At 40.3% G+C, this 72,089-nt stretch overlaps 3 protein-coding genes and 1 long non-coding RNA gene across 18 annotated transcripts in view; 2 read left to right on the forward strand and 2 right to left on the reverse strand.

Annotated features, from left to right (window-relative positions):
- Positions 1-1,186: 1,186 nt before the first annotated feature.
- Positions 1,187-17,765, forward strand: LOC113040356 (uncharacterized). The gene is made up of 2 exons (XR_003275190.1): positions 1,187-1,240; positions 15,710-17,765. It is a non-coding gene; the product is annotated as an uncharacterized LOC113040356 (long non-coding RNA).
- On the reverse strand, positions 17,610-54,367 carry LOC113040332 (NACHT, LRR and PYD domains-containing protein 12-like). Of its 15 annotated transcripts, none has more exons than XM_026198675.1 (12): positions 54,236-54,366; positions 37,224-37,261; positions 36,883-36,981; positions 35,502-35,624; positions 32,688-32,810; positions 25,317-27,164; positions 23,734-23,907; positions 22,290-22,463; positions 21,418-21,591; positions 20,981-21,154; positions 20,038-20,084; positions 17,610-18,836 (listed from the first exon to the last, which is right to left on the reverse strand). In XM_026198675.1, exons 2-12 carry the CDS (start codon positions 37,238-37,240, stop codon positions 18,295-18,297), a joined length of 3,495 nt encoding a protein of 1,164 aa, XP_026054460.1. In that variant the 5' UTR covers positions 37,241-37,261; positions 54,236-54,366; the 3' UTR covers positions 17,610-18,294. The 15 variants fall into 15 exon arrangements, with proteins under 15 accessions (XP_026054460.1, XP_026054459.1, XP_026054458.1 ...); XM_026198674.1 differs by having other exon boundaries at positions 36,883-36,909; positions 37,125-37,261; XM_026198673.1 differs by having other exon boundaries at positions 36,883-37,005; positions 37,125-37,261.
- Positions 54,368-66,619: 12,252 nt separating this feature from the next.
- Positions 66,620-70,159, reverse strand: LOC113040348 (succinate dehydrogenase [ubiquinone] iron-sulfur subunit, mitochondrial). The gene is made up of 8 exons (XM_026198708.1): positions 70,003-70,159; positions 68,528-68,661; positions 68,363-68,448; positions 68,160-68,296; positions 67,385-67,501; positions 67,200-67,301; positions 67,003-67,125; positions 66,620-66,929 (listed from the first exon to the last, which is right to left on the reverse strand). The coding sequence occupies exons 1-8, from the start codon at positions 70,063-70,065 to the stop codon at positions 66,849-66,851; spliced, it is 843 nt and encodes a 280-aa protein (XP_026054493.1). The 5' UTR covers positions 70,066-70,159; the 3' UTR covers positions 66,620-66,848.
- A 674-nt stretch (positions 70,160-70,833) lies between these two features.
- LOC113040336 (ATPase family AAA domain-containing protein 3-like) overlaps positions 70,834-72,089 on the forward strand; it is an 8,786-nt gene continuing 7,530 nt past the window's right edge. Inside the window, exons 1-2 of the mRNA XM_026198691.1 lie at positions 70,834-71,631; positions 71,712-71,788. Of these exons, the coding sequence (XP_026054476.1) occupies positions 71,433-71,631; positions 71,712-71,788 (276 nt within the window). The 5' untranslated portion in view covers positions 70,834-71,432. The remainder of the gene's footprint in view (positions 71,632-71,711; positions 71,789-72,089) is intronic.

Consider the following 72,089-nt stretch of genomic DNA (forward strand, 5'->3'; position numbering starts at 1 on the left):
GGTGCTTTTTGTGCAATTAGCGTTTGACGCGAATTCTGCGTTGTTGGCGGCTGTACTGCGTTTGAGCTCCGTCACTATATTCTTTTTCATTGACTATTTTTAACTTAAAAATCAATTTTATACATCATCGTTTCCGTTTATATAACGTGTGAATATATCCTCTATTGTATTCTACAACAAAAACAATCAGAGCGCCTCGCTATCACTAGTTTTATTTTGATCTCCCGGGTCCGCGATTAGCTTTTAGCCCATTAGCATCAGCAAGCGTGGTTGCTGCTAACTGCGCTTACATTGCTAATACTCTATTCACACACATTACCACTGCTGTACTCACTGTTACTTGCTTTAATGGCGGATGAATGTCTCCACTCTGTGCAGCTCGAGCTCGAGGCCGTGGGGAAGCAGATTCGCGACCTGGAACAGAGGCAGGCCGAGCTGAGAGAGAGGAGAGCCGCACTGCAATCATCCCGGGCTGACGCTCACAAGTCCGGGGTAAGTATACAGCGTACTGTTAACAGTCCCACCACGTCTACTCCGTGTGTTTCTCTGCGCAGGCCCGGTGCACCCAGGACGCGATTTTCCCAGATGTCCTTCACTGCGACGCCGGGACACCACGGACCCTGGGTGCATCCACAGCGGAGGATGCGAGCTGGGTCCCGGGTCCCGGGCGACGCCTTCTCCCCCTCCGAGATCTCCATCCAGAACCGCTTCGCTCCCCTCCGCGAGACAGGACGCGACGCTGTGATCATCGGAGACTCCATCGTCCGACACGTAAGTGCTACGTTAGCCGAAGGTAAAGTGCACACTCATTGTTTGCCTGGTGCTCGTGTTCTCGATGTTTCTGCGCAGATACCCGCGATCCTGAAGGCCGACGAGAGGCCCAGAGCGGTCGTGCTTCACGCCGGGGTTAACGACACCACGCTGCGGCAGACGGAGACGCTGAAGAGGGACTTCAGGAGCCCTGATCGAGACGGTTCGCAGCACGACGCCCGCGGCAACGATCGTTGTGTCAGGACCACTGCCCACGTATCGACGAGGAAACGAAAGGTTCAGTAGACTTTTTGCTTTAAATGAATGGTTGTTGTCATGGTGTAAAGAACGGAAACTGTTATTTGTTAATAACTGGAATCTTTTCTGGGAGCGTCCTAGACTGTTTCGCGCTGATGGATTACACCCCAGCAGATTCGGAGCGGAGCTGCTCTCTGACAACATCTCCAGGACACTTCGCTCCATGTGACTAGTAAGACAATTCTCAAATAACCATTATGATGAGTTTTGTTCCACCCGCTTAAATGATAAAGGTACTTGCGCTGTAAAAACTATTAAGACTGTGTCTGTTCCCCCGTGAGGTCAAAATATAAATATAATGTAGGATCTAGAAAAGATCTTAGCGTAATTAAACCAGAAAAATGTAAAGTAAATGAACAAAAACAATTTTTAAAGTTTGTTTTTGATGATCACACCACATCCGTGCGGCCGAACCAGACGCCCCCCAGGGCGGAGCAGAAGACCACCACATCCCTGTGGCCGAATAAACAGGAGGATAAGTCTGATAGGGCAAGTCTGAAACTAAAAACATGAACAAGTTAAGGGTAGCCTCCGTGGCCACAGCAGGATCAGTCGGGTGCTCAGAGAGTTCAACTGAGATGGCCGTATACAGAATTCCTAAAATAATTTGCAGATTTCCTCTCTCAGACCTTCTAGTTACAGTTGATAAGGCGCTAATCATGGGAGATTTTAATATTCACGTTGATAATGCAGTCGGGCTCACCTCAACGCACAGCTTGGGCTCTGGAACCACACTTCTTGAGAGAGGCTGGACTCTCTACCACTCTGGAGTTGCCCATGGTGAGAGGCGGAGGGCTGGAGTGGGTTTGCTAATAGCCCCCCAGCTCAGCTGCCATGTGTTGGAGTTTACCCCCGGTGAACGAGAGGGCGCTTCCCTGCGCCTTCGAGTCGGGGATAGGTCTCTCACTGTCGTTTGTGCATACGGGCCGAACGGCAGTGCGGACTACCCGGCCTTCTTGGAGTCTCTGGGAGGGGTGCTGGAAAGTGCTCCGACTGGAGACTCCGTCGTTCTACTGGGGGACTTCAACGCTCACGTGGGCAGTGACAGTGACACCTGGAGGGGCGTGATTGGGAGGAACGGCCCCCCTGACCTGAACCCGAGTGGTGTTTCTGTTATTGGATTTCTGTGCTAACCACGGTTTGTCCGTAACAAACACCATGTTCAAGCATAAGGGTGTCCATCAGTGCACGTGGCACCAGGACACCCTAGGCCGGAGGTCGATGATTGACTTTGTGGTCGTGTCATCAGACCTTCGGCCATATGTCTTGGACACTCGGGTGAAGAGAGGGGCGGAGCTGTCAACTGATCACCACCTGTTGGTGAGTTGGATCCGATGGCGGGGGAGGAAGCTGGACAAACTCGGCAGACCCAAACGTACTGTGAGGGTCTGTTGGGAACGTTTGGCCGAGCCCCCTGTCAGAGAGATCTTCAACTCCCACCTCCGGCAGAGCTTCGACCAGATCCCGAGGGAGTTTGGAGATATTGAGTCCGAGTGGACCATGTTCTCCACCTCCATTGTTGCTGCGGCTGCTCGGAGCTGTGGCCGTAAGGTCTCCGGTGCCTGTCGAGGCGGCAATCCCCGAACCCGGTGGTGGACACCGGAAGTAAGGGATGCTGTCAAGCTGAAGAAGGAGTCCTATCGGGCCTGGATGGCTTGTGGGACTCCTGAGGCAGCTGACAGGTACCGGCAGGCCAAGCGGACTGCAGCCCGGGTAGTCGTGGAGGCAAAAACTCGGGCCTGGGAGGAGTTCGGTGAGGCCATGGAGAAAGACTATCGGTTGGCCTCGAAGAGATTCTGGCAAACTGTTCGACGCCTCAGGAGGGGGAAGCAGTGCCCTACCAACACTGTTAACAGTAGAGATGGGCACCTGTTGACCTCAACTGGGGATATCGTCGGGCGGTGGAAGGAATACTTCGAGGATCAATTCAATTGAATGATGGCGCCTGTGTGAAAAAGATGGCGCCTGTGTGTTTGGCATGCCGTCTGCAGCTCTCGTGTTTTCTTCTCTTTCTGTCTGATGTGTCGTTTACCTGTTGTACGCGGCTGGTGTATGCCCGTCAAGCTCTCCTAGACATCCGCACCTCCGTTGGGGATTCATACGCAAACTTTCAACACCGTGGACGTGGAATGCCCACTACACAAACCGTACGAGCCTCCCCAAACTATCTTCCTGCTCGATATCTGCCGGTGGCCGCTAAACTCCGTGCGGAGAAAGCGAAGGAGGAAACGAGGTTGCCGCGGAGGTTACATGACGAAACTAAAAGCTTATTTACTAGCTGACATTTCGTTTGGACGCAGATCTGCAGCATGGCACCCGCGGGACTCGGTTTACCGATGTCTTCGTCCTGTTTTCCCTCTACATCTGAGTCTTGCCACTCAGGTTGATCTCCGCAGTGTTGGCCGACGTGCCCGGCGGAACGGAGTAAATCACGGAAATCTGCGCTCATTGAGAAAAGCGCCGTCATCTCATGTGTCTATTCCTCCACCTAAGTTGGCGCTAATAAACGCCCGCTCCGTGGTGAATAAGACCTTTTTATTAAACGACTTCTACTCATCACACAACTTGGATTTTATGTTCATCACAGAATCATGGATTAAGGCCGGTGATTTAACTCCCTTATCAGAACTGGTTCCAGCAAACTGTACATTTTTTAACTCTCCTCGTCCTAATGGACGCGGGTGTGGGATTTTAACTATTTTAAATAACTCTCTCTCCTCACGCTGCCGGCTGGTCCCTGCAACGGCCTTCCCCAGCTTTGAAACTCAGCTTCTCCACCTAGATTGGAATGGTCCCATCTGTATAGGGGTGATATACCGCCCTCCACTCTTCAATAAGGATTTTATACTCCAATTCACTGAGTTCATTGGCAACATTGCCACAAACTATGATCGCTTCCTTTTGTTGGGTGACTTCAATATTCATATCTGCTGTCATTCAAACTCCCTGTCGCAGGAGTTTCTTGACTTAATAGATTCTTTTAACCTACTGCAGTGGGTCAAAAACTCTACCCACACTCAGGGCCACACACTGGACCTTGTGTTATCTTATGGGATTGATGTCACTGATATTGTTATCTCTGAATTTCCTCTCTCTGATCACAAGCCTATTTTATTGTTCACTGTCTCTTCTGGAGCTTTCTCAACCCACTACTGATCCTGTTATGTCACGGTTCTATTCTCCTCAGTTCAACACAAACTTCGACTTGTGCTTTACTGAGCTATGTTCTCACTGGCACTTGGACCAACCTTTATCTGACCTGGATGCAGATCGGCATCTTAGCCTTTTAAATTCTGCCTGGCTTAAAGTAGCTAACGTGACTGCTCCTCTTAAGCCTCACAAACCCAAACCACCAGATATGTGGCAAAATTCTGACACTCGTCTCCAAACACAAATATGTAGAAAGGCCGAACGCAAATGGAAACGGGACAGGCTAAGTGTCTCCTTCCGCATGTTCAAAGACTCACTTACAGCTTATCAGAACACTACTAAATCAGCTAAAGCTGCATACTTCTCAAACTTAATTAAATCCAATCACTCTAACCCTAAGGTCTTGTTTTCTGTCATTCATTCTGTTTTAAACCCATCTGCTAAATTATCTGTTGCCTCAGATGCTCTATGTGAAGACTTCCAGAGATTTTTTATTAACAAAATCACTACATTAAGGACCAGTATCTGCCCTAAATTAACTCTCCCCCCTATTATGCCGCGTACCTCCTGTGTTTGGGAGGCTTTTGTTCCCATTAACCTCCAGACACTGAAGGATGTGGAGGCTAAGCTCAAACCTTCATTCTGCCCAAATGATATCATTCACCCGAGATTTTTAAAATTAATCACCAACACGGTGGGTTCCAGGTATGGTATCGCTTATTAACAAGTGTCTAAGCACTGGATCTGTTCCGGCCAATCTTAAAGTGGCTACGGTCACTCCTTTGCTCAAGAAGCCTTCACTGGATCCTTCTGTTTTAAAAAATGACCGGCCAATCTCTGTCCTACCTTTCATTTCCAAGCTATTAGAGAAAATCGTGTTGGATCAGTTCCAACACTTTTTGTCAAATAACTGTATATATGAGGTCTTTCAATCTGGGTTTAGGACTTCCCACAGCACTGAGTCCGCTCTCCTGCGAGTGCTAAATGACATTTATCTCTCCACTGACCGTGGAGACACTGTACACTGTGGTTCTAGTTCTCCTAGATCTGTCGGCGGCTTTTGACACCGTTGACCACCCTACCCTGTTAGCTAGACTGGAGACGTGGGTGGGCATAAAAGGCTCTGTCCTGTCATGGTTCCAGTCCTACCTTACTGACAGGAAGTTTTTAGTAAAAATGGGAAACTTTTCCAGCTCCATGGCACCCCTGAGATGTGGTCTTCCACAGGGCTCTATTTTGGCTCCCTCTCTATTTTCTCTTTACATGCTACCGCTGGGCACAATTTTTAGGAAACACTGTGTATCTTTTCACTTTTATGCAGACGACACCCAAATTTACATTCCTATCAAGCGCAATAATCCTGCAGCACTAAACTCTCTTCATCTATGCTTAGAGGAGGTGAAGGCATGGCTAGATCAAAATTTCCTATCCCTTAATGATGATAAGACCGAGGTCATTGTTTTCAGCCCGAGTGAAAGGTCCCAGTGCACATGCCCTGACTTGGGAGGTCTATCTCCCTTTAAATCTACAGAAGTGCGGAACTTAGGTGTTCTTGTTGACCAGTCTTTAAAGTTTGATAAACACATCTCATCTGTAGTCAGTTCTGGTTTCTACCAACTTCGCTTACTATCTAAAATCAAAGGCTTTCTCACTCCAATAACTCTGGAAATGGCGGTTCATGCTTTCATCACGTGTCGACTGGATTATTGCAACTCACTATATTGCGGTATATCAGATTCTCAAATCTCCCGTCTTCAGTTTGTCCAAAATGCGGCGGCCAGACTCATCCATAATTGTCGCAAATATGACCATATCTCTCCCATTCTCAGATCTTTACATTGGTTACCAGTCCGGCAGAGAATAGATTTCAAAATTCTTCTCTTTGTCTTCAAATCTTTACACAACCTAGCACCAGTTTATCTCTCTGAACTTATTCATCCGTACATTCCGTCCAGAAGTCTCAGATCCCACGACCAGGCGTTGCTGGTAGTCCCTCGTGTCAGACTTAAGCGTAGAGGGGAGCGTGCTTTTGCGGTGGCAGGGCCTTGTCTCTGGAACACCATGCCTCTAGAGATCAGAACTGCTCCCAACCTCTCTGTTTTTAAGTCTCTGGTCAAAACTTATCTATTCTCGTTAGCATATTGATTACTTATCTTAGACTGTTCTTATTATTTTACATTTGCTTCTTGATTTTATAATAAATCTTAGCTTAGTTGTTCTCTATGTGCTTAAGTGTGTCTTGCTGCTTTTATTTTTATATGCTTGTTCTGTAAAGCACTTTGGTCTGTCTAGTGTGGCTGTTTAAATGTGCTATATAAATAAATGAACTTGAACTTGAACTATCTCCTCAATCCCACCGACTTGTGTTCCGTTGAGGAAGCAGTGGCTGGAGACTCGGAGGGGCACTCGTCCATCACCCGGGCTGAAGTCATCAAGGTAGTTAAAAACCTCCTTGGTGGCAAGGCACCGGGGGTGGATGAGATCCGCCCCGAGTACCTCAAGTCGCTGGATGTTGTGGGGCTGTCTTGGCTGACACGTCTCTACAACATCGCATAGCGGTTGGGGACAGTACCTCTGGACTGGCAGACCGGGGTGGTGTTCCCTCTTTTCAAGAAGGGGGACCGGAGAGTGTGTTCCAACTATAGGGGGATCACACTTCTCAGCCTCCCTGGGAAAGTCTATGCCAGGGTACTGGAGAGGAGAATTCGGCCGATAGTGGAACCTCGGATTCAGGAGGAACAGTGTGGTTTTTGTCCCAGTCGTGGAACACTGGACCAGCTCTATACCCTTTCCAGGGTGCTGGAGGGTTCATGGGAGTTTGCCCAACCAGTCCACATGTGTTTTTCTGGACTTGGAGAAGGCATTCGACCGTGTTCCTCGCGACATCCTGTGGAGGGTGCTCCGGGAGTATGGGGTCGGCGGCTCCCTACTTAGGGCTGTTCGGTCCCTGTACGACCGGAGCAAGAGCTTGGTTCGCATTGCCGGCAGTAAGTCAGACCTGTTCCCGGTGCATGTTGGATTCCGGCAGGGCTGCCCTTTGTCACCGGTTCTGTTCATAATTTTTATGGACAGAATTTCTAGGCGCAGCCAAGGGCCAGAGAGTGTCAGGATTTGGGGACCATACGATTTCGTCGCTGCTTTTTGCGGATGATGTTGTCGTGTTGGCCTCCTCAGACCAGGACCTTCAGCGTGCACTGGGACGGTTTGCAGCCAAGTGTGAATCGGCTGGGATGAGAATCAGCACCTCCAAGTCCGAGGCCATGGTTCTCAGTCGGAAAAGGGTGGATTGCTCACTTCAGGTTGGTGGAGAGTTCCTGCCTCAAGTGGAGGAGTTCAGGTATCTTGGGGTCTTGTTCACGAGTGAGGGAAGGATGGAGCGGGAGATTGACAGACGGATCGGTGCAGCTTCTGCAGTAATGCGGTCGCTGTACCGGTCTGTCGTGGTGAAGGACAAGATCCCGGATACAGGCGGCCAAAATGAGCTTTCTCCGTCGGGTGGCTGGGCGCTCCCTTAGAGATAGGGTGAGAAGCTCGGTCACTCGGGAGGAGCTCAGAGTAGAGCCGTTGCTCCTCCACATCGAGAGGAGCCAGCTGAGGTGGCTCGGGCATCTATTTCGGATGCCTCCTGGACGCCTTCCCAGGGAGGTGTTCCAGGCACGTCTCACCGGGAGGAGGCCCCGGGGAAGACCTAGGACACGCTGGAGGGACTATGTCTCCCGGCTGGCCTGGGAACGCCTCGGGGTCCTCCCGGAAGAGTTCGAAGAAGTGGCTAGGGAGAGGGAAGTCCGGGTGTCTCTGCTTAGACTGTTGCCCCCGCGACCCGGCCCCGGATAATCGGAAAATGATGGATGGATGGATGGATGGACGTTGATAATGCAAATGATACATTAGGACTTGCGTTTACTGACTCCTTTGGAGTCAAGCAAAATGTCAATGGGCCCACTCATCGTTTTAATCATACACTAGATTTAATTGTATCGCATGGAATCGATCTGACTGCTATAGATATTGTACCTCAAAGTGATGATATTACAGACCATTTCCTTGTATCATGCATGCTGCGTATAACTGATATTAAAGGGTTAGTTCGCCCAAAAATGAAAATTATGTCATTAATAACTCACCCTTATGCTGTTCCTAACATGTAAGACCTCCTTTTATCTTCGGAACACAGTTTAAGATATTTTAGATTTAGTCCAACAGCTCTCAGTCCCTCCATTGAAGCTGTGTGTACGGTACACTGTCCATGTCCAGAAAGGTAAGAAAAACATCATCAAAGTAGTCCATGTGACATCAGAGGGTCCGTTGGAATTTTTTGAAGCATCGAAAATACATTTTGGTCCAAAAATAGCAAAAACGACGACTTTATTCAGAATTGTCTTCTCTTCCGTGTCTGTTGTGAGAGAGAATTCAAATCAAAGCAGGATATCCGGTTCGCAAACGAATCATTCAGTTCACCAAATCGAACTGAATCGTTTTAAACGGTTCACATCTCTAATACGCATTAATCCACAAATGACTTAAGCTGTTCACTTTTTTAATGTGGCTGACACTCCCTCTGAGTTCAAACAAACCAATATCCCGGAGTAATGCATGCACTCAAACAGTACACTGACTGAACTGCTGTGGAGATGAACACCGAGCCGAGCCAGATAACGAACAATAGACTGACTCGTTCACGAGTGAAGAATCGGTTGCATCGGTGTTCGGATCACCAGTAGTTCTTTCGGACAGTTCGATTCAATAAACCGGTTGAAGAAAACGGTTCACCGGTTCTTTTGTGCTCGACATAATGGCGTCAGTTTCACTCGTTCATTCTGGTCAGTGTTTACATCCCTCCGCAAGCGCATGTGAGCTCAGCTTTACAGAAACTCGCTGATCAGATCACAGACACAGAACAACAGCACCGGGACTCTGCTTTAATCATTCTTGGGGACTTTAACAAAGCCAATCTCTCCCGTGAACTGCCAAAATACAGACAGCATGTTACATGTTCCACAAGAGACAGCAATATATTGGATCACTGTTACACCACAATAAAGAATGCATTTCACTCTGTTCCACGAACAGCTTTGGGATGTTCTGATCACTGTCTGGTTCATCTTATACTGTCCTACAGGCAGAAACTAAAATCAGCTAAACCTGTATCAAGGACTGTAAAAAGATGGACTAATGAAGCAGAGCAGGATTTACAATCTTGTTTTGACCTCACTGATTGGAGTGTTTTTGAAGCTGCTGCCACCGATCTGGACGAACTCACAGAGACGGTAACCTCATATATCAGTTTCTGTGAGGATAAGTTCCTACCAAGACTCAACTAATTTACAATAATGACAAACCGTGGTTCACTATCAATCAATCAATCAATCACCTTTATTTATATAGTGCTTTAAACAAAATACATTGCGTCAAAGCACTGAAAAACATTCATTTGGAAAACAGTGTCTCAATAATGCAAAATGATAGTTAAAGGCAGTTCATCATTGAATTCAGCTATGTCATCTCTGTTCAGTTTAAATAGTGTCTGTGCATTTATTTGCAATCAAGTCAACGATATCGCTGTAGATGAAGTGACCCCAACTAAGCAAGCCAGAGGCGACAGCGGCAAGGAACCGAAACTACATCGGTGACAGAATGGAGAAAAAAACCTTGGGAGAAACCAGGCTCAGTTGGGGGGCCAGTTCTCCTCTGACCAGACGAAACCAGTAGTTCAATTCCAGGCTGCAGCAAAGTCAGATTGTGCAGAAGAATCATCTGTTTCCTGTGGTCTTGTCCTGGTGCTCCTCTGAGACAAGGTCTTTACAGGGGATCTGTATCTGGGGCTCTAGTTGTCCTGGTCTCCGCTGTCTTTCAGGGATGTAGAGGTCCTTTCTAGGTGCTGATCCACCATCTGGTCTGGATACGTACTGGATCCGGGTGACTGCAGTGACCCTCTGATCTGGATACGGACTGGATCTGGTGGCTACGGTGACCTCGGAACAAGAGAGAAACAGACTAATATTAGCGTAGATGCCATTCTTCTAATGATGTAGAAAGTACGGTGTTATGTGAAGTGTTTCCAGTTCCAGTTTACCTAATTAATGCAGCCTAAAAATCCTTTAACGGATTTGGATATTAAAAGCATATTAGTATGTTATGTGTATGCCAGGTTAAAGAGATGGGTCTTTAATCTAGATTTAAACTACACTACAAAACTCAGACAGCTCCGTCAGGCCAAAGAAGATGCTTACGTGAAGGGGGACAATGTCTTGTATAAACAGGCTAAATACACATTGGAAAAAGAGATCAAAGTGGCAAAGAGGAATTATTCTGAAAAAATAAGGACTCAGTTCACTTCCAACGACTCCGCATCAGTGTGGAAAAGTCTAAAGAAGATCACCAATTACAAGACACCACCCCCCAGCACTGTAGAGAATCAATGACTGGCAGACGATCTGAACGAGTTTTACTGCAGGTTTGAAAGAACACCCATCACCTGCCCTGAATGCCTCCCCACAAAACCATTCACACCATTCACAACTCCTGCAACCAGCCCCGAATGCCTCTCCAAACTACCGTTCACACCACTAACAGCTCCTGCAACCCACCCTGAACACCTCTCCTATAAAACACTCTCACCATTCTCACCTCCTGCATCCCTCTTCTCCCCCACACCTGCAATTCCTGTGCAAGTCATTTGAAAAACTGGTGCTGGCCCACCTGAAGGACATCACTGGACCCTTGCTGGATCCTCTTCAGTTTGCCTACAGAGCAAACAGGTCTGTGGACGATGCAGTAAACATTGGACTGCATTATGTTCTGCAACACCTAGACAGACCGGGGACTTATGTGAGGATCCTGTTTGTGGACTTCAGCTCGGCCTTTAACACGATCATCCCAAACCTTCTCCTGCCCAAACTAAATCAGCTCTCTGTACCCACCTCCATCTGTCAGTGGATCAACAGCTTCCTGACAGACAGGCAGCAGCTAGTGAGGCTGGGAAAATACACATCCAGCACCCGTACAATCAGCACCGGAGCTCCCCAGGGCTGTGTTCTCTCCCCACTGCTCTTCTCCCTGTACACTAATGATTGCACGTCTAAGGACCCCTCTGTCAAGCTCCTGAAGTTTGCAGACGACACCACACTCATCGGCCTCATTCAGGACGGTGACGAGTCTGCTTACAGACAGGAGGTAAAAGAGCTGGCTGTCTGGTGCACTCTCAACAACCTGGAGCTTAACACGCTCAAAACAGTGGAGATGATCGTGGACTTCAGGAGAAACCCCCCTGCACTCCCCCCACTCACCATCATGAACAGCACTGTGACTGCAGTGGAGTCATTCAGGTTCCTGGGCACCACTATCTCACAGGACCTGAAGTGGGACATTCACATTGACTCCATCATAAAAAAGGCCGAGCAGAGGTTGTACTTCCTTCGCCAGCTGAGGAAGTTTAACCTGCCACAGGAGATGCTGAAACAGTTCTACTCCACCAGCATCGAATCCATCCTCTGCACTTCAGTAACTGTCTGGTTCAGCTCAGCTTCTAAATCTGACCTCAGAAGACTACAGAGGGTAGTCCAGACTGCTGAGCGAATCATCGGTACAACCCTCCCTTCTATTCAAGAACTGTACTTATCCAGAGTGAGAAAAAGGGCTGTCAAAATCACTTTGGACCCCTCATATCCAGCACACTCCCTCTTTGAACTGTTGCCATCTGGTCGACGCTACAGAGCACTGAGCACTAGAACGACCAGACACAGGAACAGTTTCTTCCCTCAGGCAATCCATCTTATGAACAGTTGATAATAACGGCGAACACACTACACTTTATATTTATATACACATACACTTTATTTATCTAACACACATACTTAGTATACACTTAAATTTTGCACATAATTTACATGTACATACATAACTGCATTTTTGTAATATACCTGCCTACAATTGTCATTTGTATATTGTCATTCACTATCTACTTATTTGTATTTTTTCATTCTTTTATTATGTGTTTTATGTTCTGTCTCTGTCATTCTGTTGTACTGCGGAGCTTCTGTCACGAAAACAAATTCCTCGTATGTGTAAACATACCTGGCAATAAAGCTCATTCTGATTCTGATTCTGATTTGCAATGATTGCCCTTGATTCAAGCCTTCGGTTTACCCGCACCCATAACATTAGCACAGAATCAGTTCAGAATCAATCACCAAAAGAATCAGTTCAGTTCAGACTCTCTGTGTGTCGGTCTGCTTCACGCTGAATCACACATGCGCAGTATCATCAGCTCCTCGGTTCATGAATCGGACGCGTCTGACAGAAACGGTTCTTGACTCGTGAACGAGTCAATGTTTTGTTCGTTATCTGGCTCGGCTCGGTGTTCATCTTCAGTTCTCTATTCACAGCAGTTCAGTCAATGTACCGTTTGAGTACATGAATTACTCCGGGATATTGGTTTGTTTGAACTTAGAGGGAGTGTCAGTCACATTAAAAAAGTTAACAGCTTAATTCATTTGTGGATTAATGCGCATTAGAGATGCAAACCGTAACGATTCAGTTCGATTTGGTTGACTAAATGAATCGTTCGCGAACCGGATATCCAGACTGCTTTGATTTGAACTATCTCTCACACAGACACAGAAGAGAAGACAATGCTGAATAAAGTCGTCGTTTTTGCTATTTTTGAACCAAAATGTATTTTCGATGCTTCAAAAAATTCTAACTGACCCTCTAATGTCACATGGACTACTTCGATGATGTTTTTCTTACCTTTCTGGACATGGACAGTATACCGTACACACAGCTTCAATGGAGGGACTGAGAGCTCTCGGACTAAATCTAAAATATCTTAAACTGTGTTCCGAAGATAAAAGGAGGTCTTACATGTTTGGAACAGCATAAGGGTGAGTTATTAATGACATAATTTTCATTTTTGGGTGAACTAACCTTTTAACTATATGTCGCAGCGATACCGTCTGGGCAGAACTATTGTTCCAGCCACCAAAGAAAGATTCGCAAATAACCTGCCTGATCTATCTCAACTGCTATTTGTACCCCAAAATACACATGAACTAGACGAAATTACTGACAACATGGGCACTATTTTCTCTAATACATTAGAAGCTGTTGCCCCGATCAAATTGAAAAAGGTTTGAGAAAAACGTACTGTACCATGGTATAACAGTAATACTCACTCTGTCAAGAAAGAAACTCGTAGTCTTGAACGCAAATGGAGAAAAACTAACTTGGAAGTTTTTAGAATTGCATGGAAAAACAGTATGTCCAGCTATAGACAGGCTCTAAAAACTGCTAGGGCAGAGCATACACACAAACTCATAGAAAATAACCAAAACAATCCAAGGTTTTTATTTAGCACAGTGGCTAAGTTAACAAATTACCAGACGCCACCTGATTCAAATATTCCACCAACGTTAAATAGTAATGACTTTATTAATTTCTTCACTGATAAAATAGATAACATTAGAAATACAATAGTGAATGTAGATTCTACAGTATCTAACACTTCAGTTTCATCCATCGCACCCAAAGATAAACTGCAGTGCTTTACAACCATAGGACAGGAAGAGCTAAATAAACTTATCACTGTATCTAAACCAACAACATGTTTATTAGATCCTGTACCCACTAAATTACTGAAAGAGCTGTTACCTGTAGCCGAAGAACCGCTTCTCAATATCATTAACTCGTCGTTATCTTTAGGTCACGTCCCAAAACCATTCAAGCTGGCGGTTATCAAGCCTCTTATTAAGAAACCAAAACTAGAACTTAGTTTACTGGCAAATTATAGGCCTATTTCAAATCTTCCATTTATGTCTAAAATTTTAGAAAAAGTTGTGTCTGCTCAATTGAGCACCTTCCTGCATAAAAATGATCTGTATGAAGAATTTCAGGTTTCAGGCCCCTCGATAGCACAGAAACTGCACTTGTTAAAATTACAAATGACTTGCTCCTTGCGTCAGATCAAGGCTGCATCTCATTTCTAGTTTTACTTGATCTTAGTGCAGCGTTCGACACCACAGATCATGACATACTCATAGATCGATTACAAAACTATACAGGTATTCAAGGGCAGGCTCTAAGATTGTTTAGATCCTACCTGTCCGATCGCTACCATTTTGTTTACTTAAATGGGGAGTCATCTCATTTATCATCAGTAAAATATGGAGTGCCACAAGGATCCGTCCTAGGTCCCCTTCTATTTTCAATATACATGTTGCCCCTTGGTAATATTATTAGAAAATACGGAATTAGCTTCCACTGTTATGCTGATGATACTCAGCTATATATCTCAACGAGACCAGATGAAACTTCCCAATTATCTAAGCTAACAGAGTGTGTTAAAAATGTAAAAGATTGGATGACAAATAATGTTCTCCAATTAAATTCGGATAAGACAGAGATACTAATTATTGGACCAAAAAACACTACACAGAATCTTGTAGATTACAATCTGCAACTAGACGGATGTACTGTTACTTCCTCTACAGTCAGAAATCTGGGTGTTATATTAGACAGCAATTTGTCTTTTGAAAATCATATTTCCAATGTTACAAAAACTGCATTCTTCCATCTTAGAAACATTGCCAAACTACGAAACATGTTATCTGTTTCTGATGCAGAAAAGCTAGTTCATGCATTCATGACCTCTAGACTGGACTATTGTAATGCACTTCTAGGTGGTTGTCCTGCTTCGTCAATAAACAAGCTACAGGTAGTCCAAAATACAGCAGCTAGAGTCCTTACGAGGTCAAGAAAATATGATCATATTACCCCAATTTTACAGTCTCTGCACTGGCTACCTATTAAGTTCTGTATCAGTTACAAATTATCATTACTAACCTATAAGGCCCTAAATGGTTTAGCTCCTGCATACGTAACTAGCCTTCTACCACGCTACAACCCATCACGCACCCTAAGGTCACAAAACGCTGGACGTTTGGTAGTTCCTAGGATAGCAAAGTCCCCAGAGGACCCCAGATGATGCTAACCCTGAATCAACAAACAGAACTAACAATTATTGCTAAATGTGTGACTGCATCATATAATAACTTAATTAATAATATTGATAGTTCATCGTCTAGCTGACTACGTCTTGTATTATTATTATTATTTTTTTTTTTTTTCAAAAATCCTGTCAAATGTGCACAAACTACTAGCTACTACTAAATATTGTAGAAACATAATTTTCTGTAAAGTTGCTTTGTAACGATTTGTTTTGTAAAAAGCGCTATACAAATAAACTTGAATTGAATTGAATTGAATAGATGTGACGAGGGTCTGGAAGTTCCGCAGAAGGGAGGAGAGACTCTGGTAGTTCAGCAGAAATGTGGGGAGGCTCTGGTAGTTCAGCAGAAATGTGGGGAGGCTCTGGTAGTTCCACAGAGAAATGACGAGACTCTGGTACTCCCATGGTGTTTCCTTGTTCATGAAGATCAATGGTGACTTGCCTTTTTTCATGAAGATCACTAGTGACTTGACTCGGTCCTTGTAGATCACCGGTGACTTGACTCTGTCCTTGGGGCTGGGTCTGCGGCCATTCTGCGCAGCGGCACTGGGTTGGCGGCCATCTTGCGCAGCGGCACTGGACTGGCGGGCATCTTGTGCAGCGGCGCTGGCTCGGCAGACTTGCGCCTCCTTTCCCCTCTCCGTCCACAATGGTGAGACGGCGGCTCCCATCCGTTTCTCACAAACCCAGGGTCGACGGGGGGCCATGGTGGAGAGTGATGCCGGACCTCCTCTCGACCACTCACTCATGAGCTACCTCCCCTGGTCCCACGAAACAAGACAAGGCGAGTACCCACAAAACCATTCCTCTCCCGCTCGGTGACTGGGGAGGAAATATGAACAGACATACCACTGGATCTTTTTGATGGAGTCCTTCTGTGACGATTGTGCACCAGAGAGTCACAGGGAGATAAAAAGATCCAAATGCAGATGTCTTTAATAAGAGATAATCTAAATCGTAGTCAACAAGCCAAGGTCAAAACCAAACAATCAGTCCAAAACAAAACAAACAAAGGAAGGTCAGGAAAAGGGACTCGGAATACGAGCGGACTCGGAGGACGAGCAGACAGAAAGAATCTCGGGGGACAAGAATGCTGGATTCACGAAGGGGAAGGACTCCATACACACAACAGGAAAAGACTGGTATTTATAGGGAGACTAATGACAAATAAATTGACTGCACCTGGTGCAATTAACAGGAGTGCAATTACTGTGATGACAGGACAAGACTAGAGAAATACTAGTGCCTACGGTGAAGTGCCTAAGGGGAAGTGAGCCCACTAGTGGACACCCAGGGAAACAGAGACTAGGCAGCATGACAGTCACCTCTGTATTCACCTATATTCATTAGAGACTATATTCACCAAAATAAGGACCCAGTGACTGACTGAACAATTATTTGAATACTGTGCTTTAATAAACAGGCTGGCTTTGTATTTGGTATAGAGACACTGCAGACAAAAACAATGATTTATGCACCAGTCAATTTTGAGATTTTTGTTTTGTCATTAAGTTTTTAACTTTTTTTTCAGACCAATGGAACGAAAACATCCAAAATACACCTTCAAGTGTTTCTTTCATAGCACTTTATCTATTTCTGTTTTGTACATATCTTTAAAGGCTGCTTTCTCAAAATGATAATCCCAAATTCAATATCTCTGAAAATGTAAATATTGTGAAAAGGTTCAATATTGAAGACACCTGGTGCCAAAAGCAGAATGTAAGAAATGCTCTAAAATAATGGCATTACAGACTCTTGCTCTTCACCAGCAGCATTTGAAGAAAAGGGAATTTATTTATTGTATGAGATGACATCATTCTGACTGCTTTTATTGTTTATTTGACATCATTTATTTTAAGTGGACAGATGTAAAGTGTCCTGTATGCATGAAACTACAGCCTTATATTACATTCATTTCAGTTTGTCAGATTGAGCCATAACAGCTTCTGTGCATCTTTGATTACAAATACATGCAAATATCAGCTCGACTTCGGCCTGATGATTACTGTTAGATATTTGAGTGACAGCTGTGTGGCTCCTGTCATATAAAGCTGTTGTGCTCGTGGAGAAATAACAAAGCAGAAAAGAGCATCATTTCAGAAGAAGAGATGCTGATGAAGATGTTCTAGTGATCAAGCAGCAGATTGAAGCTCTGAAGCTCCTGAAAGACTGAATTAGAGCCAGATCAACTGTGTTCAGCAGTGATACTGTGAGTGTTTGGACACAATTCATTTAGTGAATCGAGTGTTAAATCAGCGCAGACAGAAAAATAAAGCAGACGATCAGGAGACGGATTCATTCGGAGTCAATTCAGCCTCTGATCTCAATCACATTCATGATTATTCATACTGTCATCAGTTCACATCAGGATTCAGAAACCAGTTCAGGATCAAATGAGTCACTCATGGACTTTTATTACATTTGATGAGCAGTTTACAATAGAAATATTAAAGCACACATATTACTCTGTTTATTAAAGATTCAGAACAGTATGAGAGTCTGATCTAGATTCATAACTTCTGTATGACGATGAAAAACTAATAAAAAAGGAATAGAAATGTAATGATGTGAGATTTGATGAGCAGTTTACAATAGAAATATTAAAGCATACATATTACTCTGTTTATTAAAGATTCAGAACAGTATGAGAGTCTGATCTAGATTTATAACTAATGTAAGACAATAAAACACAAATTAAAATGAATAAAAATGCAATTATGTGAGATTTGATGAGCAGTTTACAATAGAAATATTAAAACACACATAATACTGTTTATTAAAGATTCAGAACAGTATGAGAGTCTGATCTAGATTCATAACTTCTGTATGACGATGAAAAATGAATAAAAAAGGAATAGAAATGTAATGTGAGATTTGATGAGCAGTTTACAATAGAAATATTAAAGCACACATATTACTCTGTTTATTAAAGATTCAGAACAGTATGAGAGTCTGATCTAGATTCATAACTTCTGTATGACGATGAAAAACGAATAAAAAAGGAATAGAAATGTAATGATGTGAGATTTGATGAGTGTGTGTGTGTGTGAACATCGGAAAGAGTCTCTCTATCATTTAATATCACACAGAGACACTGAGGAATCAGGATAATAAAGTCTAAATCCAGCATAGAGGGGTTCAGTGAATGTGGTGTTGAGTGTGTGTAAGTGTGTGAGTGTGTGTGTGTCAGAGACGCTGTAGAAGGACAGAACACCAGCAGACACATCCACATACACTCCTGCTCTCTTACAGGATGAAGGGTCAGCAGATAGAACAGGTATGATCTCATCGTGACGGACAGAGAAACTGTTATCAGAGCAGAACAGACTCCAGGATTTATCATTCAATCCAAACATACAATCTCTCCTTCCTCCTTTCCTGTTGATTCCTTTATAGGACACTGATATAGCAGCTCGTCTGCTCCATTCAGTCTCCCAGTAACAGCGTCCAGTCAGACTCTCAACACACAGAACCTGAGGATGAACACGATCAAATCTCTCTGGATGATCAGGATACAGCTGATGATCTTTCACTAATGTGATCTTCTTGTTCTCATCAGACAGAACGAGTCGAGTGTGTGCTGTGTTTGGATCCAGTGTGAGTTCACAGGCATCTGAACACAAGAACAGAGAGACATCAAGAACAACACAACACTGAAGATGTCTGTGACTAGAGCTGTCTGAAACCGCTCCCTATACACTATATAGTGCACTAGATGTTCTGTAGGCAGAATAGGGATTAGTGAAGGAGTGATTAATTTGAACATGACAACATAATATCGTGCTCTACAATATTTCTCTGAATAAATCTCTGACAGACTATCAGCCAATAACTGTGTGCATAGTTAATGAGCATGCTGACATCATCCCTAGCCCCGCCCCCTTCCTCTGAGCTCAAGACTTCTCTCTGTTCCTCAGTAAAAGTTTGTCTTAGCTGCTATTTAGGAGAACTCTTAGTGCTAAGATCAAATGTTTTGTGAATACGGGCCCTGCTCAAAGATTTATAATATCTGAAACAAGTCTCTTCTGCTCAACAAGTAACAGTAATATTGAGAAATATTATTCTGATTTAATAAATTGTTTTCTGTGTGAATCTGTGTTAAAGTGTAATGTATTTCTGTGATGCTCCGCTGTATTTTCAGCATCATTCCTCCAGTCTTCAGTGTCACATGATCTTCAGAAATCAGAATAATATGATGATTTACTGCTCTGTTATGATTTTTGAAGCTCAATCATTAATGTTGGTTTTTATCAATATTGAACTTTTTTTCTGCTTCATATTTTTGTGGAAATGATGTATTTTATTTTCCAGGATTCTTTGTTGAACAGAAACTTCATAAGAATAGCATTTATTTTAGATTAAATCTTCTGTAACATTATAAATGTTTTTTACGGTCACTTTTGGTTTTGGTGAATAAAAGTATTATTATTATTAATGTTATGAACAACATTCACACTGATTCAGTGTGTGTGTGTGTGTGTGTGTGTGTGTGTGTGTATGTGGGCATGTTTTTGTATCATATCAGGACACAACTCTGTATAATGACATGGGTATGACACAGGTATTACAAGGAGAGGGTGACTTATGAGGACATAACCCATGTCACCATTTTTCAAAACAATTATAAATCATACAGAATGAGTTTTTTTGAGAAAGTAAAAATGCAGAAAGTTTCCTGTGAGGGTTAGGGTTAGGTGTAGGGTTGGTGAAGGGACATAGAATATACAGTTTCTACATTATAAAAACCATTACACCTATGGGATGAACACACTTTTCACAAAAACAAATGTGTGTGAGTGTGTGTGTAGACCTACACTTTCGTAGTCCCGTTCTCATCCTGATCTCTCCTCCATGATCCACACTATAAACACACAAACACAGGTTCATAAGTTCACACTCATATAATCAGTATTAATTTGTGTGTGTGTGTGTGTGTGTGTGTGTGTCTGTGAGTGTGTGTATTTGTGTGTAGACCTATCAAAATCAGTAAAAAAAAAAATCTAACTCTTCGCTTCTGAGTTTCTAACAAAGGGAATGGAGGAGGAGCACAGGCTTGAGCCGCTGGTGGAGGCAGCCTCACGCCAGCATCTGTTACAGGAGCTGCAGGACACAGAAAGATGTAGAGAGAGATGGAGGAAAAGACTGAACAGAGGAGGGAGGAGAAAGAGGTTTTGCAGTGGAGGAATCTGGAGCACGGCTCTGGCTCCCTGATGGCTCTAATGACTGTTTTGGAAGGTTAGCTGGCTTTAAGAATAAAGCTGTGCTTTGGTTATTAACTGGGAAAACTGTACATGTGCATTAATCAGCGCTCGTCTCAGCCCCAAAATGTCCACTTTCTGATTGAGGGAATGATTGCTGTGGCTGAGACAAAAGAGGATGCTGGTAAGTGAAAAGGATGTCTTTCTGGCAGGGCAAGCAAAGTCATCATGATAAAAGCTCTGGTCTCATCGACTGGACCTGGTGGGGAAGGAGTAGCTTTGGGGCCAGTGGGTTGTGATGGGGATCCAAACTCATCATCAGAAGGGAAATGTTGGATTTAGGATAAAGTAGCGACTGGGGTGAAAGCTGTCATGGGACGGAGTTCAGTTGGCTGTATTTATATTTGAATTAATTATAAGAACAAGCTCCACTTTAGCTAAACGCGTTGATTAATCTGAAAAAGCTCTTCCCAAATGTTGTTAATGAAACATAATTTAATGTAGATCAGCATCATTCACACACACATGTTCAGTACGTCAGTATTAGTGTTTGACATACTTGAGTATCTGCAGTTTATAGTTTGGATCCTGCAGTTTGTGTTTGAGCAGCTTGACTCCTGATTCTCCTGGGTGATTGTAGCTCAGATCCAGCTCTCTCAGGTGTGAGGGGTTTGAACTCAGAGCTGAAGACAAATAACCACAGCCTTCCTCTGTCACCATACAGCCAGACAACCTACAGACACACACACACAGAGACACAGACAGATCATCTACAGACACAGACACAGATCATCTACAGACACAGACACACACACTGTGATCAGTTGACTGTAAATGATCTCTTCTATGTTCTTAATACCTCAGTATCTGCAGACACACACACACACACTCACTGTGATCAGTTGAGTGTAAATGATCTCTTCTATGTTCTTAATACCTCAGTATCTGCAGACACACACACACACACACACACACACACTTCTATGTTCTTAATACCTCAGTATCTGCAGCTGACAGTTCTGACTCTTCAGTCCATCAGAAATAAACTTTACTCCAGAGTCCTGCAGGTCATTGTTCCTCAGATCCAGCTCTCTCAGGACACAGTTTGAGGATTGTAGAGCTGATGACAATCTCTCACAACACTGAGCAGTGAGATCACAGCCAGCAAGACTGAAAGAGACAAGAACACACACACAACAGTCAGATCATCTACACACACACACAGACACACACACAGTCAGATCATCTACACACACACACGTCTGGTCCTTGTGGGGACTCTCCATAGGTGTAATGGTTTTTATACTGTACAGACCGTATATTCTATCGCCCTACACCAACCCTACACCTAAACCTAACCCTCACAGGAAACTTTCTGCATTTTTAGATTTTCAAGAAACTTCATTCTGTGTCATTTATTAGCTTGTTTACCCGTGGGGACCTCAATTTAGGTCCCCACCGTGACACGAGTCCCCATGAGTCTGTGTGTATTCAGGTTTAAGTCCCCACCAGAATAGAAAAACAACACCCACACACACACAGTCAGATCATCTACACTCACACACACACACACACACACACACACACATACTGATCAGTTGACTGTAAATGATCTCTTCTATGTTCTTAATACCTCAGTATCTGCAGACACACACACACACACACACACACACACACGTTGTGATCAGTTGACTGTAAATGATCTCTTCTATGTTCTTAATACCTCAGTATCTGCAGACACACACACACACACTGTGATCAGTTGAGTGTAAATGATCTCTTCTATGTTCTTAATACCTCAGTATCTGCAGACACACACACACACACACACACACACACACACATGATCTCTTCTATGTTCTTAATACCTCAGTATCTGCAGCTGACAGTTCTGACTCTTCAGTCCATCAGAAATAAACTTTACACCAGAGTCCTGCAGGTCATTGTTCCTCAGATCCAGCTCTCTCAGGACACAGTTTGAGGATTGTAGAGCTGAAGACAAACTCTCACAACACTGAGCAGTGAGTTTACAGCCAGAAAATCTAGAAGAGATTAAATACAATTAAAGAAATAACAAAACAATAAAGACATTTACAGAGTGTTGTCAGTTTTCTGTCCTCAGTGAACGGAGGATGACATAATCTGAACACTGAATCACAATATGATGTTTTATAATCTTTCAGATTGATTCATATCTGAGATCAGATGAGCTCCTGACTGATTATTCAACTCATGAATATTTAACATTTTGCTAAATGTAGCAATGTTTTCTGGAGGTGTAAAAAAATATGGTATAAGTTAAGTTTTGAGAGACTCTCCAGACAGTTGAGCAGATTTTTTCCTGTATTAAATGCTTCCTGCTGTATTGTTAATGTGATCAATATTTGTAGTTTCTCTTTATTTGCTGCTTCAGCTGCTTTAGTTTGAGTCAGTGGTGTTCACAGGAACAGTAACTTTGCTTTGCTTTATTAACTTTATTAATTTTAATCAAGGTCACAGTAATTCAAGATCAAACGAGACGTGTTAAATAAATGCTTGATATATAGTTTCAGCTTCACAGTAAGAGACAGAGATGAATTCACTGAGTCACGTATGTGGAAATCAAATCCTTTAAAATTAGCTTAATGAAATAAAAGAGTCCTGAATGAGAGCATGATGGAATAAAACAGATGAATTTAATTCTCTGTCAGCTGCTGAAGATCTTTTAAATGATTGATTAAGAGTCCAAAAATTATATTAACATTTAGTATTTATTTGACTATTAATCATCATCTATGAACTTACAGCTCTGTGGAAATTAATTTATTATGTCTGTGAGTGACTGCATTAATGTTTAAAGTGTAGGTTTTGCATTAGTGCACAGAAATTAAGAGCAAAATACACATTATTTCACACAATAAACGTGTTTAAAAACATGGGTTGTAATGAGGCACTGATGAGATGTGTGTCCTTTACTGCAGATTCACTATTCACTATAAAAGACTAAAAATAGTTTTCTCATGATGTGTTTTTACAGGAAAATCCTGCTTGAATCTTCACTGAAAGTTTGATGAAACTCTCTCTTACTGTTTAAAGGAGAAGTCAGAAATATCCTCTAAACATGTTTCCTGCCATAAACTGTGATCATAATATACTGTATGTGCTGCAAGTCTGGAGTGTGTTTTATCATTCATACCACAATAGTGATTGTAAAACTGTATAATATATGTTATCTGGAAAAAGACAAAACTGTCTCTTCATTTTAAATGAAGCCCGTTTTCTTTATTTTTATAAAGATATAATATAATATAATATAATATATGTTCTTAATACCTCAGTATCTGCAGCTGATAGTTCTGACTCTTCAGTCCATCAGAAATAAACTTTACTCCAGAGTCCTGCAGGTCATTGTAACTCAGATCCAGCTCTCTCAGGACACAGTTTGAGGATTGTAGAGCTGAAGACAATCTCTCACAACACTGAGCAGTGAGATCACAGCCAGCAAGACTGAAAGAGACAAGAACACACACCAACAGATCAGATCATATACAGACACACACACACACACACACACACACACACACAGACAGATCATCTACAGACACATTTCAATATTGTGATCAGTTGACTGTAAATGATCTCTTATATGTTCTTAATACCTCAGTATAGGAAATAAACCCCTAAAGATAGAAACTTTATATCATCATACCATCTATTTATTTATGTATATATGACATCACTGTACTATAAACACAGTTTTAGATCACTGCAGAAGAGTATTTGATGAATCAAGCTGCTAAAGGAGTGTTTTCTGCTTCCTCCTGATCACTTCTGAAGCAGAACAGCAGTGGAGAGCAATGAGGAGACGAGGAGAGAGATCACATGACATCAGCCAATCAAAACAGAGCGCATTTATCATAAACCCAGCGTTTCTGATACTAATATTCATCTCTTCAACATCACTCACTGTTTGAGCAAAAATACCTCCACATTCTGAAATCAACACACATTTACTGAAGAAGAAACATCACTTGAGATAGAAAGACCTGTTTTCTGAAGAAAAGATAAACATTCTGCTAATGGTAAGAATTATTTTTACAAAACTACAAAACTAAACTAAAACACACACAAAAAAAACTAAAAAACCTTTTCAGAAAACAAGATTTAAAATGTGAAATAATTTTGCTTCTCAAGTAAATTGATCTTGATTCAGGAAAGTTTAGATATTTGTTCTAGAAAACAAGCCAAAATCCTAAGAAAATCATTGTTTGCAGTGAAGTAAACGGAGCACGTCTGAAGTTCTGTGTTTGTGATTCAGAACAAATTCAAGCAGCAGTAAATCTCCAGACTGTGTGCATGTGCTTCTGTTTTACTGTACGCTACACAGCACTGCATCATATTTCGACTGTATTTCACTGTATTACTGTCATAAGATCAAATAAAGCTGGTTTACTTCACATCGGAGCATTAAAAGTGTCACGTGTTCAGTTCATGGATTTCTGTGCTGAATGAATCAAGGTGAAATATCAATCAAGTGTTTCAGAACTGCAGAATTCACCCAAATCTAAAGGCATCAGTAATTACTGCAGATTAAATGTTATTATTGTTATTAATATTAGCAGTAGTTGATATCATGATTGTGTCTTGATTGAGAGTGAAATGTGTGAATGTCAGCTTTACTGATCAATGTGTGGAGCGTCTCTTTGCTGCAGCTGCTGCTGATTTAATGAACCAGTTTCTCATGTGACGGGGTTGTTTTTACCTTTTACTCTAATATCTACTGGATTAAAAACACATGTTGGGACTCCTTTAAGATTCTGTTATTCAGGAGAAAATCTCTCATTCAGGAACATTTATTTTAAAGGAGTCAGATTCATTATTAAATATGATCCTTTAGTTGATGATGAAACACTCACCGAGCTTTTCTGCACTTGATCACAGCTGGTATCAGTCTTCTTCTCCCCTCAGCTGATGTGTTGTATTTCATGGGGTTCAGTTCATCCAGAGGCTCCTCTGACATCTGAAGCATGTAGGAGATTGTTGAGCAGTGACCAGGAGAGAGTTTCTCCTCTGAGTGTTTGTCTGATTTCACAAACTCCTGAATCTCTCTGGACAGAGTCTGATCTTTCACTTCCAGCAGACAGAGGAACAGATTGATCGACTTAACAGCTGAGAGAGGATGACTATCATCTTGATATGTGATCCTCTCTTTAATGTACCATGTGGTTCTGCTGATGGTCTCTGAGCTGTTCTCTGTGTGTGTCAGTAGATCCTGTAAGAGTCTCTGATTGGACTCCAGTGAGACGCCCAGCAGGAACCGCAGGAACAGATCCAGACGTCCATTCTCACTCTTGAGAGCTTTATTTACTGCTGATCTTAGTAAATCATACAGAGAGTCTTTATTAAATCCGTAAGATCTGAATTCATGCAGTGGTTTCTTGTTCTTTGTTAAATAGCAGTAAAGCAGATAGAAAGCAGCGAGAAACTCCTGAACGCTCAGATGAATGAAGCTGTAGACTTTCCTCTGATGAATCACAGATTCCTGCTTCAAGATCTCAGTGCAAATCCCAGAATACACCGAGGCGTCAGTGACGTCTATGCCGCTCTCAATCAGGTCCTCCTCATAGAACATCACATTGCCCTTCATCAGCTGTTTGAAAGCCACTTCAGAAAGTTTCACAATCACTTCTCTGTTGGACGGCAGGAGTTTCTCTGGATCTCTCTCTTCATACTTCTGCTTCCTCATGTTGATCTGAATCAGCAGGAAGTGGATGTACATTTCAGTCAGAGTTTGAGGGATTTCTGCTCTCAGATCTTCTTCCAGGAGCTTCTGAAGCACAGTGGATGAGATCCAGCAGAAGACGGGGATGTGGCACATGATGTGGAGGCTTCTTGCTCTTCTGATGTGTGAGATGATTCTGCTGGCTTGATGCTCATCACTGATTCTCTTCCTGAAATATTCCTCCTTCTGAGGCTCAGTGAATCCCTGAATTTCTGTCAGACGGTGGATGTATTCGGAGGGGATCTGATTGGCTGCTGCTGGTCTGGAGGTGATCCAGATGAGAGCAGAGGGAAGCAGCTCTCCTTTCATCAGCTTTGACATCAACACAGCCACTGATGAAGTCTCAGTCACATCACAAACTTTCTGAGCGTCTGAAAACATCAGTGTGATTCTGCTTTCATCCAGACCATCAAAGATGAACACAACTTTACACTCCTCATAAATCTGTGAGTCCAGATCTTGAAGTTCAGGATGAAAGTCCAGCAGAAGTCTGTGAAGACTGTACTGATGATCTCTGATCAAGTTCAGCTCTCGAAATGGAAGCACAAACATGAAATCTACATCCTGATTGGCTTTTCCCTCGGCCCAGTCCAGAATGAACTTCTGCACAGAGACGGTTTTTCCGATTCCAGCGATGCCTTTAGTAAGAACAGTCTTGATCTGCTCTTTCTCCTCACATCCTGCTTCAGCGGAGGCTTTAAAGATGTCATTGCAGTAGATTGGAGTGTCTTGTGAGTGTTGTGTTCTGGCTGTTTTCTCCATCTGTAAAACCTCATGTTCTTGATTCACTGCTTCTCTCTCTCCCTCTATGATGTAGAGCTGTGTGTAGATGCTGTTCAGGAGGCTTTCATTCTCCTGGAGTTTCAGTCCCTCACATAATCTCTCATACTTGTTCTTCATGCTGGTTTTGTGCTGCTCTTTGACTCTCTGTAGTTCATCATTCACTGCTTGAGGAGGATCCTGGGCTCGTATCTGATCGTCTCTGATTGGTAACAAACATAAAAACATCTTTGTGAATAAAACATGGAAGGAACAGCAACACATTTAAGAGAGAAGTGTCAGTTTAATATACTCCTGTTATATACAATATATTTACATTCAAGGGATAGTTCACCCAAAAATGAAAATGAGAGCTCTCGGACTAAATCTAAAATATCTTAAACTGTGTTCTGAAGATAAACGGAAATCTTACGGGTTTGGAACGACATGAGGGAGAGTTATTAATGACTTAATTTTGCAAATTGGGCGAACTAACCCTTTAAAGTACAACACATTTTCTAGAATATAGGCTACATTTCATGAACTTTATATTTGCTATGCTAGTAGTTTTTGTTGTGGTATCAAAATTGAAATTGAGTATCCTAAAATGTTACTGGTATCTAACATGTTGAGTGTGAAATAATCTTATTTATTAGTATAAAAGATAACCTAGATCAAAAACAACTATTTTATGTTTGTGTGTCAGGGCCAGTAATAATCTGAACAAGTGCCCGACCAGGCGAGAAGAAACAATCCTTAGCATTGATCTCTGACAAATAAAGTGATTCTAGTTTACTCTGAGTACTCCACGCTCCTTATGTGTGACAATAATACAGACAATAATGATAACAGCAGACAGCAGAAGAGTAAGAGCTTTAAAGGTCATGTTTTTCGTGCTTTTTTGAAGCTTTGATTGTGTTTACAGTGTGCAATATAACATGTGTTCATGTTTCGCGTGTAAAAACACAGTATTTTTCACACAATTCACTAGGGATGCACCGAAATTTCGGCCACCGAAAATTTTCGGCCGAAAATGGCCTTTTCGGTTTTCGGCCGATAGACTTTTATCACCGAAACAACACGGCCGAAATGTTGTGATGACGCAAACAGAAACCGCGACCTGCACGTGCACCTGCATAGCGCAGACCACGAGCTCCACGCGACATTCACTTAACACCAGTGAGAATATTCTCTCTTCTTACTCCTTTATTCGCAGCACTAAAGCGTCTCCTAACAAAGAGATTAAGACGGACCACGAAGTGAAAACAAAGAAAAGTACAGTCTTATAGAGTCTGTTAGCACACGTCTCATTGAGATCTTTTCGGATCCTCTGCACTTCATCGCGAATGTGCTTGATCCGCGTTATAAAGACCATTAACGTTACTTGTATGCGGAAATAAGGCAGCGCACACGAGAAATGATCCAGGCCGCGCTGGATGCGGAGAACCCGCGTGGAGACGGAGAAGCGCCAAGTGCAGGAGACAGATCAGAGCGCAGAAAGACTGGTCTCTGCACCAGATGAGGGGCATGCACCATCGTTGTCTGATATGTTCAGTGAAATTCTGCAAGAAAGTGCCTCAAATAATAATAATACGTTGGCTATTTTGTTCTTATACACACACACAAACATATATACATACATAATATCAGATTGTAGCCATATTTATGCTAGATTTTCTGCTAGATTTCTGCTTTAATTTGATAAAAAAGTTTATTTATGCCCTGGCCCTATTTAAATACACTCTCTCAAATATTTCTCAAATGTCAGGCAGATGACAAGCTCAACTGCTCAACAGCTAGATGGTTATCTGTCTGAAGTCCCCATCCCCAGAAGTGATAACCCTCTTGCCTATACTGGAGAAGTAATGCACTTTCTAGTCCTACATAGAAAAATTTCAAATGCACTTCACCTAAATGCACTTTGTTTTTATGAGAGAACTGTTCATTTTAAAACCTTTCTGCAGGCCAGTAGGCCTGTACATTATTATTAAATATACACATGAGTGAGATAAATTATTTGTTTGAATTTTATTTTATACTGTGCATTGTTGCAATGTGCTTAATAAATATTTGCATCATTTATGTTTTTAAAAAAAAATAAGTTATGTAATTGTAATTATCTTTGAAACTTTAATATTAATTTATGCAATTGCAATGTCTTAATTTTAGTAAAGTTAGTACACGGTCATAGCAATAAATGCAATGGTACTAATAATTGGCATAATTTCTTTTGGTGTTTTGGTTTCGGTTTTCGGCCTTGGTTTTCTCTTTTTCGGTTTTCGGTTTCGGCCAAGAATTTTCATTTCGGTGCATCCCTACAATTCACCTATCTGTATACCGCTGTTTTCACTGTCATAAAAACGGGCTGATGACTTCCTTGTTCTATGAAGTCTCTCCTTCAGAAATACGTAATGAGTTCTGATTGTGCCAGCGGTTCCTGTGTTGTGATTCGACAGGAGCTTACAGCACACGGCCCTCCTGGAAACACGATTGGACTAGTTTTGAGAAGCAAGTGTGCAGGAGCATGTGCTGGAGATGTACTAATAATCACAGAATGCCTTTACTGACGAGATGCACGTGAAAATCGCATTCGTTTTTTTTGCACAGCCCTAACATCTAGTAAACAAAGCTAAACAGCGTTGTCCTTTGTGTAATAAGTTATTACACCAACTTATATAATAAAATACACTTAAAGGCAGGGCTCTGAACCGGTTCAAGGAACGAAAACGACAATATTTGCGGGACAATATTTGATTGGTGAATACAGACATGCGCCGCAAGATATTATTATGTGCGGGTTGCAGGAAAAGAAAGTTATTTGCGGGACGTGGAAATATCTAGCAAAATAAAATTACTAAAAACAGATAAACCTTTATTTCTAATAGACTAAAATAAAATAAAATAGACTTTGCGGAATGGGAGGATGCTGATGAAACCATGGACAGCGACGTGTAATTCCATTCCGAAATAGCGAGAGATCCAGAGGTGGAAAAGGCGATATCAAGAGTTTCCGAGATTAAGCAGAGTAACACGCCATGTGGGTTACTTTGGATTCCAGCTCCCAGCGCACCATTGGAGAGGGCTTTCAGTAATTGCGGTCGCATAAGCGCGCAGAGACGGATTAATCTGAAGCCCTCATCAATGAAGAACATGCTATTCCTGCACGGACTACATTAGTAGTAGTCTACAATTATTATTATTGTTAATTCCGTTTATTTTTATTTATTTATTTTGCTAAATATTAAATATTGGTCTATTTTTTTATTGAGGAAAAATGATTTTTTTGTTTGTTTAATGCTTGAGGAAAAGAAGCCATTCTTAAGCAGTATAGGCTAATTTTCCTTTGAACATGAAATAAATCCAGGTTTATTATTATTATGTAATTCATTAAGGCTATACTATAGCCTAATAGGTATATTTTTTATTTACATTTCTTACTTTTTTAATGTATTTCTATGTTCTATGTTCTAAGTTCCATGTTCGTTCCTTTCATCCATTTAATTAAACGCAAATAAAACGAAACATTTGTTTCTTTTTTTTTTATTTATATTCAACAGGGGGCAATTGTAAAAATAACAGAGTAGCAGGCAGAATATGCAATGCATTTAAAAAAAAAAAAAAAACGTATACTTTACCCGCAGGATTTTGCAGGCGTTAGCGGTAAGAAGCTTGATCGTTTGCGAGCAGGAGCGGGAGAAAATAACATATTTTTGCGGGAGCGGGATAAAATCCATCCAGTGCAGGTCTCTACACTCAAGCGCATGCTTAACCTTTTCCTGCCCAACCGAGGCCCGCAGCTCTCCTTTGATTATTCCTAACTTTGAGAAGCTCCGCTCGCCAGAGTCATTGAACACCATCATGCACAGATAGATACGACAACCAATTTCGACACATGGAAACGTCTGAGAAAGATTTCACGATGACAAAAGCTCGTACAAGCTCTGCTGAGTCAACGGTTTCTGAGTGCAGCAAACTCAGATCAGCTGATTTTGACCGATTGACAATCAGTTAAACGGTTTAAAATGTCATTTATTTATTTTCAGTAAATTATCAAAATATTTAAAAAGGTTTTCCTGCTTGGTTAATATATATATATATATATATATATATATATATATATATAGCCTAGAGAGAGACAGAGAGAGACAGATAGAAACTATATAAGTTTTTTAGAGAAAAAAAATTATTTCATTCAGAAATAGACAGACAATGCAGACACAAAATGTTTACAAACATTAGGCTATTTTTTATAATCATTTGTTAATCAAATACATGGCGAGTACGGAAACTTTGATTTTGTGTCGAATGAAAAACCCAACATTGGTTTCAGTTTCGTTTTAGTCTAAATTAATTAGTTTTGGTTTGTCGTTAATATTGCTATAGCTTCTTATATTTGTAATTCTTGTTCTTTTCTAAATACTGTTAATTGAAATTATTTTGTTGTGGAGTGAGGGGAACTAAAATAGCCTAGAGGAGCTTCACACATTTCCCAGAAGCTGAACAGTTTTCATTTGCTATTAACCTCAAAATAATTATTGAATGAAATTTGGAGTCCGACTGTTGGACTGTCAACGTTACTTATTATACATTTACTATTATTCTATATTCTTTATATTAAATAACATTGTAGCATCCAGATACGTCGGGAACATGGAAATATTTGGATTTGTGCCGAATGAGAGAGGTAGGCGTCAGCTTAAGCTTACATTCATTTGTTTTTGGATTGAGGTTTATATAGCCTAAACTTTAGGGGATTTGATTTGAAGAGAAAATAATAACTGTTTTTATAATGTTTTTAAATATTTAGCTTTAGACTACAGGCATTTTAGCCTTCATTATTTCGGAAAGTAATGGCTAATAAAATGCAATGTGAGCCGTGACTTACGTTTTTTTTTTACTCTCAAAACGCAATCTTATACAAGTGTTTTTTTTAACAATGCAGCAAACATTTTTGAATATTTTAAAAATACTTTTAAAATGTTGATAGTTTTTTTTTTTTTTTTTTTTTAGGCCTAGCTTACATTTGGACAAAATCTGGTGCAAGCTGTAAACTATCTGTATTTTTTCCTTTTTTTGAGTAAGGAAAGGCTATACTTTATAATTATTATTAAATTATTATTATTAGGGAAATTATAGGCAAATAATATCGTTTAAAAAAAAATAACGTTATTAAACCGGTATTTTTTCCTCCCGAACCGGTTTAGGAACGGTAAAAATATCAGAGGAACGCAGAACAGAACCGTTAAAGTATCGATTCTGCTCGGAATGAACCGACTGAATTTTTTTTTCGTTTTCAAGCCCTGCTTACAGGTTGTGGTCCATAAACAACGCCTTCTCCAGACAAAGAGGGAACTGCTCCATCTTTCAAGAATAATCTTTGTGCGAATCCGGCATTAAACTGATTGAGATTGAGGAAGCTGTCCTCAGCAAAAAGAGCTGCACATAGTTTTACATGTGGATTATCATTTTCGGGAACTGAGTTAAACATAAATTGTAACCATTAATCTCAAAGTACAGCGTCCCTGGGAAGCCCAAACAAAGATGATTGGACTCCGAGATGAAAATAACAGCGTTTCGATGACATGGCGACAAACACAAACGCAACTCTTCCTCTTCTCCGTCGAAGCGCAACAAGACCACGCCACAACAACATTACACAATAACTAAAGTTTAAAACATGGGATCACGAAGAACGGGACTTTTAATAATGTCTCACAGTACGATACCAAGCTGGATGGAGTCTCACCTGGGGTCAGAGGTCACTGGTTCAGCACTGAGTTTAGGAGGATCTCCCATGGATGCATCACTCTTCAGAGACACACCGCTGGGATCTGGAGATGAAGATCTCTGACTCTTCCTCCTGGTGACTCTAAAATATAATTATTCATATACATCTTCAAACAGTAATTAACACAACACAATTAGTTCAGATGATGTATGATGTTTTGTGAGTCAATCTATTGTCTCCAGTTCAGGACAGTGTTTCACCTGGGGTCAGAGGTCACGGATTCAGCACTGCATTGTTATTAAAGACATAGCACTATCTGATCACTTCTGTATTTTCTTTGATATATTGATCTCTGCTACCACTGAATCTAGATCTGTCTCTGTCAGAAGGAGATGTATTAACATGAACACAAGTGAACTATTTATGGAGGCTATATCTTTAACACCAAGCATTTCTGCAGACTCTGTTGATATTCTCCTTGATTCCTTCAACTCAAAAGTTAAGAATGTTATTGATGATATTGGTCCAATAATAGTCAGTAAGAAAACAGACAGAAATCAGTTTGGAGAAGATCGACAGCAGTTCAGACTATGAAAAGACAATGCAGAAAAGCAGAGCGGATGTGGAGGAAGACGAAACTTGAAATTCACTATAGCATCTATAAAGACATCCTTCATGCTTTTAATGTGAAACTAGCCACAGCTAGAGAGAACTTCTTCTCAAACCTTATAAACAGTAACTTAAATAACACTCGTACTCTTTTTGCCACTGTTGAGAGACTGACAAACCCCCCAAGTCAGATTCCCAGTGAAATGCTCTCAGACAGCAAATGCAATGAGTTTGCTTCTTTCTTTTCTGAGAAGATCATAAAGGTCAGGAAGGCGATTAGGATCAGGAAGGCGATTAGCACATCCTCAAGCAATGCAGAGGTCAGACAGATTCGGCCACAATATCAAAAAGATACTGTGTCTATTTTTTAAAACATTGATAGCAAAATTTTGGAAGACATAGTGCAGCACCTAAAATCATCAACCTGCTGTCTTGACACACTTCCCACATCTTTTTTCAAAAGTGTGCTTAACTGCTTAAAAGCAGATCTCTTAGAAGTGGTGAACGCCTCACTTCTTTCTGGGACATTTCCAAACTCCCTAAAAACTGCAGTTGTTAAACTCCTCCTGAAAAAGACCAATCTTGATACACAATTTTGAGCAATTTTAGACCAATATCTAATCTTCCTTTTATAGGCAAAATTAAAGAAAAGGTAGTTTTTAATCAGCTGAACAAATACTTAAACTCAAATGGATACCTGGACAATTTTCAATCTGGTTTCCGACCGCATCACAGCACAGAGACAGCACTCATTAAGATAATAAATGATATTTGCTTAAATTGCGACTCTGGCAAAATATGGGTGCTGGTATTGCTAGATCTCAGTGCTGCGTTTGACACTGTCGATCATAACATACTACTAGAGAGACTGAAAAACTGGGTCAGGCTTTCTGGGATGGTACTCAAATGGTTCAGGTCACACTTAGAAGGGAGAGGCTATTATGTGAGTCTAGGAGAGCATAAGTCTAAGTGGACGTCCATGACATGCGGAGTCCCACAAGGGTCAATTCTTGCACCGCTCTTGTTTAACCTGTATATGCTTCCACTAAGTCAAATAATGAGAAAGAACCAAATTGCCTATCACTGCTATGCTGATGATACCCAGATTTACCTAGCCTTATCTCCAAATGACTACAGCCCCATTGACTCCCTCTGCCAATGCATTGATGAAATTAATAATTGGATGTGCCAGAACTATCTTCAGTTAAACAAGGAAAAAACTGAAGTCATTGCATTTGGAAACAAAGATGAAGTGTTCAAGGTGAATGCATACCTTAACTCTAGGGGTCATACAACAAAAAATCAAGTCAGGAATCTTGGTGTGATTCTGGAGACAGACATTAGTTTCAGTAGTCATGTCAAAGCAGTAACTAAATCAGCATACTATCATTTAAAAAACATTGCAAGAATTAGATGTTTTGTTTCCAGCCAAGACTTGGAGAAACTTGTTCATGCCTTTATCACCAGCAGGGTGGACTATTGTAATGGGCTCCTCACTGGCCTTCCCAAAAAGAACATTAGACAGCTGCAGCTCATCCAGAACCAGAAGATCTGAGCATATCACACCAGTCCTCAGGTCCTTACACTGGCTTCCAGTTACATTTAGGATTGATTTTAAAGTACTTTTACTTGTATATAAGTCACTAAATGACCTAGGACCGAAATATATTGCGGATATGTTCACTGAATATAAACCTAACAGAGCACTCAGATCACTAGGATCGAGTCAGTTAGAAATACCAAGGGTTCACACAAAACAAGGGGAGTCCTCCTTTAGTTACTATGCTGCCCGCAGCTGGAATCAGCTTCCAGAAGAGATCAGATGTGCTAAAACACTAGTCACATTTAAATCTAGACTCAAAACTCATCTGTTTAGCTGTGCATTTATTGAATGAGCACTGTGCTATGTCCGAACAGATTGCACTATGTTTTCACTGTTTATTTTATTTTATGTAAAATCATTTTCTAACTGTTTTAAATTAATTTTAAATAAGTAAAAAAATTATAATTTTCAAAGTTTTAAAATTGCTTGATTTATTCTTGTTATTATTTTTCTTACTTTATTTTATGTAAAGCATTTTTAATTACCATTGTGTACGAAATGTGCTTGCCTTGCCTTGCCTTACATCATTCACACAGTAATTAACACAACACAATTAGTTCAGATGATGTATGATGTTGTACGAGTCAGTCTCTTGTCTCCAGTTCAGGACAGTGTTTCACCTGGGGTCAGAGGTCACTGGTTCAGCACTGAGTTTAGGAGGATCTCCCATGGATGCATCACTCTTCAGAGACATACAGCTGGGATCTGGAGATGAAGATCTCTGACTCTTCCTCCTGGTGACTCTAAAATATAATTATTCATATACATCTTCACACAGTAATTAACACAACACAATTAGTTCAGATGATGTATGATGTTGTACGAGTCAGTCTCTTGTAGGGGTGTCACGATTCTCCAAATCCTCGATTCGATTGCATTTTCGATTCTAAGCTCACGGTTCGATTCGATTCTCGATTTTTACATTTATTCTCTTTAAAGCACAGATTGTCATTTTTCAAACTAGACTTTTATGCAATATAATATCTGACCTTTGTTTGCAATGTACCACACTACACTGTCAAATTTTAAACTTTTATTAACAACATAATGTAACAATAACTTATATCTTTAGTCAATTGAAAACTTAAAATAAACTGCCATCCAGTTTCTCTTTTGTAAGTGCAGTCACAAAAGATGACATTCAAGTTCATAACAAAACAAACAAAAACAATAAAAAATGACTAAACTAACCTTCAAATATTACGATGTATCTATTTAAAAGATTAAAGATAAAACACTTGTTAAACACTTCACTGTCATTCATTTAGATTTATATATTATATATATATATATATATATATATTATGTATGTATGTACAGTATATGTGTGTATGTGTGTGTGCATCATTACAGTCTGTAAAATATGTGTATCTCTTATTACAAGACTGCAATCACTAGCAATCAGAAGAATCCCAGTTAATCAAGTATCTACAAAAGATCTACTCTATAAACAATGCATTAAATTACATTAAAGACAAAAATAAATTAAACAAGCAAAAGAAATGATTACTCGCATGTATCTGGTCCACTGATGAAGTCATGGGTCAAGTCAAGTGAATTATTAATCATTTTCTAACAGGCGTCGAATACTGACTTTAGGAAAAGGGGAATAACCAATGACATTTGAGATAACAACTAAAACAGCAAGCCCCGCCCCACGACTGATGTGGGGAATGAGCATGCGCGTGCGAGGGCTTTTATTGCGCGCAGAGTACATGTCGCGCGTGAGAGTTTGAAATGAGCTTGCGGGCTCCCGTTTCTTCGCATCCGATTCAGTTTTCCTCTCGCGGAAGCCATATAGCGCGCGCGCAAGCATCAGTTGAATGCTCGGTTATTTTTGTCATTGATTTGCCGTCATACAACATGGGGGCGTGGCAGCATCGACGATTCCATTTTTTAATTCGAAGTTCGAGACTGTGACCTAATTTCGATCGATTTCGATTTAAAATCGAAATCGTGACACCCCTAGTCTCTTGTCTCCAGTACAGGTCAGTGTCTCACCTGGTGTCAGAGGTCACTGGTTCAGCACTGAGTTTAGGAGGATCTCCCATGGATGCATCACTCTTCAGAGACACACAGCTGGGATCTGGAGATGAAGATCTCTGACTCTTCCTCCTGGTGACTCTAAAATATAATTATTCATATACATCTTCACACAGTAATTAACACAACACAATTAATTCAGATGATGTATGATGTTTTGTGAGTCAATCTATTGTCTCCAGTACAGGACAGTGTCTCACCTGGGGTCAGAGGTCACTGGTTCAGCACTGAGTTTAGGAGGATCTCCCATGGATGCATCACTCTTCAGAGACACACAGCTGGGATCTGGAGATGAAGATCTCTCACTGATCTCCATGATGAAGAACTGATTTGAGGTCTGTCAATGAAAAAACAAACCAAATAACAGAAACACTTTGACCACATCAGAGGAGGAACTCAGTGCTCATGTGTTTGTTGAAAATGAAGACGAAACAGAAAGCATGAATCTCTGTTCAGAGACAAATCTTCACTGTTTAGAAAGATGTGCTTTTATAGTATCGGACCAGAGTTTAATACATCACCATCACTTACTCCTAGTTTCTCTTTAGAAGTAATATTTGTACAGAGAACATTCTTAGTAATAATGGACTGAGAAATGGTGAGCTTTAGGGATCGACCGATATGGATATTTTAGTGCCGATACCGATATTTCTCCATCAGCCTTAACCGATGACAGATACGGGCTGCCGATTTTCTTGAGCCTATACTGCTTTTTCTCACTCAATTTACATCATAAAAATGACACGATTTTACCAAAATGTCTCAATTTAAAAAAGGAACATTTATTGAAATTAATATGGATGGGTGTACTGCATATGGTTAACTGTGCATTGGTAATAGGCTTCATCAACATCTACAACACATTTAAATAATTTAAGAAAACAATACACCTAAAAAAAATAGCGATTTGTAACGTAAGACTGCCATGGTTTACATTTTTATACATAAAATAAATTTATGAATGAGACTGAATTAATTATATAAATAAAGATGCCTATTAAACCTTTGTAATTTATATATTACTAGACACAATTTAGAAATACATAGGCCTACACTTTATTGGCTGAATAACTGGCGAAGATGACCCAGAACTCAGTCTGCAGGTAGAGATGGAGGCGGCAAGAGAAAAGGTGAAGGCAATGCTATTTGGGGAGCAATGCTATTTTTGGTCAAACCTGATTTTGACAACTTCATTAAGTTTTGTTTCATAGAAAAATCTTTTTAAAAGATTTTTGTTTTGTATAAATTATATCTTAATTTTGATCAATGTTTTATCAATCAATTGCAAAGCAAATATATAGCAGACAACATAATGAAGCGCCGGCACGATCACTTGCATTGCATGTGAACTGGAGGATGCCAAAACTGAGCTTGTGCCTCACAGATTTGAGAAATATATGCTATATATTAGAGAAAGCTTGAAATGACAACTTTTAAATGAAAATATTCAAACCAAAATAAATGTGCATTTCTCTCTGGCGTTCATGGCGAGACCGCATCGTCAACTTCATCTTTTCAGCGACACAGAAAACACCAGTTTATTAATAAACAATTAAATGACTCCTTGCATATTTTGGAACCAGCAGGCCATTCTGGGTTGAGCGAGACCCCACGGAATGAGTGAATATTCAGAACTGGGCTCTCCGCTCACGAGCTCTGATCAGAACAAAGCCGAACCTCACTGTCTGCTAAACTTACAGAAACATAGCCACACTAGACTATTTTAGTACAAATCATGAACTTATTGTTTTTGTTTTTTTGCCTAGTTCCTACATCTATGGCCCAATGACGCTACGATGAATATTTACTGCTTTAAAAAAAAATGCGGGTCAGGAAGTGGCTTCACTGTCTGTTGGAATGCGATGAGCGATCCAGTCATATATAGATCAGTGCTGCTAACGCGTTTTCGTTTCTTCTTCGCTGCTCTAAACAGGGGTTGCTTGTGGCAACACAGCACAACTTCCTGTGTTTGCAATGCATTCTGAGCAGCGAAGAAGAACCGTGCAGCGGTTAGGCAAAGCTAGCGGTCATAACTAGGTCTTGAAAATGGTATCGGATCGGTATATGGGTTCATGTACTCGCCGATGCCAGAATTTGTTGTGGTATCTGTGATATTTCCGATACTAGTATCGGAATTGGAACAACTCTACTTTGAACTGAGAAACAGTCTGACCATAAAGTCTAGCACAGAAAGATGAGCTCGTCACTGCACTCTTTTAATAGCTTTCCTCTATCGTCTTTAAACTTTTCACAATACATGATAACTGTCACGATCATTAGTTGGAGTGCCCATGATCTTCAGTAGAGGGCACTCCACTCAGGACTCATTCAGAACTCCATTTCCCATCCTGCCTCATTCCTGGTACTGATTGCACACACACACCTGCATCTGCACTCACACCTGCACCTCATTTCAGCTAATAAACACACACACACACACACACACACACACACACACATAAACAGCACTCTCACTCCACCAGGGATATCATAGAATATGCTCTTTTGTTGTGTGGCTCTTCGTTCACTGTGGGTGAGGCGAAGGACAGCATTGAAGCCTCAAAGTCTCTCCACAAAATGGCTGCCAGCCCGGAGACTGTTCACAAGATGGCCACCAGCCCAGCGCCACTGCACAAGATGGCCGCCAGCCCTAGTCAGGTCACCGTTGATCAGGTCCCTGTTGATTTCCCAGAGTCTAGTCAAGTCACAGTTGATCAGGTCCCTTTTGATTTCCCAGAGCCTAGTCAGGTCACCGTTGATCAGGTCCCTGTTGATTTCCCAGAGTCTAGTTAGGTCACCGCTGACCGTCCAGAGTCCGGTCAAGTCACCTCTAACACCCAAGAGTCAAGTAAAACAATAGTTAAACTTCATGAGTCAAGTCAGGTCACCAACGATCTTCATGTGCCGAGTCAAGACACCGTTGATCTTCAGGAACTAAGTCAAGTCACCAATGACCTTCATGAGCCAAGTCAAGTCACCGTTGATCTTCAGGAACTAAGTCAAGTCACCAATGACCTTCATGAGCCAAGTCAAGTCACCAATGACCTTCATGAGCCAGGTCAAGTCACCGTTGATCTTCAGGAACTAAGTCAAGTCACCAATGACCTTCATGAGCCAAGTCAAGTCACCAATGACCTTCATGAGCCAGGTCAAGTCACCGTTGATCTTCAGGAACTAAGTCAAGTCACCAATGACCTTCATGAGCCAAGTCAAGTCACTGTTGATCTTCAGGAACTAAGTCAAGTCACCAATGACCTTCATGAGCAAAGTCAAGTCACCAATGACCTTCATGAGCCCAGTCAAGTCACCAATGACCTTCATGAGCCAAGTCAAGTCACCAATGACCTTCATGAGCCAAGTCAAGTCACCAATGACCTTCATGAGCCAAGTCAAGTCACCAATGATCTTCATGAGCCAAGTCAAGTCACCAATGACCTTCATGAGCCAAGTCAAGTCACCAATGACCTTCATGAGCCAGGTCAAGTCACCGTTGATCTTCAGGAACTAAGTCAAGTCACCAATGACCTTCATGAGCCAAGTCAAGTCACTGTTGATCTTCAGGAACTAAGTCAAGTCACCAATGACCTTCATGAGCCCAGTCAAGTCACCAATGACCTTCATGAGCCAAGTCAAGTCACCAATGACCTTCATGAGCCAAGTCAAGTCACCAATGATCTTCATGAGCCAAGTCAAGTCACCAATGACCTTCATGAGCCAAGTCAAGTCACCAATGACCTTCATGAGCAAAGTCAAGTCACCAATGACCTTCATGAGCCAAGTCAAGTCACCAATGATCTTCATGAGCAAAGTCAAGTCACCGTTGAGCTTCATGAGCCAAGTCAAGTCACCGTTGATCTTCATGAGCAAAGTCAAGTCACCGTTGAGCTTCATGAACTAAGTAAAATTACAGTTTGGCCCAATCCGAAATTCTACCCCTTAGCCCTTCCCCTTTCCCCATATAGCCCTTTAAACTAAGATTTTTCGAGACCACACTTCAAACGAAGGGGTATGAATTATCTCGCTGCTACAGCAAACAAAAAGACACAAATGTAAGCTTTTTTGGCATAAATAAAGATTTTAACGAAAAGTAATCATATGTTTTATGTTACATTCAATTGTGAGTTCATATTAACGGTCATGTTAGTCAAAGACATGTTAGCAAAAAAAAAAAACGCTAATAGTTGCTAACGTCATATCATTCAATCACCTTTATTTATATAGTGCTTTAAACAAAATACATTGCGCCAAAGCACTGAACAACATTCATTTGGAAAACAGTGTCTCAATAATGCAAAATGATAGTTAAAGGCAGTTCATCATTGAATTCAGTTATGTCATCTCTGTTCAGTTGAAATAGTGTCTGTTTTAATTTGCAATCAAGTCAATGATATCGCTGTAGATGAAGTGACCCCAACTAAGCAAGCCAGAGGCGACAGCGGCAAGGAACCGAAACTCCATCGGTGACAGAATGGAGAAAAAAACCTTGGGAGAAACCAGGCTCAGTTGGGGTCAGTTCTCCTCTGACCAGACGAAACCAGTAGTTCAATTCCAGACTGCAGCAAAGTCAGATTGTGCAGAAGAATCATCTGTTTCCTGTGGTCTTGTCCTGGTGCTCCTCTGAGACAAGGTCTTTACAGGGGATCTGTATCTGGGCTCTAGTTGTCCTGGTCTCCACTGTCTTTCAGGGCAGTAGAGGTCCTTTCTAGGTGCTGATCCACCATCTGGTCTGGATATGTACTGGATCCGGGTGACTGCAGTGACCCTCTGATCTTATCATTATCATATCATTACCACAGCATATGTCTGATCAGGACAATAACTTCCGTAGACATTGATGGGGGCTAATCCCCCCAATAATTAGAAATCGCTAAACCATTTTCTCAAATATTGCCTATTCGAGATAGAAAGAGAGAGAGAAATGGAAGTTGCATGTATTCGCGTCTGTGCGTTTATCTTTTTAAAAGGAGTTTACTTAAAAACAGCGATTGTATCCTCTACATTTAAACTGTATTTAATAAAATTTGTGGGGCAGCGTTGACAAGTTTATTTTCTCCTGGATGTGTGAGCTGCGTGATTTCTGATGTGTGTGTGTGTGTGTCAATAAGCAGCTCATTAATAAAGAACGATAATTTTAGGCTCCAATGCACACCAGTATATGTGTGTATTGAATGAGCTAGACGACGTGTGATGACGTGTGATGTCATGGTAGTGGTGTCCCAATCCTTAGGGGAATATTTTTTAGTGGAAGGGGAAGGGGTATAAAATAGAATTAGGATTGGGCCTTTATCTTCACGAACTAAGTCAATTCGCAGCTGATCTTCATGAAGCCAGTCAAATCACCACGGATCTACCAGAGCCTTGTCACGTCTCAGCCGAACTCCCAGAGCCTCGTCACGTCTCAGCCGAACTCCCACTGCCTTGTCACATCTCAGCCTTACTTCCAGAGCTCTCGTCCTATCCTGTCACGACAATGAAGGCCGTCTATGAGCTCTCATTCGTTCCGGTCATGGCTATGGAGGCCATCCACCAACTCTCTGTCTGTCCTGTCAGGGCCACGGAGGTCTTCCATGAGGCCAGTTTAGACCCGTTTATGTTCTCTGTTTCAGTTCTTGCTCTCCTGTGCCATCGAATCCACTGTGGTGGTCCTCTGCTCCGCCCTGGTGGGCTTCTGTCCCGTCTGCTCATTTATGGTGGTCTTCTGCTCCACCCTGGTGGGCTTCTGTCCCATCTTCTCGGGTGTGGTGGTCCACTGCTCCGCCCTGGTGGGCTTCTGTCCCGTCTTCTTGACTGTGGTGGTCCTCTGCTCCGCCCTGGTGGGCTCCAGCTCCAGCTCCACCTGCTCCGCTCCACCCTGGCGGGCGCTTGTTCCCGAGTTTAACCCTATTCCTGAGTTAAACCCATGGTTAGGCCCAAGAAGAATGCTCCAGGAAGGGCTCCTGATCTCCATGTTAGGCCCAGGAAGGGCTCCAGTTCCACTTGCTCTGCCCCTTGCTCGGTCCCTTGCCACTGCACTTCCACATGCACCTCCGTCCCTCCCCCTGTTCTGCCTCAGGGGGGGGGCTATGTCACGATCATTAGTTGGAGTGCCCATGATTAGGGCTGTGACGGTGGCTGATTTTTTACCACCGTGGTAGTCATGGACCAGCAATTTATATATATATATTAGTGTCCAAATTTGGTTGTTAACGAAGGCGATAATTTTTTTCCAGTTTAACGTATTCAAATTATTTTACGTAGGGACGGGGATGGCCACCCACTCACAACTGCTGCTTCTGTCACTTTTTCTTAAGACAAGAAGTGAATTTATTCAGTCGCAGAATGACTGAACAGGAGACGTTTTAGACACGCGCTCCACTTCACTTTAGCATCAGGTGCAAGTTAAGCAAGCGCAGACGGTCCTGTGCTCAAAGTCCCCGATGCGTGCTTCCTTTGTGCGTATCCTTTCATATCAAACTGCGAAATAAACTATGTGCAAGCAGTGTCGTGGTCAGTTAATTCATGGAATTACCAAAAAAGGTGATTAAAGCGGACTTAAACTGTGCATGTAATATATTTTATATATATTACATACAGGATATATTTATATGTATGCACGTAGAAATCAGCCCAGCACTGTCTCACTCATCTAACACATCCTATTTAACTCGTCAGTTAGTGTTTATTTGAGAACTTCTGTCAGTGAACGCCGCCTGCAAAACACTAAAATGAATATCAAATAAATAATTCAGTTAAACAAGAAAGTAGCCTAAATAAGAAATTAAATACACCCTGTCTTAGGCCGGTGACACACTGGCTGCGTGGCGTCTCTGCTGCGTGTCAGGAGCGTGGCGGCTGCCTCGCATTTTCTGTGTCTTTACACATCAGAATCGTGCCTGAAGCGGCGCTGGCGCGCTGCTGCTACTGTAGGTGACATAGAGGGAGGCCGCCGACAGACCAGGATCTTGTCCTCATGACAACAATATCAACTTTTTTTAAAAACATCTACACCTACAGATAAAAGACACTGTCAACATTATTGATGGCAAAATAGACTATGTTTGATAGGTGCACTATTTGAAAATCGATAATTATTTATTTATTTTTTAAATTACATTATATCTGAATTTATGTCAACCTATAGACTTTCCAATATTAAAAAGTCATGAATTAATATGTATTTGTGTACAAAAATGACATATAAACATATTTTCCTATTTATTTTGCCTGGAAACGATTCCAACACGCGCGCGTCGCGTGAAAAATAGGCGTCGGTTCTATTTCTAGCATGCACGTGTTTTCCGCTCACACAGGCAGTCTGCAAGCTCTAACCTGTTAACATGGGAGCCGAATTAAAAACAGACACGCCATGCAGCTGAGACGCTTGCGCCACGCATCCAGTGTGTGGCCGGCCTTACGGATGCAAGCAACGCAGCGCGACAAAATACTCATTATAGTCAGTGATGCTACACTGGATGCAGCACAACACGACATGATAAATCCCCCGTCCGGTCTGTGATGTAGGCTACTGACACGGAGTTCAAATGTCCTGTATAGACACTAGACAGGCTAAACCTATCGCAACACGGTTGTGTTGCATCCGGTTTACTTTTCCGCCACCAAGCAAGCTCAATAGCTAACTCCTCATCTGCACGCGCTCTCTTTGAAATAGGAATCGTTGCCATATTTCTTGTTACCATCGTTTATTCATCGCTGTCTCATTTGTATTTGGCCAGTTTGGAGAAAGCCTCACCAAATCTGACCAGCCAGCGTTTGTGATCACGAGAACTTGTGCAAACGCTGATGGGTGACATGAATGCAGATGACTCCAGATCGGTGATGAGGTATTTGCTTTCCCAACAAGATCCATCGCCCAACACTAAATTGATTTGCTAAATGCATAAACTGTATTTTCCTGCGCTCAAATCTGCCAATCTAAAGGAAACGCAGTGTTTTAGGCAATTTGTTAATTACCATAGACCTAGAATTTGCAACTATTACAGTTATTACACTTATATACAAAACTTTGTATTATGCTTGCTATAGAGTTTGTGAAGTCACGTGCACTACCGCCGGTGGCAGTAGACCACCGCGCTAGCAACTGACCACCACCGTGACGCGGTTGTCACGGCAACCGTCACAGCCCTACCCATGATCTTCAGTAGAGGGCAATCCACTCAGGACTCAGGACTCATTCAGAACTCCATTTCCCATCCTGCCTCATTCCTGGTACTGACTGCACACACACACCTGCATCTGCACTCACACCTGCACCTCATTTCAGCTAATACATACACACACACACACACACACACACACACACACATATATAAGCAGCACACTCACTCCACCAGATTGGAAAGTCTTGTTTAGCCTGTCTTACATTTCAGAGCATTTTCTCCTGTGTTTTGTTCTTCCTGTGTCTGATCTTGGATTGTTTATTTTGACTCTGATTCTCTGCTGCCTGCCCCGATCTCTGCTTGTTTCTGTTTTTCCCTGACATACCTGATGCCATTCCTTATTTCTGCCTGTCCGACCATTCTCTAAATAAATTCTGCATTTGGATCTGAACGCCTCTGACTCTCTTCATAACAATAACATGCTCTAGCATTTGGTTTTCTCCACACCATTCACAACATCCTGTCGGACGTATGTCCTGTATGTCCTATTCTGAGTCTGATGACATGTTTTCCTTTCTTCTACTTCCAGCTGAGTATCTTCTTTTTCCCTATTTTGGCTGTTTTTCATATCTTTATTTCTGTCTCCTACAGTTGCTGCCACCTTTAATTTATTAGCTTTTTGATTATAGCTTTAATTTCATATCTACTGTATGATATTACCATTTCTAATCTAGTGGCCTTAGAGCTTGTTTGGATGATTTGTCTGTGTCTTCGTTCTCTTTGACCTCCGCGTGAGCTGAACACACATGAATATTACGCTCACCCTTCTCTGCTGTAAAGTACATCATTCTTACAGAATTTGCACAACTAAACCCTGTCTAGTGTCTGACTGTTGTTCTTCAATAAGAGCAGAACTAGAGTCTGAACACACGATCATCTTAATGCCATCTTTACTGCTATTAACTCCTCTGAAAATACTGAGAACTCATTTAAAATCATCACCTCTCTGGATATTAATTTAATTGTATCTAAATGAGTTTTTGCTGCAGCTTCATACACTGTGTTCCATACCTATGCTTCTATGGTCCATTATTGATCTGATTAATGTTATGTAAATGGTGTTCTATGCCAGTCTACCTGCCCCCAGCTTATTCCAGACACACATCTCATTATATTCAACATCTTCTCAATATGCCCTTTCCATGCGAGTCTGCTGTCGAACCAGATTACAAGAAAATCTCATTTTCCACCCCCGTTCTAAATTGTGATTATAAAATTTTAATCTGATTTCCTCGTCCTTTCTTTTGTGAAAAACAAACTATTGAGAATTAATTACATTTAAAACCACTGAGAATTTAACCCCCACTTAAATGACCAGCTACTTTTAATGTTTTTCTCTTCTGTACCACAGAGCTCCATCATCTGCAAACAAAGATCTCAGAATATTTTTATCCACCCTCGTAAACACATGATTTATCATCATAATCAAAAGCAATGGTCTTCTAAAACGCCCCTGAAGAATAACATTCTCTATCATACCTTTTGACGATATGCACTCTCCAACTCTCACCTTAATTGATCTTTCTTCCAGAAATCCTTTAATCAGTTATACATTCTCCCTCCTATCCGCAGCAACTCTTCTCTTCATGAAAGTGGCATACAGCCAAGTAATGTGACCCATAGTCGGAATTCATGCTCTGCTTTTAACCCATCCCAAGTGCACACACAGACCGTGAACACACACAGTGAACACACACCCGGAGCAGCGGGCATCCATTTATGCTGCAGCGCCCGGGGAGCAGTTGGGGGTCCGGTGCCTTACAGGGGCGGAGCTTGGGAGAGGCCAGGGGTGGCCATGGCCACCATGGAAATAATCACGGCCACCCCGATTGTAATTGTGATCTATTATAAATAATAATAATCGTTTCTTAGATTTTGATCAAAATGACCTCGCTTGATCATGGCAAAACGATTACGTTCGGACTGCGAAACTATCGGGACAGTTGAATCACTTGTCACTTACAGGCAAATGCGCTATCGCAAGAGTTTCCTTAGCGTGCGTTTCTTTCCAGCATTTGTAAAAAGTCTGGACTGAGAGAGATTAGGAGTGAAGCTTCGCTTTTGTGCCTGGTTCAACTCGTGTTTGAGCACACAAACACATCTTTTCAGGTGAGTTATTAAAGTCAGATAAATTATTATTTTAGTTCCGTTCAACTATTTGTGTCTGAAGTTTTATCATTGTCCTGTGTAACAAACAGGTAACGTAGGGAGCAGGTAACTTAACTAGCTTCATATTAGCCGACTCAGATGCTCAAAACTGTTTATTTTATCTCTGAATATATAAATGTATGTTTTAATCAAGAAACGTTTAATGTGATTCAACATACCAATATAATTACTAGCTTCTCAGTCGATTTTATATACAGTAATGTTACTTTTCTATGTAAACACGCCAACTTTAGATGGATGTGAATAACCGTTGCGCTCTCATCATATTTGTGTCGTCACGCGCATGACGCAGAGTTCTAGATATAAAGTCAAGATAAAATTAGGTTCCTACAACAAAAACATCTAATCTTTGCTCAATAATCCTACATTTTTTGCTGTTTTTCAAACATGTTAATGTTGATATATTTTACTTTTGTTTTGATTTATATTCATGTCAGTCAGTCAGTGAAATGTGTGGAAAATGAAGAGAAAGGCAGCAGATATAGCATCCTTCTTCAGGAAGAGTAGCACGAAGCAGCCAAATGACTCTAAGACACAGGAACATAACAGGCAGGATGAAAGAGAGAAAGAACAGACTGACACAGAGAGTGAGGGAGAAGAATTTCCAGAGAGCACAAGCCTAAGAGAAATGTTAGGTATACCTCCACTCACACACTTGACTACTTTACTGGTATATGTTTAAATACAAATGATATAGAAATCAATTATATAAAACAGTTTTGAGTGTATGAAAAACTGAGACTGATTTTTGTTTTCTAGCACTTTCTCAGACAGTTCAGGAGACGGACTTTGAGAATGAAGTTTGTACTATAGTTTAACTTAGTGACATGTAATTTGGAAAATTTCTTGTCCTTTTAAACTTTTCATTATCATTGGGAGATATGTATTCTGTTTTCAAAGTGAATTTCCTAAGTTTTATTTTATTAAATAACTTGAGGGTAATAAGATTATGACGCTCAGGATTTTGGTAACCTTTAATAAAAAAAAAAATGCCATTGTAGGCTAGCTATTGTACATTCCCAGCCGGCACAAGACCGACCTTCAATGTTGAAATATGGCTGAAATAAGGTCAGTTGTGGTTTCAATGTTGAAACAACGTTGATTCAACGTTTAAAGATGAACGGTTGAAAAACTTCCAGCACATGAAATATGGTTGAAATAAGGTCAGTTGTTTTAATGAAACAACGTTAAAAATTTTTAATGCTAAATGGTTGAAAAAGGGTAACAAACTTTTCAATTATTTATATTAAATTATTTAAGATTAATATTTTAATAGCATTTTAAAATATTTTAGTCATCATACCTATTTTGAAATATAAAGGTATATGTTAAAAATTATCATCATTAACAACAATAAAACTACATTTCGCTTATTATTAATTTTTTTTTTTTTTTAAATTTGAGCGAATTTGAGTCGTGTCATGTCAAAGGAGAACAAAAACTGTGAACACAAGAAGTGTCAGATGTGTTCTGCGAGGTCCTGCAAACATACTGGCAAAATGAGGTAAGAAAATCGCTATCGTTATTATCTTTCGAAAATAGTAAAGTATAACCAAAGTTTTTAAATGGGTAGCTTAAAGGACATGTAACCTGCAGATAAATAAATACCCGTGTGTGTATTTTGCATTGCTTTATCACAGATGATCAAGTTAGATGCTCACCTAATGTGTCCCATGCATTGTGTGTGTTATATATGTTTTTATTCTTATAATAGTTTCAAAGTGTTTTCTGAAACATATGTGCAAATGTCATTACAATTTTAATGAATTAATGCAAATGAATTAAAAAAAATATTAGGATTCTTTAAACCCATGGTTCTCAAAGTGTCAGGCCCCCTCTAGTTGTTACGCAGGTGAATCACTAAATTAAATGTTAATACATTTTAATTTAATCTTTGAGTACGTTTTTTGCACATTTAAGTACGTTACAGTTAATGTACAATACAGTTTTGTAACTTTTGTTTCATAATTAGGGGCCAAGCACGGAAGGTGCAAGGCACCTATTGTATCCGTTAGCCCACAGAACCGATTACGGGAAAGTTGTATAATTTGGCACACTGATAGAGGACACTCCCAACATTAACTATAGCAAGTTTGAAGTCTCTAACTCTTACTTTCTAGCGCCACCACTTGTCCAAAGTTTCAATATTTTTATGCTAATAACTTTTGAACCCTAAACCAGAAGATTATAATAATTTTTTTTTTTTTAAATTAAAAGTTATGGAATTTAAGTTGATTTGTCCAACCTAGAATGACACATGAACAAATTTGATGAAAAGCACACAAAAATGCTTGTAAGGCTATATCTCGGCAACGGTTTGGCATATTGAGATCAAACTTGGTGTGTGTTATAATAACCATGACCTGAGACTACCTGCAGTGTTTCGACCTAGTGGTCAGGAGATATGAAAAATGCATATTTTGGCTTATAACTTCTGGTTTCTTTAGATTCAGTGAGTCATGTTGAGTCGAATGATATCCAGATTTCCGGTGTCAGCCATTTTAGGTGTCGGCCATTTTGAATTATGTTTTAAAATGCTGTATTTTTTGAACGCATTATCATATCGTTACGAAAATAATTACAAAAATATTCGGCTCCATGCCCTGAAGGTACTCAAAATGTTTGGTGGCAGCGCCACCTTGTGGTCAAGAATTATAATGAAATATCTAAAAAATGCTAATAACTTTTGAATCAATTAGACTATTGAAATGAAAATGGTTTCCCTATATTCTTTGCATCATGCCGAGAACATCAATTCCAATTATGCCAAAATTGGCCATACTTTCCACCATTTTGATTAATGTTGAAAATCTACTTTTTCGAACTCCTCCTAGACCGTTAGTCTGATTTTCACCAAATTTGACGTGGATAATCTTCAGACCCCACTGGCCAAAATTTATGGATTTCGTGTCGATATACAAACCTGTTCTCATTTAGCGCATCAACAAATTTGCTGGAAGGATGCAAAAATGCATTTGAGGCTGTATCTCTACAAAGCTTTGACATATTTGCACCAAACTTTGTATGTGTCGTTGTCACCTCACACTGACCATACCACATCAATTTGGTAACAGCGCCACCTACTGGCCAAGAGTAATTAACCATTCATTAAGCTTCAATTATGAAATTTTCTAATAACTTTTGATTGCATTAGGCTATTGTAATGAAACTGATCTCAAAATATTCCTTGGGTTGTGCCGACAATAGACATATCAATTTTTTGTAGGAAATCTGAACTCCCTGTCCGCCATTTTCAAATCCTGCTTTTTAAGAACTTTTCAGTAAACCATTTCTTCTTTCCCCTTGTAGAGTCATCGAGGATCCAGTTTATTCTTGAAACATTGGTCAGAAATTGTTCATCTGCTACATTGCACTGTCACTTCTGCTAGAGATGCTTTGACCTTTTGTGATAGGTTTTGATTGTGCTTCGTTTAATAAAAATGTACTTAATTAGATTTTACTTATTTTACTACACTGTATTGCTAGTGTTCTGATTAAAACAGTGTAACTGGGGGCTCTGAAAACACTGCTTGGGAATAATTTGTTAATTTTGTACATTTTCATCTGAATACATTAAATAAGTGTTTAATGAATAGTGTTGTCCACTTTGTTTCAAACCTCACTGTTACTGAACTGTAAAGTGAAAATATTGTGTGATTTATTTTGCATTCAGTTTTCAGTTAAATATATTTCACAATATCAAAGTTATTGTCTAACATTGTGAACATACCTAAACTCACTGGTTAAATCTTATGTGTCCTCCAGAAGTTTGCACTCTGCAAGTGAACGACTCCTTGTGGTGCCATCCCAAAGAGGTTCACAATCACTCTCAAGGACCTTTTCCTGGACTGTGCCCAGCTGGAGGAATGACCTCCCAATCTCAATTCCCATTAGAACCCCCCAACCCCCACCCCTCTCGGGGTGCCCCCCCCCCCTCACGCTGGGCCCTTGGAATTGTCCTAATTCTTCCCTTCCCTTACAGCGGTCCTGGTTGAAGGTTCCCTTTTCTAACTGTTCAACATATTTTCACTGCAGAAATGTACACGTCTCGTCATGAGACACATTACTAAAACATGTTTTTTACAGAAACTGTAGTTTTCCACCAAAATAAAAGATCAACTGGTTTCAGTCATAAAGGTACAAGGGTTTCTCTTGCAAGTGCTGCAAAAAAATATGCATTTATATGCCAAAATATTTTACAAAAACCTTTAAATATTATTGTATTTGGATTGTTCTACTACATGTTTTTAACAATACATCCATGCATACTCTGCATAATAAAGTTTGGGATTATTTTCATGTTTTATAAAGTATTTTTCCAAAATAAAACTGCAGTTTTACAATTTTGAGCATGTGGTAGTTTTTTGAAGTTGATTGTAAAGCCATCCCAACAAACATGAGACGTCTATACGACGTGCAGATCAAGTCTAAATTGCGTCAGTCGGTCTGGACCATATCTGGGCGTCTACTTCAACGTGCAAATCCGGTTCATATCTGGACGTTGAACTACGACGTCCCTTGGACATCGATATGAGGTTCAAAATTTGAACGTCGGGCTAAGGATTTTCTTGGACGTCTGTAGAACGTGCAGAACAGGTTCAGGAAATTGACATAAGTTTTTTTTATACATATAAACACAAAGCAATCCTTTGATTTTTGATTGAAATATCACATGTTGCCTATATTCCTCTGAAACATTTAGGTGATAAATTAATGTAATCTATAAATGTTTAAAAACATAGGTCTAATTAAAGTACCATAATGTGACCATATAAAATCTTACATGGATTTATTTATTTATTTGAGTGATATAGCATTGACAGAAACCGCAGTTTACATCTGTATTAGATCTATAAATTAAATATAGTTAAATAGATTAAAATATATTAACGTTTATCTAAATATATAATTAAATTGAAATAGTATTATATCATATTAAAAACAAATATTTAACACATAGATTTAAATGAAAAGAAATACAGTGTATATGTGCGCCCGCCACGAGGGAGAGTTAACGTGATGTTACGTTAGTGATGTAAACGTGATGGCAGAAAAAAAAACAAGTAAACATGATGGCGCAAACAATCACGAAGACGGAAGAATAATTCAGTTTATTACAAAAGACTGAAGATATCACTACCGCCATCCTTTAATTTATTTATTTCTACGTTGAGGACACTTTATAAACCTTCAGAGAAACCTGACTAACGAACAACCTTCACAACGGGACGGAGCTAATTAAAGTTAACAGTAACGGTCATCTGACTAATGGTGTTGAGCCAAAGTTAAGCATAAATGTGCTTTTATTCTTTGTTTTATCAATCTAATGTTAAATTTCACTTCAGATTAATATTTTAAATTATTTATTTGGATTAGAAAGATTATATATTTTCAAATGCCTCTTTTCTTAATTGTACATATCCCTGTTTATTTTAGGTGGTTAAATTTACAGTCTGAGGTAAAATTATGATGATCCTTTTTAACCTAGTTATTAAAATTGGTCACTAAAACAGGTAACCTGTGAAATTAGGCACTTTAAACTTAAAAAAAAAAAAGTAAAATCACGTTTTGAAATGATTCACTAAAGACAAAAAATCAGTAATCATATGTTCACCACAGAGGTAAAAAATGAGCATAGTGAAGCTATATTTATATTTATGATAAGTGAAGTGTGAAGTGACATTCAGCCAAGTATGGTGACCCATACTCAGAATTTGTGCTCTGCATTTAACCCATCCGAAATGCACACACACACACACTCACACACACACACACACACACACACACACACACACTGTGAGCACAGGAGCAGTGTTCATCATTTATGCTGCGGCGCCCGGGGAGCAGTTGGGGGTTCAATGCCTTGCTCAAGGGCACCTAAGTCGTGGTATTGAAGGTGGAGATAATCATTTATATGTAATTTGTGTTTCAGGGCAGTTGGTGAAGACAGAGAGATGATGACAGGACAGTTCCTCCTGACCAGTCTCTGCTGTATATGGATGCCTGTCCACTAGCACAGGACATTTACAACATTTTGGAGCCAGGGACCCCTAGCAGATAAGATTTTTCAAGGACACCCTATTATTGTGGGTTATAATGAACATAATATGATTGTTTTATTTATTCATTTAGTTTTTTTAAATAATACATTTATTTAATAATACAGCACAATATAGGGCTAAGTTGCACCAGGTCAGGAAAAAACACATTTGCAGTTGCATCGGTGTATAAGAAACATTTTACTATTAATTTCAGAAATAATTTAAATACTGATAAATAAAACAAATGTAAAGAAACGTAAAAACTATAAACACTGTAAAGATTTTGTTTTCTCTCACTTCAAATCATTTAAATATAGTGCTATTCAAAACAGAACAAAAAATCCAAGGTCTGCAGAACGACCGCAATTCACCCGTGATGAAGGTAAAACGGTGAAACAGCGTCGCGATTTCAACGTTGATCCAATTTGCAAAATCGAAAGTTAACTCAACGTTGATTCAACCCTGGAACCTGACGTTGTTTCAACGTTGAGAATAACGTTGAAATGCCAGCTGGGTTATACATCATTGTGATTTGGGCACATACAATACTTTTAAAAGTATTTTAAGGTTGGATAAGTGTCGTGTTTGTAGGCAAAATTATGTTTTTTGTGCCACCCCTCTGAAGCATTCCTGGCTCCGCCACTGGTGCCGTCGTCCGACTCTCTAACCATTAGGCCACGACTAACCCATATCATACCATATCATATCACATATCAAAAACAATCTCTTTATTAAACCATGCTTTTTTAGTGTCTGACTCCAAGCAAAGCTTCACTGTAATCTTCATCCCAACACGGAAACATTTCGACTTCCTGATTGACTTTACATCCATTTTAAACTGCGTCACAACAACTCTCTCAAATATCCGTTAAAGTATGAAGAGTTTAACACGAGAGCGACATAATACAATAACACATGATATTAGAAGCAGAGAACTCAACTTACCGTCAACTCTGAGATCTGAATAGAAGGATTTTAACTCTGCATTTTAACTCTTCAAAATGTGCGTTTACTCTCGAGGGTACGTACGCGTTTACTTTCGGTTTCAACAACACTCTTCTTCTTCTTCTTCTTTTATTATGAAGGCGGCTACAAACCCATTTAAAAGGGGAATTTAGGCCTCCTACTGGACTGGGTGACGGATATTAATTACAACAAACCTTAAACAAACAAAATGATACAATTATTCTCTACACTTCATTACGTGATTTTAAATCCTATTTATTAAACCTACTTTTTCAAATAACTTATAATTGCATAATATACTTTATACTGTGCTGGAGCATTCTTTAGTGTTGTCTTAACTGTTATATTTTCGATATTCAGAATACTTAATTCTTCTATTAATCTCATTCTTTCTCTTTCATATGCTTCTCAGTTTAATAGTATATGTTCACAGTCTCTGGTAGACCACATTTATTGTAATTATTATTCATGTTTACCAATAATAAATAGTGACAGATTAAGTCAAGTAATAATAATAATAATAATTAATATTGTAATCATTTAAAATGTATTTGTCTTACTTGGACATATTGTTATAAAAACGAAGTTTGTTAATAGAATTATTATTATTATCGTTGTTATTATTATTGTTGTTGTTATTATAAATGTTTGATCTAAATCTCTAAATTGTCCTATGGTTTGACTCTCTCAAGGATGTTCAATAAGTTTCAACTTTTATAAATTAAAAAGAAAAGGATACAATTGTTCATAAATACCTCAGACATAATTTTACAAGTCTCTATTTTAGAAATTGGCAATATGAACTTGAAACTTTGTCACTGAAAACATTGTGACATCATATCCTGTTTTTAAACTCCATGGACAACTTTAATTAGTTAAAGGGCCAGAATTGTGTTTTACAAAAAAGCGTTTTTACTGCAGATTTGTCAATTACGCAAATATATTTTCCTATCCATATCCTGAAAGAAAAATATATTGAGTAAAACAAATTGAATAAACTTTACAGTCAGGTGTCAGTGTGTGATGTGTTCATTGGGATGGATGCGAGTGTTTAGGTGAAACTGTAGGTTTGGGGCCCTTTTGAAAATCTGCTTAGGGCCCAAAACACTAGAGACGGCCCTGGGTACAACTCTAAAACTGAAAACGAAGACTTATTTGATCAATTAGAAATGTGCTTAACACATTGTTTATCCAAATTCACTTTTATTAAGTGGCGGTGATTTTAATATTACTCTAGACAAGTCCCTTGACAGATGGCCTCCTCGTTCTCCAACTTCTTCCAATATCAGACTTAAGGCCTTTATGCAGAAATGTGTTATAAAAGACATTTGGAGGGAGAAATACCCTAATTTAAAATCCTTCACATGGAACAATAAGGCATGTACTGCCATGTCTCATATTGATTATTGGCTAGCCTCTTGTAGCTTACAGAAAGAAAAGATTATGCCATTGACAGAGCGTAAATCAGTTTCTATTAATGTTGGTCCACAATCTTTCTCCAACAACCATTATAACTCTTACTGGAAACTTAATAATTCAATTCTGGACAACGAATCTGTTAAGATGACCATTCGCAGGTTGATTGCACATTATTTGAATTTAGCTCAACTGAGTTATGATTATTGTAATAACTGGGAATTACTGAAGTTTGAAATTGTGACATTTTTAAGAAATTATGTAAGTGTATTAGCCAGTGCCAGGAAATATGAAGAAAGAAATATAATTTCAAAGATTTCAGCTCTCACTCAAAGCAGTTCTGTCCTCAATTCTGTGGCAAATGATCTAGGTCCATGTTAACAGATGGATCTTCTAACCAAACACTAGGGATTGTCAAAAAACCTACCTCAGTATCTCTAATTTGCAATTAATATTATTCAATCCAGTGCAGAGCATCTTAACTCCATAATCCTGCAGATTATTATTGTTCATGTTCAACTCTTTCAGATTGCTATTTGATCCAAGAACTGAAGCCAGAGCTGGACAGCTTTTGTCTGTTAAGCCACAGTCATTTAACCTACAAGAGAAATAAATCAAATCACAGGGTTAGATACATGTAATACATTTGTTAAATACGTATATACATATATATATATATATATATATATATATATATATATATATATATATACATATATATATATATATATACATATATATATATATATATATATATATATATATATATATATATATATATATATATATATATATATTGTGTCCAGAGCTCTCATCAGCATCGCCCTGGAAACGGAGCAGGCACACAGAGAGAGAGAGAGAGAGAGAGAGAGAGAGAGAGAGGGAGAGAGAGAGAGAGACTCGCGTTGGCTATTTCTCCCACCTACTGGTTAATAAAAATCCACCCTTCAGGGAACTCACCTGCATCCTCGTCCGTGTGCTTCTTCACCCCGTCACACTGGTGGAGAATGCGGGCATTGCAGTGAAGAAGTTACTGACCAGGACCCCTACACATTTGATATCACCCCACTTGGATTGCTACAGATACTTTTTTTCTGGTTGTTTGGCTCACGTCCACTTTCTGTTTCCCCAGGTGGCGCTCCTCCCCCAAAGATGGAAGACCTGCTAAAACACCTCACCGAAGTGAGCATCCAGCAGCAGATCATGGAGCACATTGCCTCAAGACAAGGGGAAACTGAACAGGTCTTCAAACCCAGCAGACGGGACAAAGTGAATGCACATCTTTAGTCCCATGTCTAAAATGCTGCTCCATTATCCATGGAGCTATGAACATCTTGAGTTATTTGTTATTATACATTTGCAAGAAATAGTATTTAAGATTTTGTCATAATATCATCTTCATCAAAATCTATTCACAAACTCTGTATACTTAAGAGAACAGAACACAATTCATTTTAGTCTCACACATCCTATTAAACATTTCATCAAACGCAGCGCAGAGCTCTGTTTATGATGGTTTGGAGTTAAACTCTCCAGAATTCAAGTCCTCTGGAAACTGTCTAAAGAAACACATCGAGCGTAAACACACCAAGTCAGGACATTAATGCCAGACCTTCATCTAGCAAGCAGTGTATTGACAGAACAAATGGAATATATGCTGTGCTAAATGTTGAAGTGGTCACAGTATTGCTCTACATATTAATTTCAATACATGGAGAGAGCAGCAAAACATGAACTGTGAATCAAACGAATGCCAAGTAAACATGAAAGCTGCACAGAGGAGTGTCATCTTATCTTCTCAGTGTGAGCACATCAGGTCTGTAAGTTACTGCACATCCTCAGCTGAACCAGTAACCCTAAAAGAAGACATTTGAACAGAAATGGTGAAGGTGGTTCAGTGAGGAGAAAACAAGCTCTGTCGTGCTCCTCAGCAGCTGGCCAACGATAGCAGCACACCACTATCTGTGGAAACCTCCATTAACTCTGTAACTAATTAAACCTTCGTAATCATCGGGAAGAAGGAGGCGGGAACCGGCGCACAATCAAACAGAAACTTTAATAATCACAAAATAAACACAAAACAGTGCACAAGCCCCTCACGGACGACTGACGCGCACAAATAAAAACCAAAACACAACTAAAAGCCCAGGCCTGGTCCTCTCTTGTCCTTCACTATAGTTGCTCCAGTTTTATATCCTTCCATGTAGTGTAGCTGATTTCCCAATCATTCCACCGAACAAACTCCTTGTTCCCACGTCCCTCGGCCCCGCCCCACTCGCCACAAACTCCTTTCAGACAAACACAATTATTTCAGTTTTTGAGCCAGATGGGTCATATTATAGCCGTATGGTGGGTGTCGTTGTGGTTTACAACAAGAAGTTAAACACATTGCACTGCCCTGTGCCAAAGTACAGCGTTAAAGGGTTAGTTCACCCAGATAGCAAATTTATGTAATTAATAACTGCTGTGAAGAGAGAACTGAAGATGAACACCAGGCCGAGCCAGATAACGAACAATAGACTGATTTGCTATCTGGGTGAACTAACCCTTTAATGTCAGGTCAAGTCACCTTTATTTATATAGCGCTTTAAACAAAATACATTGCGTCAAAGCACTGAACAACATTCATTAGGAAAACAGTGTGTCAATAATGCAGAATGATAGTTAAAGGCAGTTCATCATTGAATTCAGTGATGTCATCTCTGTTCAGTTTAATAGTGTCTGTGCATTTATTTGCAATCAAGTCAATGATATCGCTGTAGATGAAGTGACCCCAACTAAGCAAGCCAGAGGCGACAGCGGCAAGGAACCGAAACTCCATCGGTGACAGAATGGAGAAAAAAACCTTGGGAGAAACCAGGCTCAGTTGGGGTCAGTTCTCCTCTGACCAGACGAAACCAGTAGTTCAATTCCAGGCTGCAGCAAAGTCAGATTGTGCAGAAGAATCATCTGTTTCCTGTGGTCTTGTCCTGGTGCTCCTCTGAGACAAGGTCTTTACAGGGGATCTGTATCTGGGCTCTAGTTGTCCTGGTCTCTGCTGTCTTTGAGTTTATAAGGAAGTGTATTGTTCCAGGAAGTGCAGACAGTCTCCTGGGTTGTCTGCCTTCTTATCCACCACTTCCTCAAATGTGCGCATAAACTCATCTGGTCATCATCAACTGGTCAGAGGAGAACTGAGCCTGGTTTCTCCCAAGGTGTTTTTCTCCATTCTGTCACCGATGGAGTTTCGGTTTGCTAGCAACATGATTAATATGCCAGTGAAATGCTAGTAACGGGTCATGTTATCAGCATCTGTCTAATAGATCTATATTGTCAAACTTCAGGCTTTTGCAGCTGCTTTAAACTTTCATGATAGGGTTTCTCAAGCAGCAACCTAAAGATTGTCTTGACCAACTCTTGTATCTACCATAATTCCTCAAATAAAAACCGGTAGTCAAATAAAGCCGGGCCTCTGATATTGGCCAGGGGCGTGAACAACACGGACAAATAAAGGCCGGTCTTAAATAAAGGCCAGGGGAAAATTTCTGTGGATAATCAGCAGAGTCGGATAACTAACGTACACGCCCACTGCTGGAGCGGTCCTCCCCAGCCGGCACATGACCGACCTTCAACGTTGAAATATGGTTGAAATAAGGTCAGTTGTGGTTTCAACGTTGAAACAACGTTGATTCAACGTTTAAAGCTGAATGGTTGAAAAACATCCAGCACATGACCAACTTTCAATGTTGAAATATGGTTGAAATAAGGTCAGTTGTGATTTCAACGTTGAAACAACGTTGATTCAACGTTTAAAGCTGAATGGTTGAAAAACAACCAGCACATGACCAACTTTCAATGTTGAAATATGGTTGAAATAAGGTCAGTTGTGGTTTCAACGTTGAAACAACGTTGATTCAACGTTTAAAGATGAACTGTTGAAAAACTTCCAGCACATGACCAACTTTCAACATTGAAATATGGCTGAAATAAGGTCAGTTGTTTTAATGAAACAACGTTAAAAATGTTTAATGCTAAATGGTAGAAAAAGGTTAACAAGCTTTTAAATTATTTATATTAAATTATTTAAATTAATTAATTAATTATTTTAATAGCATTTTAAAATATTTTAGTCATGATACCTATTCTACAATCTAAAGGTAGTATATGTTAAATATTATCATCATTAACAACAATAAAACTATATACATTTCGCTGCTTTATCACACTGAAACAACTCCCATTGGTAGTTTTATTTTATTACTTCTATCATGATTGGTTAATCTGGCTGTCATTCAGGAAACTGGACAATGAATCGGTTCGCGCCTTTCTACATTTAAAAATATGACCGTTATTGTCGTGTTTCTGTGAGTGAGGCGGCTAACTGTGAGCTGCTGCTCGTTATAACTGACTGCTCGGTCGGTCCCGAATTATTTCATATTTGCCTGTACATTTTTTATTTATTTTGAGCGAATTTGAGTCGTGACATGTCAATGGAGAACAAAAACTGTGAACACAAGAAGGGTCAGGTGTTCTGCGAGGTCCTGAAAACATACTTGCAAAATGAGGTAAGAAAATCGCTAACGTTATCTTTATTATCTTTTGAAAATAGTAAAGTATTACCAGAGTTTACAAATGGTTAGTTTAAAGGACATGTAACCTGCAGATAAATAAATACCCGTGTGTCTATTTTTGCATTGCTTTATCACAGATGATCAAGTTAGGTGCTCACCTAATGTGTTACTGGTGAGTTATGTGTTAATGTCTGTCTTTTAGAGATTTTCCCATATTTTCCTGATATGAATCCCATGCATTAGGTGTGTTATATATGTTTGTATTCATATAATAGTTTCAAAGTGTTTTCTGCAACATATAAGTGCAAATGTCAGTATTTAAATAATATAATTTTAATGAATTAATGAAAATGAATAAATAAATAAAAGGATTGTTTAAAGTCATGGTTCTCAGGTGTCAGGCCCCCTCTAGTTGTTATGCAGGTGAATCACTAAATTAAACTAATTAATGTTAATACATTTTAACTTAATCTTTGAGTAAGTTTTTTTTTTTTGCACATTTAAGTATGTTAGAGTTAAAGTACAGTGCAGTTTTGTAACTTTTGTTACATAATTACATTTAAAATTACATTTTAATTTAAACTTTTTTTTTTATTTACCTGTGTATGTAAGCACAGTTGTAGTGTTAATGTTCAAACATGGTAAAGTGTCTGACAACAATTAATATTCTTATTAGAATAAAACTGCCTCATTTTTTAACTGTAGACCTGTAGCTGAATAGTTTGGTCTACTACGCTGCTGAAATGTAATGTTGGTCATTATGGTGCAACTTAATATTTAATAACAAATATTTTCTGAAGTGGTACTTGGTATAAAAAGTTTGAGAACCAGTGGTTTAAAGAAATGGTATATTATGAAATCTTGCTTTTTAAGAACTTTTCAGTAAACCATTTCTTCTTTCCCCTTGTAGAGTCATCGAGGATCCAGCTTGTTCTTGAAACATTGGTCAGAAATTGCTCATCTGCTACATTGCACTGTCACTTCTGCTAGAGATGCTTTGACCTTTTGTGATAGGTTTTGATTGTACTTAGTTTATTAAAAATTTACTGAATTCGTTTTTTTTTTTTTTTTTTTTTTTTACTACACTGTATTACTAGTGTTTTGATTAAAACAGTGTAACTGGGGGCTCTGAAAACACTGCTTGTGAATAATTTGTTAATATTGTACATTTTCATCTGAATACATTAAATAAGTGTTTAATGAATAGTGTTGTCCACTTTGTTTCCAACCTCACTGTTACTGAACTGTAAAGTGAAAATATTGTGATTTATTTTGCATTCAGTTTTCAGTTAAATATATTTCACAATATCAAAGTTATTGTGAAACATTGTGGACATACCTAAACTCACTGGTTAAATCTTATGTGTCCTCCAGAAGTTTGCCCTCTGCAAGTGAACGACGCCTTGTGGTGCCATCCCAAAGAAGTTCACAATCACTCTCACGGTCCTTTTCCTGGACTGTGCCCAGCTGGAGGAATGACCTCCCAATCTCAATCCGAACTGCTGAGTCTTTACTCATTTTCTAGAAACATCTTAAGACTCATCTTTTTCACCGGAACCTAACCAACTAATGCTAGCACGTTTCCTTCATATCTTGTCTTTTATATATATGTATATAAAAAAAAAAAAAAAAAACCTGGCTATGCGTTCTGTACTAGACTAACTGAGACTTGTCATAGCACTTGTATACTGTTGTTGTTCGCTTGTACACCTGACTGCTTCTGTTCTTCTCATTTGTAAGTCGCTTTGGATAAAAGCGTCTGTTAAATGATTAAATGTAAATGTTTATACAGGACGGTACAGAAAGTGCACAAGTGGGAGAGAGTGGAGGGGACGGCGTCAGAATGGACCTAGCGCTGGGACACTTTCAAGGATCACCCGAAGCACCACCACACTGTATACACTAAGGCTGCTGGTTCTAACATTTTAGAGTGCCCTGCGGTAGAAATCTCATTCTGCATTCCCCACGGTAAAGAAGACACAGTCCGGGGGGGTTCCCATTAGAAATCAACTGGTTGAAGGTTCCCTTCTCAAACTGTTCAACACATTTTCACTGCACAAATGTACACAACTCTTGTAATGAGACACATTACTAAAACATGTTTTTGACAGAAACTGTAGGTTTCCACCAAAATAAAAGATCCACTGGTTTCAGTCATAAAGGTACAAGGGTTTGTCTTGTAAGTGCTGCAAAAAATATGCATTTTTGTGCCAAATTATTTCACAAAAACCTTTAAATATTATTGTATTTGGATTGTTCTACTACATGTTTTTAGCATTAACTCCATGCATACTCTGCATAATAAAGTGTGGGATTATTTTCATCTGTTTTATACAGTATGTTTCCAAAATTTACCTGCTGTTTGACAATTTTGAGCATGTGGTAGTTTATTGAAGTTGTTTGTAAAGCCATTGCTGCCAGTCATTAGATTTTTAGCCTTGCATGTACCATGTTGATCTAAATGCCCACTAGGATCTAGGTGTATTTATACACAGTGCAAGGTACGACGGGGAAACAACGTCGTGTTATCAACGCTGATTAACTTTTCAAAATCAACACCTCATTCAGCTTTCATCCCAGGGCTGCAGCACGACCCTCATTCACCCGTAATCATAGTGCGAACTACGGGGGAGCTAGGGGGAGCTCGGCTCCCCTTAATAAGACATGGGCTCCCCTGAAAACGAGAAATCTGAAATTTTGGGGGGTCTCAAAAAATACTGACAATGTGAATATTTTTAAGTGCAATTTCAGTTTTGTAATGTGATTATGATGGCAAAAATATTATTCATTCATGCATGACGGCGATTAAAACCTAATTAACTTCAATAAAGATTAAAGACGTCACAGCATCAAGGTGTGGGGGTGCTGCGCTGCAAATTCCACATGTTAGTATGTCATAGATTCGTAGAAAAAATAAACGTTGGAGGCCATTTATCGTGCGCAAAGTCCTTCCATTATGCAGTTATAGCATCATAGCTAGGGCAAAAAGAAAACAAGGATGTTCAATTAATTTTGGTTTTATTAAGAAATTGTGTAGTGATAACGCACGACTGATTCACCTGCTGCAAGCACTGGTAAACCTCAAGCCAAGCCCACTGTGAAAACGCATGAAGCTGAAGAAAAGTAATCTCTGGGATCCTAACCCCTCTTGCTCCGAGTCCTCTCTCGCGTTAAACTGGAACAGCCAGCAGTGGAGAGACTGGAAGAGCCAATATACATGGCTGTGTGTTAAGGATGGAAGCTTGGGGTGCATCAATTTGTAACGCGTTGTGTCAGGAGGGGGAAAAAATATGGATAGCTCACAAAGTTATTAGGCCAGACAAAACTCACGGAGGCGATTGACATTTAACAACGACTCGTTTTATTTCTCCAATCGAACTCGGGCAATTGTCTGTCCCATGTTCCACCGTCCACAGCGTAACCAAAACAAAACAAACAAGATTAAAACAAAATGATTTCCAAACAGAGATTACCCGCATACATGGGGGATTCGAGTCGCGCGTGTATACATTATCATACAGAGAGTGCATACCGTTTACAGGGAGCGCGCAGCTCTTAAAGGGGCCACATTTTTTCCCACTCGTTACAACTTGTAAGGACGCAAAAAACCTTCTTCTGTCTGAAAAGGTACCTGGCTGGCACGCACTTGTCTGAGGAGTGGATTAATGATTAATGCTCAGAACCAGTCGCGAAAAATTATATATAAATACAGGGACAGCATTGCACACAAGATGGCCATTGAAGTGGCATTGACTAAGCAAAAGGCGATTCTGGCAAATAAAGTAATTGAGGTGAATTCTAAATTAACGGAGGAGACCGCAACATCATTCAAGGCTGTCTTCCTGACCTATCAATTTGTGTCGATAAAGTATAATAGTGCATATTGTAGCTGTTATGTATCTTTGTAAGTCATTATATGTCCTTTTTTGAGGCACTCGTGTCGATAATGTATAATAGTGCATACACTTGTAGCTGTTGTAAGTCCTTATTTGAGGCATGCGCATGTGCACGACCTCCACCCCCCCCCCCCCCCCCCCCAAAAAAAAAAGAGGTGGGCTCCCCCAAAGGACACGGTATAGTTCGAACACTGCCCGTAATGCAGGTAAGACGGTGAAACAGCGTCGCGATTTCAACGTTGATCTAATTTGCAAAATCGAAAGGTTATTCAACGTTGATTCAACCATGGACCTGACGTTGTTTCAACGTTGAATCAACGTTGAAATGCCGGCTGGGTCGTTCTCGAGTCAAGAACCAGTTGCATCGGTTTTCGGATCACCAGTACACTGCTCCGGGTGTGTGCTCACAGTGTGTGTGTGTGTGTGTTCACTGCTCTGTGTGTGTGCATTTCGGATGGGTTAAATGCAGAGCACAAATTCTGAGTATGGGTCACCATACTTGGCTGAATGTCACTTCACTTTCACTGAACCAAGAACCGTTTCTGTCAGACGTGTCCGATTCGAGAAGAGCCACTGGCCGTTCACACCGTCTGCTTCTACTGAACCTGACCCCACGCGCGCACACACCCACACACACGCACACACTTCTACTAAACCTGACCCCACACACACACCTTCTGTTTACCGCTAACACGGCCCTCTAACAGAACCACGCTAACCTAAGGGTTTGTAACGCTGTAACTGAAGGACTGTCACTAATGCACCTGAAGGAACATCGCCAGAGAACCGACCGGTTCTAGAGTCCTGCGTTGAGCGTGTAGGACCTGTGATTAAACCCTAACAAGTCTGCTCCAGCTGGACACTGACTGTATCTCCAGGATCTTATGATCCAGAACGCTGGTGGACGGGTGTTATATTTTGGTTTTCTCATGAATTTATTTAAAGATGGGATTTGAGAATAATGTTTTGTTTTTCTTTGATTCTGTAAATGGAAAGATGATTCTATAATTGTACCTGAAGCAGCCCATAGTGCCTGAAATTATTCTTGGAAATACTTCGCTATAAATGAAAGAAAGAATGAATAAAGCGTTGATGAAACGCAGTGAATGTTTGTTGTACTGTCTTACTATACTCCACCATGATACTTGATAAAACAAGTAGAGTAACTATTTCAGTTAATTTATTAATGTAACTTACTACTTTTCTAAACTTGTAACGAATGATTCCAGCTGTTAATGATTGTGAAGCATTTAAAGCATGCAGGGTTCAGGAAATCCTTCATCACTTGAATTATGATCATAAAACATTTCATTTTAAAGCACGGAAAACATTCTGACTTTAGTGCCTCTTTTTTGCTTTGAGATTGAGGTTAAAAACCATTAAAATCACAAGTTGTAGTTTAGTAGATATGATACTGTTTTGGAAATCAAATCGACAGGAAACACTGGAATCTAATAATGCATTGGGGAAAAACTGTTAATCTTAAAAAATAAATCATATAAATAAATAATTTCAGAACAGGAGATAAAACAGTTATGTGTCCTAAACTTGTGAAACATTGCTTTCTCATTTTTCAGAGCAGCACACGTTTTATTGATAACAGATTACGGTGATCTTTATATTGTAATTAAAGTTAGTAATTGTGTTACATGTAACTAGTTCATCACCACATATCAGATGTCTTCTGACGACGCACCATAAAACATCTTTTCCATGTAAATCAAAGTTTTAATTTTAATATTAAATATAGTTAATAATTAAAAATGTATTACCATTTTAACCCACATTAACCATTTTTAGTAACACATGGACTGACTGAACTCATTTAAGTCATGAAGACACACATTTCACTTAGCACACTCCCTTTGAGGACAGATGTTTACACTGAATACACTTATAGAGCTTTTAGAAAGAATCTGCCCACCTGTAAATCAGTCCTTTATTCCTGGAGTGATGCTCAGATCTCTGCGTGTCTGAAGTTCCAGAGTCGCCCCGCCCATGACTCCGCCCACCACTCAAAGTCCCGCCCACGGCCCCTCCCCACGTCCCGCCCACAGGAACGTGAAACCTCATCCCAAACCGTGAATATGACTAATTTACCTTTAGAAAACCAAACACACGATATAAAGCACTTATAAAGCACATTTCCCAGATGTCTGTTTGTTAGTTTGAAAATCAGTTTCAACACATCCCCAGTTTATTTCTTCAGTTCCATGTTTTTGTTAAATATAGTGGATTAAAAAAAGTATGATATGAAGTAAAGTTTCTCAAAGTAAGCGCAGATGCATGAAAGATGTACTTAAGTATGGTATTGAAGTAAAAACACTTTGTTAATGCCCCAATAATATTAGTAATTCTAAATTTTTAGGCAGGAACTGTATTGGATAGTAAAAGAAAAGCTTTGGCCTCCTTCATGGTTTATAAAAACACGAATTATTATTATTATTTATAAAAGCTGGAAATACGACTCAAATGTGTTTGAAAAGGACATTCCCAGAACGTGAGTTTTATAATCACTTTATTATCACTGTAAGATGAGGAAGACTCTTAATGAGACTTGAGGAAAACACTTGGTAATGTAGAAATGAAGACATGCATTACTCTAATATACAGCAGATCTGAAGATCTAACAGAGAACCCTTCATACGTCCATGTGTGTGTGTCCATGGAGTGATAATACGCTCTCACTCTTCATCTGATGATGATGATGATGATGATGGAGCCTGGTGTTCACGCGGACGCCGTCTTCTTCTGTTTGTAGGAGGCCATCATCTTCTTGATCTCAGCGATGGCTTTGCCTGGATTCAGACCCTGCGGGAGGAGAAGCGGGTGAGGAACACACTGATATGATCTGAGCGAGGTCTGATGGAGGCGTGCGTCTGACCTTGGGACAGGTCCTGGTGCAGTTCATGATGGTGTGACAGCGGTACAGAGAGAAGGGGTCCTGCAGCTGCGAGAGCCTCTCCTCGGTGTAATCGTCCCGAGAGTCGATCATCCAGCGGTACGCCTGCTCCAGACAGACACACAGCGTCAGGAGGAGTGTGTGTGTGTGTGTGTGTGAGATCAGGCTCATCTCCTCACCTGCATGAGGACGGCTGGACCCAGATACTTGTCTCCGTTCCACCAGTAGCTGGGACAGCTGGTGCTGCAGCAGGCGCACAGGATACACTCGTACAGACCGTCCTGACGGAGACACACACACACAGGTCACACACACACACACACACTCGTGAGCCCTGTCGTGTGTGTGTGTGTGTGTGTGTTACCAGCTTCTGCCGGTCCTCCACGCTCTGCAGGTACTGCTCCTGTCCCTGTCTGGACTCGTCCTTCTTCTTCAGGAAGGGCTCGATGGACTTGTACTGAGCGTAGAAGTTACTCATGTCCTGCAGGAGACAGACACGATCACACCAGGACCGGCCCAAACCAATCCCCACAGAGTCAGAAACAACCAGGGACAACAGTCTGAGATCTGAGGGAGCGAACACATCTACATACTGTTCAGATGAAGCTCTTAACTATTCATATTACTGATCAAACATTACGTTTTTAAATCTACTAAATATCTTCATGAACATGATCTTAATATCCTAATGATTTTTGGCATAAAAGATAAATGTATAATTGTGACTCACACAGTGTATTGTTGTCTGTTTCTACAAATATACCCTAAATATTCCCATAAAACAACAGCAAGGTTTGATATAATGGTTATGTGCCAAAATTGGAAGGAAACTGCGCGACCCGCTTGAAGCTAGGGGTGACAAATATTTGTTTAAAAAATGATATCTCGATACTTTATCGATACAGCTGACTACTATATTTGTAAAATTAGACAATATAGTGTCTAAATATATATTGCACACCCTTAACAATATTTATCACAATATAATATTTTACACTGAGGAGTGTTTGCTATCCCCTGATATCACTAGATGGTAATAATAGGTGTATTTGTTTGGGCGTATGGGTGGAAGGACTGTAAAGAGATGAGACGGAGACTCAGTTCTGGAGGTGTGTGTTATTCGGGAGCGGGATACTCACGGGCACCAGGTCTTTGACCACATACATGTGCGGCAGCGGGTAGATCTTGGTCACCTTGCTGGTGTTAGTGTCGATCTTGTTCAGACACGCCAGAGTGTTTCCTCCGTTGATGTTCATCGCACACGAGCCGCAGATTCCTGCAGACAGAAGCGTCTCAGAAGCCAAGCCTCATCAGACACAGCTCAAGCGGACGGTCAGCTCACCCTCTCTGCAGGAGCGTCTGAAGGTCAGCGTGCCGTCCATCTCGTTCTTGATCTTGATGAGCGCGTCCAGAACCATCGGGCCGCAGCTGAAACACACAACAGACGCTCAGAGCAGATCTAGAGAGCGCCGGGCTCCGGAGCGGACGGACGGACGGCTCCACTCACGTGTTCAGGTCGATGTCGTACGTCTGCATGCGAGGTTTGTCCCCGGCGCGATCCGGATCCCAGCGGTAGATCTGGAACTTCTTGATCCTGGGCTGAACCGCCGCAGCGGCCGCCGTCTGAGCGAAGCGCACCGCCTGACCAATCAGAACACAGACACACACCTCTAGTGTCCACCGGCGGAACTACACCCTCATCACATCACTAGCTCTGGTTACATACACCTACTTCTGTTAGCATTTGGGATATTGCATTTATAAACACTGGATGGAAACGCCAAGATGTGCATGAATTCTAAAAATGCACATAAAAAAATGTATTCACTCAACTAAGTTGGATAAATGTTTTTCCCTGAAAAGAAAACATGCTCATTAACTACGATGGAAACATTTTACCGAAAAATTCCTTACTGCGCATCAAAAAAGAAGTGACTTTGTGATGATTCAAAATAAAACTAGACCAATCTCATAGCTTAGCATCTGAAATGCTAGTTTTTAAAGTCTCGTTAAAGTGCTTTGTTATAATTAACTCCCAGAACTACTTTACCAAACAGTAGACTATGAAAATAAGATAACATGACTGTGTTTCAACTGCATGTTCTGAAGCTCGTCATTATCATATACACAAATTATTACATACAGTGCCTTCTCCTTCTGCAGAAAATCACATTTCGTCGTGATATTTAGCACAAGTGAAACAGGAAGTGACGATTTAGTTCTCTTCGCCTCACTGGACGAAAATTAGGGCTGCACGATTACGACAGAAATCATAACGATTACTCCCTTGAAATTGTAATTGCGATTATTAATTACGATAATCAGAATTTACACTGAATGATGTTTATACCATTGTTTGATGCAACTGCATGCTGTATTTTTATATGAAAATAAACAAGCTGAAAAACCTTTAGTGCTTTTCTATAGTATTAGCCTCAAATGTCAACATTATATATAATTGGTTTCTAATTTAAACGATAAAACAGTAAAAATATTAATGTTAGTATAATATTATACTGAAACTAACACAATTAAAAAAAACCTAAGATGACACACAGAAAGAAAAAAAACTGGACTTTGGACGATTAATAGCCGCTTTGAACGATTACGCAATTGCGGTATTCATAATTGTAATCGCGGTTAGAAATTCGATTAATTATGAAAAGCGCAAGTTTTATGCGATATTCCAATGTTGCGCACAAGTTTAAACACAGCTACTATAAAACACTCTTAAATCAGAAGCTAAATGAGTCACGTGATCCACACACACTGATGAAATATTACAGCTAAACTATTAAACATGTCACATCATAATGACTGAAACAGCACTGTTTAATAAGAAACATCAGCATTTCATAACCTCAGTAAAGATCGCAGATATAATAATCTGTGTATGATCGCAGTGGTCTGGCTCTGTCAAACTCATCCTCTGTTATCGATCATCTATATTAATATCACATATATATGTCGTGCTGTCCTCACCGTGATCGAGGCTCGGGGACCCACGGCGCAGCAGCGGCTCAAGGAGAAACACACCGCCGCCATGATCGCGTCACTCTGACCCTGCGCTCCTCCAGCAGCCCACAGTGCACCGCGCGCGACGCGCCTCAGAACACGCCCCGCTGCCTACTGAGACTGCACTACACAGGCAGCACACTAGGGTTTAACACACAGCCCGTGAGTGACGAGTTTACTTGATTAGATAGAGATTAAATACTGTTATTATTTCTGGAAAATCAGCATATTCACGAGTGTTTTACTTCATTTAGCATAAAGTGCATTTAATACATAATACATATTATAATTATATTAACTGTAGTGAAATAATTCGTAACGTTTAATCATACTATTTTATATTTCTGTCATTTATTGCATTTATATAATAACAATATATGCATATAAATATTTTATAAATTAATATATTTATATTTTTAAAAAAGTTTAAGTCTCTTTTATTTTGTCACGGCGTCGAGTTTCCTGTGTTGTGTTCATAATCATAAGCCTGTCTGTTTCCGTCACACAGATCTCTTCAGTAATAAACATTCATCAGTCACAAAACTACAACCTGAAGATCGTCACTTCATCAGGAAAAATCATCTCATGTCTCCATATAAACGTACATATATAATTAGCGGCTATCTAAGCACATGTAATGTTTAATAAAACCTTTTATTCCATATAAACAATAAAAAAATAAAAAAAGGAATAAATGACTGAGACGGGGTTTTTGTCATATTTTATTAGTTTTTGTTGATTCAGATAGGTCTATATAGTTTTCATTTCATTTTATTATTATATGTATTATTTATACATACTTTTGGTTCTTTAATATGAACTGTCAGATTAATAAACATAATTGTATGATTATTAAAACATAATTTATGAAATAACAACAAAATACGGTCTTATTTTATTAGCGTTTAATAACGTTCAATTATAGCTTTTTATTATTAGTAGTACATCAAAATGAGAAATATTGCCTCGAAACTGGCTGAAGTAAAATAAGTTCCATCACAATGTAGTGTACTGTAATAATACTTTAATAATGCCACAAGAACGAAAAGGTGTTATTCGTGGTATCATATTAACGGCGGATATGAAGTTTAGATAGAAGTAATAATATGTTAATAATAAAATACTGATTAATTTTAATCGCTCAAATGCCGCATGTGACCATAGCATGTGACGCTGCAGACTGACGCAAGACCCGCGCTGACGCCTCTGGGCCACCGTACGCCGCGAGGGGCGTGGTCTCCTCCCTGACCTTCTGAAGGACGAGCGCGTCAGCCAATCAGCGCGGCGCTGCAGCACGAGAGGGGCAGTGCGCTTGCGTAGAGCGCGGCGTGACACTCGTGCAGTGGAAGTGTGTGACCGGTGATCCCGGTTCATCAGTGTGTGTCTGTCCGTGGATCATGTCGTGGCTCTTCGGGCTCGGTCGAGGTCAGAGCGGCACTCCGCCAGACGCTCCGGTTCCGCCCGCTCCTCCTCCTCCTCCCGCGGCCGGCGGCTCCGGTTCCGGTTCGGGCGACAGACCCAAGGACAAATGGAGCAACTTCGACCCGACGGGGCTGGAGCGCGCGGCGCAGGCGGCCAAAGAGCTGGACCGATCGCGTGAGTATCATGTGAAGGGCACTGGGACAGAGGTCAGAGGTCAGAGCTGGTATAGTGATGTGTGACCCCTGTGACCGCAGGTCACGCCAAAGACGCACTGGACCTGGCGCGCATGCAGGAGCAGACCGTGCAGCTGGAGCACCAGGGCAGAATCAAGGTAAGATCCGGGTCACACAGAGTCCAGATCATCACACAGAGAGCAGCTGTCAGGAAGAGAAATGATGCTGCTGCTGATGAAAGGCTTCACACAGTCAGATTTATGAGAGGAACAATTTAAAGGGACAGTTCACCCAAAAATGAAAATGAGCCCATGATTTACTCGCACTCAAACCATCCTAAGTGAACATCACTTTCTTCTTTCAGACAAAGACAGTCAGAGTTGAAATGTCTTGGCTCCTCCAGGTTTTATAATGGCAGTGAATGGCTGTTGAGATTTTGAAGACCAGTAAGTGAGTCCA

This window comes from Carassius auratus, chromosome 22, assembly GCF_003368295.1.
Source record: "Carassius auratus strain Wakin chromosome 22, ASM336829v1, whole genome shotgun sequence".
Lineage (NCBI taxonomy): Eukaryota > Metazoa > Chordata > Actinopteri > Cypriniformes > Cyprinidae > Carassius > Carassius auratus.

Excerpts from the sequence above, each read along its gene's own strand:
- LOC113040348 (XM_026198708.1), bottom strand. The coding sequence starts at position 70,065 with ATGGCGGCGGTGTGTTTCTCCTTGAGCCGCTGCTGCGCCGTGGGTCCC. Across the intron at positions 67,302-67,384 it reads TGGAGGACCGGCAGAAGCTG|GACGGTCTGTACGAGTGTAT; the intron begins GTAACACACACA and ends TGTCTCCGTCAG. Across the intron at positions 67,126-67,199 it reads GTCCAGCCGTCCTCATGCAG|GCGTACCGCTGGATGATCGA; the intron begins GTGAGGAGATGA and ends TGTCTGGAGCAG.
- LOC113040332 (XM_026198673.1), bottom strand. The coding sequence starts at position 37,240 with ATGGAGATCAGTGAGAGATCTTCATCTCCAGATCCCAGCTGTGTGTCT. Across the intron at positions 21,155-21,417 it reads TGTCAGCTGCAGATACTGAG|GTTGTCTGGCTGTATGGTGA; the intron begins GTATTAAGAACA and ends GTGTGTCTGTAG. Across the intron at positions 20,085-20,980 it reads TATAAACTGCAGATACTCAA|TGTGGATCATGGAGGAGAGA; the intron begins GTATGTCAAACA and ends GTGTGTTTATAG.